General features: G+C 45.6%; 3 protein-coding genes, 1 long non-coding RNA gene and 1 pseudogene across 5 annotated transcripts in view; 3 read left to right on the top strand and 2 right to left on the bottom strand.

Moving 5' to 3' along the window:
• Positions 1 to 26,147: 26,147 nt before the first annotated feature.
• On the bottom strand, positions 26,148 to 30,560 carry LOC120663771 (annotated as a pseudogene).
• Positions 30,561 to 44,654: 14,094 nt separating this feature from the next.
• Positions 44,655 to 48,082, top strand: LOC120663770. Its single transcript, XR_005670618.1, has 4 exons — positions 44,655 to 45,183; positions 45,371 to 45,433; positions 46,697 to 46,929; positions 47,698 to 48,082. It is a non-coding gene; the product is annotated as an uncharacterized LOC120663770 (long non-coding RNA).
• Positions 48,083 to 48,911: 829 nt separating this feature from the next.
• Positions 48,912 to 54,423, top strand: LOC120663769 (acetyl-CoA acetyltransferase, cytosolic 1-like). Its single transcript, XM_039942669.1, has 15 exons — positions 48,912 to 49,074; positions 49,168 to 49,232; positions 49,883 to 49,981; positions 50,085 to 50,258; positions 50,348 to 50,453; positions 50,716 to 50,854; positions 51,467 to 51,544; positions 51,623 to 51,688; positions 51,898 to 51,983; positions 52,499 to 52,598; positions 52,765 to 52,875; positions 52,950 to 52,991; positions 53,164 to 53,250; positions 53,632 to 53,735; positions 53,927 to 54,423. The coding sequence occupies exons 2-14, from the start codon at positions 49,205 to 49,207 to the stop codon at positions 53,719 to 53,721; spliced, it is 1,206 nt and encodes a 401-aa protein (XP_039798603.1). The 5' UTR covers positions 48,912 to 49,074; positions 49,168 to 49,204; the 3' UTR covers positions 53,722 to 53,735; positions 53,927 to 54,423.
• An 8,068-nt stretch (positions 54,424 to 62,491) lies between these two features.
• On the bottom strand, positions 62,492 to 64,339 carry LOC120667030. Its single transcript, XM_039947038.1, has 2 exons — positions 64,013 to 64,339; positions 62,492 to 63,961 (listed from the first exon to the last, which is right to left on the bottom strand). Exons 1-2 carry the CDS (start codon positions 64,337 to 64,339, stop codon positions 62,492 to 62,494), a joined length of 1,797 nt encoding a protein of 598 aa, XP_039802972.1.
• Positions 64,340 to 67,938: 3,599 nt separating this feature from the next.
• LOC120663767 (ubiquitin fusion degradation protein 1 homolog) overlaps positions 67,939 to 71,221 on the top strand; it is a 3,807-nt gene continuing 524 nt past the window's right edge. The window contains exons 1-9 of one of the 2 annotated variants that reach the window (XM_039942665.1): positions 67,939 to 68,182; positions 68,929 to 68,966; positions 69,384 to 69,461; positions 69,903 to 69,927; positions 70,024 to 70,056; positions 70,152 to 70,273; positions 70,339 to 70,469; positions 70,641 to 70,864; positions 70,985 to 71,214. In XM_039942665.1, the coding sequence (XP_039798599.1) occupies positions 68,964 to 68,966; positions 69,384 to 69,461; positions 69,903 to 69,927; positions 70,024 to 70,056; positions 70,152 to 70,273; positions 70,339 to 70,469; positions 70,641 to 70,864; positions 70,985 to 71,214 (846 nt within the window). In that variant the 5' untranslated portion in view covers positions 67,939 to 68,182; positions 68,929 to 68,963. The remainder of the gene's footprint in view (positions 68,183 to 68,928; positions 68,967 to 69,383; positions 69,462 to 69,902; positions 69,928 to 70,023; positions 70,057 to 70,151; positions 70,274 to 70,338; positions 70,470 to 70,640; positions 70,865 to 70,984; positions 71,215 to 71,221) is intronic. The other variant, XM_039942666.1, reaches the window with a different exon arrangement.

Raw genomic sequence — 71,221 nt, 5'->3', positions numbered from 1 at the left:
GGGTAGCCACTCCTCGGTAACAGAGTCCTCCGGAGTGCCATGTGAACAGCGTAAGCCTCTGGGGTCAGCAAGCTCGGCACTCTGGCGTAAGAGGCTGGGAACGGCTGGCGGAAGCACTGAGTGATCGCCTCGTGGGAAGGAGCAATCCCGCCAACCATCGCCCTGCGGGGTGGATCTGAGTCCCCGTAAACCCTCTCGTGCAGCGAGACGTCGACCAGGTCAACTCCAAGAATACCAGCAATGGTCGCCCTCGACAAACCAAAGTCCTGCCCTCCAAACATGAAGTGCACGGCTCTGCGCTCGGGGGCTATCCAAGCTGTAGCGTAGAACACTCTGACCCAGTCCTCGATATAACGGTTCTGCTCCATCTCTAGCAGTCTGGGCAGACCTCTGAAGTGAGCAAAGTGTGCTCTCACATCTGCTCCCCCTGCGGCTATCCTCAGTGAGACCCAGTCAAGAACCCTATGCTGAAAGATCCGGTGGCCCCTCCGCTGGAAAGTCTCGTAGAAGCTAGCTTGTAGCAAAGTCCAGAACCTCCTGTCGACTCTGCTGTCTCGGGTCACTGGGAACCAGACCTCCTCGTCAACACTCCACCTGAGCCTCTTGACCTTGGCCGCATTGGCTCGGGTCAAGTTCTGGAGCATCACACCTGGCTCCAGACGCACAACAGTGTCCATACGGAACACTGCGCGCTCGGCCTCTAGGGCCTCGGCTCTGCGAGCTGCTGCTGCTGCTGCTGACCAGCGGGGCTCCTGTGGCTGGTGTCCTCCCCGAGTCCTCGGTCCAGTGCGATGCTCTGTCGCTGCCGGGGAACCTCTCTCAGACGACTGCTGTGGAGAACTCTGCCCCTCTGACTGTGCTGCCTCTGAGTCAGAATCTGCAGCTGTATCTGACTGATCTGACTCTGCTGCTGCTGCCGTCGCGGCTCTGGTGGCCCTGGCACCTCTCACTCTGCCCATGCCCCTGCCTCTGCCTCTGCCTCTGCCTCTGGGGTCCTCCCTGATCTGGAACGGACGAGCACGGCCTGATGCCTGCTCCTCGGCGGCCTTGGCCACCATCTCGGCCCTCTCGGCCTCCTTCTCTGCACGAGTCCGCTTGCGAGCGGGCTTCTCGACCACGACCTCCTTCCCCTTCCTCTTTTCGCGACCCATCTTGACTGACGGTGTGCGGAACACGAACGCGGCGCGAAAGTACCAGCACAGGCAAAACGTCGAGCACCTGGCGAGCACTTGGCAAGAAGGATGCTACGGATGCGGCTGCGTCGTGGAGCTGCTGCTGCGGCGTGGTGCTGCGGCTGCGGTGTGGAAGGCGTGGAGCACGGCGGCGCGCGCGGCTGGCGTGATGGCGGCGCGGGCGCGGGTGAGAAGCGGCGCCGGGTGGGCGCGAGGGCACACGGCTGCGGCTTGGAACGGTGGCGCGTGGCAGCGAGCAAGGAGCGGCGGCGGCGGCTCGGCTTGCAGGCGAGCGGCGGCGAGTGGTGGCGGCGCGGGGGCGGCTTGAGGTGAAGGCGGCGGTGTGAAGCGATCGAGGGCAAGCGGCGGCGGCTGAAGTCGGGCGAAAACAGAGAGGAAGAAGAAACCGCGGCCCGCACAAGACACATATATGACTGGTGGGTCCCGCGATTTTCTTTAACACCGGTCGATCCGACGCGTAGGGTTTGAACGCCGGTTGATTGCGTCGGTGCAGTTCACCCGAGGCTTCTGCAGATCTGAAACTGAACGCCGGTTGAACCGATGCTGTCAAGAGTGTACTCGTCGGTTGATTGATCAAAACACCGGTTGATTGCTAGGTCTGATTTGCATTTACTATCACCGGTTGATCCGATGCTCTGACTTTTGTATACGCCGGTTGAACGCCTGAAACTTGACTGAGCTGAGACAAACTTTAGTAACGCCGGTTAATCCGATGGGTATAGATCCTTTGAACGTCGGTTTAACCGGTGAAGCCAAAAACCCCACACTCAGCTCACTCTTCTATGCTAAGTCCAATAAACTTATAAGATTCAAATAAACTCAAGTTAATGGACTTGCATAGGCGACTTTACCCCTCAAAATAGATAGGATAGCACACTTGCTTAAATAAATTTCTTTTTAAACACAAGGAAAAGCCGCAAGAGAGACAAAACGCCAAATAAAATGTATGAGCCATGTCATAGGAATATTGAAGACAGAAAACTTCAAACTCATCATGACACTGCTCACTAGGCAATAACGCACCTAATACTTTGCTCTTTTCACTTTTCATGAATTAAGATCTTGTATATGAAACAAGTCTCATTTTCATCAAGTGACCTCCTTTGTGACCCTTACGCATGCAATGATAATGCAAGCTACAACCACATGCGAAAGTAAAGTAAACATGAAGTGCACATCTATATGACAAGAAATGCATAACAAGAAATTAAGATCTACTTGTCAAGTTTGAACCCACGGGAAGCTTCTTCATGATGAGCCTTTCTACAAGCCTAGAGGAAAACAAGTGGACCACCACCTCTAGCTAAACCCTTGCTCATCACTATCTTACCATGGTTAGACAAGTGTCCTATATGTATGTATTTTTCTATATGACATGGCAACTTACATGACGTTTGCCGCATATAACACATTAAGCTCATTCCTTAGCCTAACAAAGGTACTCTCGTCTAAAGGTTTTGTGAAGATATCCGCCAATTGCTTCTCGGATCTCACACCTTGAAGAGATATGTCTCATTTGGCTTCGTGATCGCGCAAGAAGTGATGGCGAATATCAATGTGCTTTGTGCGAGAGTGTTGAACCGGATTCTTGGCAATTTTTACGGCACTTTCATTATCACAAAGGAGTGGGATCCTATCTAGTTTCACACCAAAGTCCAAAAGGGTTTACTTCATATATAGGATTTGGGCACAACATGCACCGGCCGCTATATATTCCACTTCCGCGGTGGACAAAGCCACGGAATTTTGCTTCTTACTCGACCAAGAAACTAGAGAACGCCCAAGCAAGTGGCAACCCCCGGAGGTACTCTTGCGATCCACACGGCTTCCGGCAAAATCCGAATCCGAGTATCCCAAGAGATCTAAACTAGCGCCTTTGGGGTACCACAAGCCTATGCTAGGAGTGTGCTTGAGATACCGAAGGATCCTATTCACAGCCGAAAGGTGTGACTCCTTTGGGTTAGCTTGAAAGCGGGCACACAAGCACACACTAAACATTATATCGGGCCTAGATGCGGTAAGGTAAAGCAAAGACCCTATCATAGAACGATAGAGGGATTGATCAACCGGTTTACCGTCCACATCCAAGTCGAGATGCCCATTGGTTGCCATGGGTGTCTTGATTGGCTTGCACTCATCCATCTTGAACTTCTTCAAGATATCTTTAGTATACTTTTCTTGATGGATGAATGTCCCTTCCTTCATTTGTTTGACTTGAAAACCAAGGAAGAAGGTCAATTCGCCAATCATGGACATCTCGAATTCCCTAGACATCATGGTAGCAAACTCATGGCTTAGTAAATCATTAGTTGAGCCAAAGATAATATCGTCAACATAAATTTGACAAATGAAAAGATCCTCGTTGACGTCTTTTGTGAACAACGTGGTGTCCACCCTCCCGATCTTGAAGCCTTGCATGATTAGGAAGTCACGAAGCCTCTCATACCAAGCCCTTGGAGCTTGTTTGAGCCCATAGAGTGCCTTGTGCAACCTATAAACATGGTTAGGATTCCTCGGATCTTAAAACCCGGGAGGTTGTTCAACATAAACAAGTTCGTTAATAACGCCATTTAAGAATGCACTTTTCACATCCATTTGATATAATTTAATGTTATGATGTGAAGAGTAAGCAAGAAGGATACGGATAGCTTCAAGTCTTGCGACCGGAGCAAAAGTTTCACCAAAATCCAAACCTTCGACTTGAGAGAACCCTTTTGCCACAAGTCTTGCTTTGTTACGTATCACCACCCCATGTTCATCTTGCTTGTTTCGAAAGACCCATTTGGTGCCGATGATGTTCTTGTCTTTCGGAGGAGCTTCGAGGACCCAAACTTCATTGCGGGTGAAGTTGTTCAACTCATCTTGCATGGCCATCACCCAATCCGAGTCCTCAAGCGCTTCCTCTATGCTAGTGGGTTCAATACAAGAAACAAACGAGTGATATTCGCAAAATGAAGCATGTTTAGAGCGAGTTCTTACTCCCTTTGATGGACTACCAATGATTTGACCAATTGGATGATCCTTGGAGATGCGACCATGCTTCACTAGCGGTACTTGCGTGGATGCTTGTTGGGGTGGATCATGGGTGACTTGTGCTTGTGGTGGAACACTTTGCTCTTCTTGTTCTTGAACTTGGGGTGTTGGCGTTGGCACATCTTCTTGAGGTTGTGTATCATCTTTTTCTTGATCTTCATCCATTTGGGGCGCCGTGGAGGTGCTTGGTGTAGATGAGGAAGGTCCTCCCCCTTGATCATTGCCTTCATGCACCTCTTCCGGCTTGATATCCCCAATGGACATATTTTTCAAAGCTTCATCAATCTCCTCATCACCTACATTTTCATAGCCAACAACCTCCTCTTGGGAGCCATTAGATTCATCAAACTCCACATCACATGTTTCTTCAACTAACCCGGAGGTTTGATTGAATACTCTATATGCTTTGGAGTTTGATGCATAACCAAGAAAGAAACCTTCATCACATCTACTTTCAAACTTACCGAGCCTTTTCTTCTTGTAGATGAAGCATTTGCAACCAAAGACTCGAAAGTATGAAATATTTGGTTTCTTCCCGGCGATGAGCTCATATGGAGTTTTCTTGAGGAGTCGGTGAGGATACACTCGGTTGGATGCATGACACGCCGTGTTGATTGCTTCCGCCCAAAATTTCTCGGATGTGCCATAATCATCCAACATTGCTCTTGCTAGGGTGATGAGAGTCTTGTTCTTTCTTTCCACCACTCCATTTTGTTGAGGCGTGTAGGTGGCGGAAAACTCATGCTTGATGCCCTCTTCATCGCACCATTCTTCAATCTTCATGTTCTTGAACTCGGTGCCGTTGTCACTCCGGATCTTCACAATTGGGGAGTTGTACTCCCTTTGAGCTCTTCTTGCAAAGGTCTTGAAGATTTCCGGAGTTTCACCCTTATCGCCTAGAAACATAACCCAAGTGTAACGTGAAAAATCATCAACAATTACTAGACAATAGAGGTTACCACCAATGCTCTTGTATGTAGTTGGACCAAAGAGATCCATGTGAAGTAGCTCGAGCGGCTTGGAGGTAGACAACATCGTCTTGATGGGATGATGTGTTGCAACTTGCTTCCCGGCTTGACATGCTTTACATAGCTTGTTCTTGTCAAACGTGACATCCTTCAAGCCGGTGATCATCCCTCTCTTGTGGGCTTTCTTGAGGTTGTTCATGCCAATATGAGCAATTCTTCTATGCCAAAGCCACCCAAGAGAAGACTTGGTGAAGAGCCATGTCATGGTACTTGTTTGCTTTGAAGAGAAGTCCACTAAATAGATGTTGCCATGCCTAAACCCCGTGAATACCATTGACTTGTCTTCTTCAAGAGTTACTACAACACCATTCTTGTCAAAGGTACACGTTAGTCCAAGATCACACAATTGAGCAATAGAAATAAGATTAAAACTAAGTGCTTCTACAAACAAGACATTAGAAATGGATAAATCTTTAGAGATAGCTATTCTACCCAAACCTAAAACTTTTCCCCTTGAGTTATCACCATAGGTGACATGTTCATGATCGCCGGGGTCTTCAAGGGAGGTGAACATGCTATCATTGCCGGTCATATGTTGAGAGCAACCGCTATCTAGTACCCAATGTTTTCCACCGGCTTTGTAGTTCACCTACACACATGAGAATTCACTTTTGAGTTTTAGGAACCCAAACAAGCTTTGTGCCTTGCACATGTGTGACAAGAGCTTTTGGGACCCAAAGTTGCTTGGGGAGCTTTTTCTTTGACTCCTTAGTGAGTTTGCCAATGAATTTGGCCTTCACCTTGCCCTTCACTTTACTCAAGAGAAAATGGTTATTTTGAAACATTGAAGAATAATTCTTGGGTAATTTAGGAAGAGGACGTGATGGTAAAGTGCACTCCCTAGTGTGGTGCCCGGTAACTTGGCAATGTTGGCAATATGATCCAACTTCCTTGATGAAGCTAATCTTTATCTCCGGAGAAGGAGTAGTGGCTATGTTTGGCTCCGGAAATGAACCAAGACCTCTTTTGCCATAGTCACGGGCATTGTTGAAGAGAATCTCTTTGTGGATGTATTCTCCTCTTGAGAGCTTCTCCACACTACTCTTGAGGCTTGCAACTTGATCCATCAATTCCTTTTCCCTAGAAGGTGCAAGCTCGGGCAAAACATTAGTAGCATTTGCATTAATGAGTAGGTCATCACATGAAGTAGAAGCATTGACCTTCTCAATAGTTTCCTGAGCAAAGTTCTCAAGACTTGGGTCAATTGCTTCATAGGCAAATTCAAGTTCTTGATACTTGTGAGCCAACTCCCTATGCTCTTGTTTAAGCTTTTTGTGGCTCTCTTCAACTTGCTTAGCAAGTACAAGTGACTCATTGTGCTTTTCAAGCAAGTCATTGTACTTGCCAAGCAAATCGGAGTGGGCAAGCTCTAACTTGGCACGAGTGCTCTCAAGAACCTTGACTTTGCCCTTTTCCCTCTTGATAACGGATGTATACTCATTAATGAGGTTAGCAAACTCATTAGGGTCAAGCTCATCATCACTATCATCTTCACTCTCACATACCTTAGAGTTACCTTTGGCCATGAGGCACATTGGAGGTGGAGGTAGTGATGGTTCTTCATTTGTGAGGGCGATGGTGACTATGTCTTCTTCATCACTTGACTCTTCGCTTGACGAGACATCGGTCACCCACTCTTGTTTTTCCACCAAGAAGCTTCTCTTGGTGTGCCCTTTCTTCTTTAGGAAGAGCTTGGTCTTCTTGTCATGGCTCTTTTTCTTCCCAAGTCTCTTGTTCTTGTTTTTCCTTTCTTCTTCTTCATCATCGCTTGAATCATGGCGATGCTTGCTCTTGTTGTCCTTGTTTCTTTTGTCCGGCTTGGGGCAATTTGGACGGATGTGACCTTTTTCTCCACAATTGTAGCAAATTTTGTTCTTGACATCCATTGGCCGGAACATTCCCTTTTTTGAGTCAAAGTTGAAACCCTTCTTGTTGATCTTGTCATTCAAGCGGGTGAACTTCCTCATCATGAGAGCAAGCTCTCCATCATCTTCAACATCGTATGAGCTTTCATGATGATCATCTTCTTCATTGTTTGAGCTTGAATCTTGCTTGATCATCTTGAGCTTGCGGGCTTTGTTTGCCTTGGTCTTTAGAGCAATTGATTTGCTTGAAGTTGGCTCTTCGGACATACCAAGGATACTCATCTCATGAGCGCGAATTTCGCCCACAAGTTCTCCTACTTCCATTGTGTCAAGATTCTCCTTTTGAAGCATAGCATTGATGATGTTATACTTGGGCTTCGGGAGGAGCATGAGAATCTTGCGATTGATGGAGGCACTGTCAATTTTGGATATTTCAAGTGCATTAATGTCCTTGACAATGACATTCAAGCGAGAGTACATATCATTGCAATTTTCATGAGCTAGCATTTTAAAAGAATCATACTTAGCTCTAAACAAGTGATATTTTTGCTCACGAACTTTAGTGGAGCCTTCATGAATTTCAATGAGCTCCTTCCAAATATCACTTGCTAAGTTCATGCCATTAACTCTAGCAAAGACTTCCTCACTAATGGCTTCGAAAATTGCATTTCTAGCCTTGGCATTCCATTTTAATTGTTCGGCGGTGGGAGTTCCGGTGAATCCGGTCTTAGTGGCCAACCACACTTCGGGGGCAATCGCATCAAGATATGCGGCCATGCGAACTTTCCAATAAGCAAAGTTCTTGCCCTCGAAGTGGGGCGGCGAACCACCCATCTTGGCCATAGCTCTAGGCGGTGAAGCCTAATGATCCAAATGAGCAACGAGGCTCTGAAACCAATTGTAAGGATCGATGGACCAAGAGAGGGGGTGAATTGGGCCTTTTTCAATTTCTAAAACAAAGTAAAGCAACCTTAACCTATGCAAAGCTAGTAGGGCACCAATTCACCAACCGGATAACTAAGCTACCTACACAAGCTAAGAGAGATAAAAACAAAGTAAAGCCTAGCAAGGTAGAGCTAAGTTATGATCTCTAAGTCAAGCACATGAGTAAATTGCAAGAAAGAAAATGCTTGAATAAAGAGAGTGGACAAGAGACGACTAGATTTTTTTTCCGTGGTATCGATGTGTTGGCACACACCCCTAATCCACGTTGTGACACTCTCAAAGAGTCTTGTCACCTCCCAAGTCACCGAGACGAGGGCGCTCACTAAGAGTCTCCGTTCACCATCCCGGCGTGGTGGAGATCAAGCCACGTACAATCTTCTTCTCCGGGCTCCCACAATCCTTGGCAAGCTCCGCGAGAAACACACCGATCACCAAGATCGCCTAGGTGATGCCTAATCACCAAGAGTAACAAGTTAAGGCCTTCACTTGAGCAAGAACCGATCACCAAGAACGGATGCACACTAGCTTCTCTCTACTCAAGTCCTTAATCTTGCTTCTTGATTGATTGAATGCACAAGTATGTGAATGATGAAGCTCAATGTGGCTCTTGACTATAGTATGAGTGTATGGATGTTGCCTGGTGTCAAGAGTGGGCGAAATGACCCATTTGAGGGGTATATATAGGCAGCTCACACAAATAGAGCCGTTGGAGAAAAGCTGCCAGAAAACTGCGTATCGCCGGTTAATCCGACGTCCCTCCATTTGTCATCGTCGGTTTAACCGGTGAATGTAAACTGCCTCTTCTGAAAACTAGCCGTTACAACTTGGGCAGATTGACCGACGTAACATCGGTTTAACCGGTGAGTGTGGTTGTCCACTGATCCACTGAAAAACCAAGTCTCTGGACAACTGCACCGACGTTAACTCAAACCTATCGTCGGTTTAACCGGTGAGTACAACTTTTGAATTCCTCTGAAAAACCATCTCACTGGTCAATTGCACCGACGTCTTGATTTAAACAGCGTCGGTTTAACCGGTGTATAGAACTTGAAATACCCTGGAAAAACCAACTCTGGACCAATGCACCGACGTTAATTTCAAACACGTCGGTTTAACCGGTGTATTGAATTTGTCCAGACTCTGCTGACTTCGTTTAACCGACGTATAGAAAATTGAGACGTCGGTTAAACCGGTGTATAGACTTTTTCTGATTTTGTCTTTTCTGATTTGAGTCTTGAATGAAATCCAAATATTCTTGAGATATAGTTTGAGAACCACTTATTTGAACTTATAGAAACCTGAGTGACCATAGTGTGCATCCATTTTCAAATGATCATGTCCATGCTCAAGTTACTTAGCCTTAACCCCTCTTAATAGTGCGATCACTACAAAACTATAAAACCTATACTAACCTAAGTGTCCTTCTCAACCTTATGACACTTAGGACTAGAAAGATCCTTAGTCTTGACATAAAATTGAGTTGAAAAACAAGATCGCCTTTTTGAATAATGAAATTGAGGGGCCTCTTTTGACATATGACCAAATGAGCGATAATGATCTATTAAGCTGCACAAACTCATTAGTCACAATAATGGTTGTCATTAATCACCGAAACATACCTTGAGGGCCTAGATGCTTACATAGATGTTCAACCCCAACTTGAAAAGAACAACACAGCTCTTCCCATGGTCCTCCTGGTCGGTGTTGGTGTTGGATGGCGGTGGAATATATAGAGGTCGTCCAAAGGGCAAGGCATCCCGGCTGGTTCTGGGCGCGAATTCGATTCGAAGCCAGTGGATGAGGAGCTCGCAAATCCTCCTCCAGAGGCCGGCCGCTACAGAGGCCAGCAGCGTCGAGAAGAGGAAAAGGACAGGCCTGGTGATGAGGTCCCCCAGGAGGGGAAGTTGTAGCGCCTCAGCAACGAACCGGGCCCAGGCTCTAGCGAGAAGCCCGTTCCGGACAACTTGCTGCTCTTGAGTTTGCAATACCGTCGATGGAGAGGTCGCCGGAGAGTTCCTGAAGCATGCGCCCGGTACAAGGAGCTCGTGGGATTCTGGGCTTGTTGGCTGCCCTCCCAGAATCGACGGAGATGGTGAGACGGCCAGGGCCAGGGAGGAGGAGGCGCGGCACCAAGTGGGGGCCGGCATGGCAGCGAGAGGAGGAGGAAGGGACTTGAGGGGAGGTGCGGTGCTTACGCTGGTCTCCAGCTCTTTTTTCGGATGTTGTATCCATAGAAGGGAAATCTGCAGCAGGAAGAAGAGGAACAAGAGGCTGATGATGAGGAACTTCTTCATGGCGATCGACATCGGCTGCTAGCTGCTGACTGCTGCTAGGAGGACGAAGGGAGGGAAGAGGGGAGGTGGAGGGAGGAGAGAGGGCTGTTGGTGTAAACCTGAGAAACACTGTCACTGAAGAGTCATTCAGATGAAGCAACGAATGAAGTGGGCGGGAAACTTCAGTTTGAAGTGGAAGGCGACCGAGTGGTGGTGACCGCGCCCACGATCTCGGCAGTTTCTGAAGATGGCGAGTGTCAGTGTATTGTATCCATGTTTTAGCAGTTATGTTTAGCTAAATTGTGTCTTGTAAGAGCTACATATAAATAGCTAGGTGCTGGGTGCGTTGTATGTGTGATGAACCGCCGGTTAGGCGCTCTGTTCTGTGTTTGTCGCCAAAGTGAAAAAGGGCACTTCTCCCGGGCGACCTCCGGGAGTTGCCAATCCTGTGTGTGTTCATCGTGTTCTTCTTGCAATCCAGCCACTAAACAGCGAGTAATCGAGATCCTATACTAACATCTGGCATCAGAGCCTCTTTTACTCGTGGAGACATCCTCAGATTGGGATCATGTCGGGCGGAGAGGCGGCGCGTGGCGGCGGGGAAGCGCGGCAGGTGTACCCCTCTCTGACGCACTCAAACTACACGAGTTGGTGTATAAGAGTGCAGGCGACCATGGAAGATCAGGGGCTGTGGGATGTAGTGGAGCCGGAAGGGGCGTCAAGCTCGTCGGAGACTCCGTCGGCGACGGAATTGGCGAAGCGGGCCGCGAAGGACAAAAAGGTGAAGGCACATCTAGTCCTGTGTATCCCTGATGATCTGCTTATGCAAGTCGCTAAGAAGAAATCAGGGAAAGAGGTGTGGGACTCCCTGAAGACGCGCTTTGTTGGAGCGAATCGGGTGAAGGATGCCAGATTGCAGACGCTCAAGAGTGAATTTGATGCTATCCGGATGAAGGAAGATGAATCACTCGACCAAATTGTTGGGAAACTGACAGCAATGTCAGTAAGGTACAACAGTTTGGGGGGAGCCTTGATGATGCGGCGTTGGTGAAGAAGCTGTTTGATGTTGTGCCTGATCGATACCTCAATATCGTGGCTGGCATTGAACAGTTCTATGATCTGAAGAAGTTGCCGTTTGATGAGGCTGTTGGGCATTTGAAGGCGTTTGAGGAGCGCACGCGGCGGGGAGCAGGCGGTGCTAGGTCCGAGAGTGGGCAAGTACTGCTCACCCAAGCAGAGTGGGAAGCCAGACAGAGGACCTCAGGTGGTGAATCCTCTGGGAGGGGAAGAGGAGGCGGTCGAGGGCGTGGTCGTGGTCGTGGTGGCGCCAGTGGAGGCCGTGGTGGAGCTGAGTCTGGGAAAGACAGCTCCGGGAAGAAAGACAAGAGTCATATAAAGTGCTTCAAGTGCCGTAAGTATGGACATTACGCAAACAGATGTCCAGAGGAGAAGAAGGGAGAGGAGGCTCACCATGTCAAGGTGGAGGAGCATGAACCGACAGTGTTGCTCGCGGAAACAAAGTTTTTGGGACCGCTTGAGCACCTGTCCGCTCGAGAGGTTCAGAAAGGTGTATTTCTGAATGAACCCAAGGTGATGCCCGAACTTCATCTGACAGGTGGAGGTGATCCATCTGGAGATCGGTGGTACTTGGATAACGGTGCTAGCAACCACTTGACGGGTGATCGTCAAAAGTTCAAGGAGCTGGATCATGCCATTACTGGCAAGGTACGTTTCGGTGATGACTACACTGTTGAAATTCAGGGTAGAGGGACTATACTGTTTCAGGGGAAGTCTGGTGATCAGTGGGTCTTGTCTGATGTGTATTACATTCCCAAGTTACGTAGCAATTTGATTAGCCTTGGTCAGTTAACTGAGGTGGGTCATAGAGTTGTGCTTGATGAAGATTACTTGGAGGTGTCAGAAAAGAACCCTATGCGTCTGATCATGAAGGTTGATAGAACTATGAACAGACTGTATACTATTGACCTGAAAACTGTAGTCCCTGATTGTCTGATGGTGAACATTGGAGATGAAGCTTGGCTTTGGCATGGTCGCCTTGGACATGTCAATTTTAGAGCACTGAAACAGTTAGTGAGCAAAAACATGGCTTCTGGAGTACCTGAGATTAGTCACTCAGAGCATGTGTGTGGTGACTGTCTTGCTGCAAAGCAGACTAGAGCACCATTTCCAAAATCAGCTCAGTGGCATGCAACTGAAAAGCTTTCTTTGGTGTATGTGGACTTGTGTGGGCCGATTACACCAGCAACAGCAGGAGGAAACAAATATTTTATGCTATTGGTTGATGATCATTCAAGATGGATGCATGTGTATTTACTGAAAAGTAAGGATGAGGCTTGTGAGAAGTTTGTCAGATACAAGGCTGAAGTGGAGAACTTCACAGGGAGCAGGATTAAAGTGCTCAGATCTGACAGGGGAGGAGAATTCCTAGCTAAAGTGTTTGCAGGTGTATGTGAACAAGCTGGAATCAGAAGACAACTCACAGCCCCTTTTACTCCACAGCAAAATGGGGTAGTTGAGAGGAGAAACAGGACTGTGATGGAGATGGCTCGTGCTTTGTTGAAGAGCATGAAGGTTCCAGGCAGGTTGTGGGGAGAAGCAATCAGGCATTCTGTCTATCTGCTAAACAGATTGCCAACCAAAATTCTTGGTGACAGTACCCCATTTGAGATTTGGAATGGAAGGAAGCCATCACTTGGGCATGTTAGGATGTTTGGCTGTGTTGCACGTGCAAGGATAAACACACCACATCCAAGAAAACTTGATGACAGGAGCAAGAGGTTAGTGTACCTTGGGGTTGAAGATGGTTGCAAGGCACATAGGTTGTATAACCCTGAAACCAACAAAATTGTTGTCAGCCGAGATGTAGTCTTTCAGAAAACTAAAATGTGGGAGTAGGCCTCAGCTTTGGGAATTGATAACAATGTGGAGTTTGTTGTTGAAAATAAAGTTGAGGTGCAAACAATGTGTGGAGGAGGTGTAGTGGATCATGACTGTATGCAGTATGGGGATGGTGAACCTTCAGAGACAGATTCTGAAACTGAAGGAGATAGCTCAGGTCTATTGCAAGATTTGCTACAGTCACCGCTGGCTGAAGCTTCTGAAGATTCAGTAGGGTCTGCTGGTGGGGGATATGACACACCTCAACATTTTGTCTCTGATGCAGATCAGTCTACACCACCTTCAAATGGAAGCAGTGAACCAGTGAGGTTCAGGAATTTGAATGAAATTTATGAGGTCACTACAGAAGTTGAGTTAGAAAATTCAGATGTTGAAGCTTTGCTAATTCAGACAGATGAGCCTGTCAGTTACAGAGAGGCAGCTAGTCATCAAGATTGGATAGATGCTATGGATAAGGAGATGCAGTCCATTGTGAAAAACAGAACTTGGGAGCTGGTTAAGCTACCACCAGGGAAGAAGCCCATTGGTTTAAAATGGGTGTACAAGCTGAAAAGAAATTCAGCTGGAGAAATTGTGAAATACAAAGCCAGATTAGTTGCTAAAGGGTATGTTCAAAAGTATGGAGTGGATTTTGAAGAAGTCTTTGCTCCTATTGCTCGGTTAGACACAGTGAGATTGCTCTTGGCATTTGCAACCAATTTGGGTTGGAAAGTTCATCACTTAGATGTGAAATCTGCTTTTTTACATGGTGATCTGGAGAAAGAAGTCTATGTTTCACAGCTAGAAGGATATGTTGTGAAGGGAAAAGAGCAGCAGGTACTCAGGTTGAGTAAAGCTCTCTATGGACTAAAACAGGCACCAAGGGCATGGAATGTAAAACTGGACAAAAGCTTGAAAAAGCTGGGTTTTGCTAGATGCTTCAGTGAACAGGCAGTATACACCAGAGGAGAAGGAAATGATGCAGTCATTCTTGGGGTATATGTTGATGATCTGATAGTGACTGGAGGAAATCCAGTAAAAGTCAAGAATTTCAAAGAGGAGATGATGACAGAGTTTGAAATGACAGACTTGGGTTTGCTGTCCTACTATCTTGGAATAGAAGTGGATCAGAAAGAAGACTTTATCACTGTTAAACAATCAGGCTATGCACAGAAGGTCTTGGAACAGTTTGGGATGAGTGGATGTAACTCAACTAGAGTTCCAATGGATCCAGGAAACAAGCTTGACACTGACAAAGGAGGTGAGCCAGTGGATACAACTAATTACAGGAAGATAATTGGTTGTCTCAGGTATTTATTACACACTAGACCAGACTTATCCTACTCAGTGGGTGTGGCCAGCAGGTTTATGGAGAGGCCAACAGTGATGCATCTCAAGGTTGTCAAGCAGATAATGAGGTATTTGCATGGGACAATCAACTTTGGACTTGTTTATGTTCAGAGTGGACATGCAGGTGATTTGGTGGGATACACTGATAGTGATCATGGATCTGACCTGGTGAAAAGAAGGAGTACAGGAGGAATGGCGTTCTACTTGAATGAGAACCTGATTACTTGGAACTCCTATAAGCAGAAAACGGTATCACTGTCATCTTGTGAATCTGAATTCATGGCAGCAACTGCAGCAGCTCAGCAGGCTTTATGGTTGAGGAATTTGATCAGTGAGATCAGAAATGAGAAACCAAAAGCAGTAGCACTCTATGTGGACAATAACTCTGCCATTGCACTTATGAAGAATCCTGTTTTCCACGGTAGGAGTAAACACATTGACATCAAATACCATTTCATAAGGCAATGTGTTGAAAGGGGACAGATTGTTGTCAGGAGAGTGTGCACGGATGAGCAGAAAGCAGATACTTTAACCAAGCCACTGTCAGTGGGGAAGCTTACAGTGATGAGGCACTTGCTTGGGGTTAGAGATCTCAGTGTTTGTCAGGTTTAGGGGGGAGATTGTTGGTGTAAACCTGAGAAACACTGTCACTGAAGAGTCATTCAGATGAAGCAACGAATGAAGTGGGCGGGAAACTTCAGTTTGAAGTGGAAGGCGACCGAGTGGTGGTGACCGCACCCACGATCTCGGCAGTTTCTGAAGATGGCGAGTGTCAGTGTATTGTATCCATGTTTTAGCAGTTATGTTTAGCTAAATTGTGTCTTGTAAGAGCTACATATAAATAGCTAGGTGCTGGGTGCGTTGTATGTGTGATGAACCGCCGGTTAGGCACTCTGTTCTGTGTTTGTCGCCAAAGTGAAAAAGGGCACTTCTCCCGGGCGACCTCTGGGAGTTGCCAATCCTGTGTGTGTTCATCGTGTTCTTCTTGCAATCCAGCCACTAAACAGCGAGTAATCGAGATCCTATACTAACAAGGGCAGCTCAGCTCGGGTGTGCCGTGCGCGCGTCCCCGGCCGGGGTAAAAAAGCGACCGCGTTGGATTCCGACGTTGTGCGTGCAGCGTGCGAGCGGGCCCCCGAGGGTGCGAGCGAGGGAGGGAGGGAGCCGCGCCGCGTCGTACGAGGCTCCGCTGTGTCAGTCGGAGCTGGAGAAGGAAGGGAAGGGACCGATCGATCAGCGATAGGAGGGAGCCGTGTGAACGCGGCGCGGCGGTCGCTCGAGTCTCGAGTCTCGACTCGCTCGCTCGCTCGCTGAACTGGTGTCAGTTCCACTCGTTGACGGCTGGCCTCAGGGGCTCACGTCCTGGCCTCTCTTCCTGATGACGATGAACAAGAACAATGCGTGCCAAATACTGTACGAGCAAGTTCCGAGCACTATCGATCCTCTGTACTTGCCGTGTTTGGTTTCCTAGAAAGGAATCTAGAACCCATCTTCTAGACTCCGCATGAAGGTTTAAATGAAGTTTATTTACAATTTTTTTCAGGAGATTGATGTAATTTTTCACGACGAATCTAATGACAGTAATTAATTGATGATTGATTATAGTAATACTACAGTATCATCCTCTAATTACGCAGTCAAAGATCTCATTAGATTCATCTCATACTACAGTAATTTAGTTCTGGAATTGGTTTTGTAAACTGACTTTATTTAAAACTGTAGTTAGCGGTCAAAATATTACTATTTCTGAAATTCTAGAAAACCAAACAAGCCCACTAATATCAAGCAGCGAACGATTCGGAGCAATTTATCAGCAGCATCCCGGGCGTCCGCTTGATGGGTCGGATGTCGTCCACCGGCAGCCTCGGGAAGAAGAAGAGCCTCGGGATCGAGTCAGTTCCTGTACGTCTGATATTTTGAGATGCAGCAAACTTCCTATAGATTCAAAAAAATTTACATTCAAAAACATGAAATCAAATGTTTTGACATATGCATGACGTATTAAATAAATATTTATAAAATTTTTACACAGATGAGTTGTAAATCGCGAGATGAATCTAATAGACATACTTAATCCATAATTTGCAACAATAGTGCTACAGTGGCTCGGCTCCGTTTACTTTTGATGCAATCCTCACCCGCATTCTGTCAAAGATAATAAACTGTCATACATGCATAAGTAAAAAATCACTGCGTTATTTATTTAGATATAAGATATCTTTCAGGGTGCTCCAAAATGGGATTAGCATTAAATTATTTATTTGACCAAGTGTAAACAAAACCATCATAATCCATAACCAAAAAACGTAATCTTTAATAAGATGGCAGCAAGCAGAGATTCTTGCAATATTAGTATTATTAGTACCTCGCTCTAGGTCATAGCTTTTCATTCATACGCATATATTTAGATCACCCAAACGGAAATGCAGGATCATAAGGTTATTTTACAACAAAAGGTAAGACATCCTGCCAAATAGACATGGGTTCTTCCGTGATAGGAATCATGCTAATGCAGGCTAGCTAGGATAGTAGAGCTCATCATAGCAGTAGAACTACACACGACTAGTTGAAATTTAGGGCATGCTTAGTTCCCAAAATTTTTTGCACCGTACCCGTCACATCGAATCTTCGAACACATGTATGAAGTGTTAAATATAATTGAAAAAAATAACTAATTACATAGTCTAACTGATTAGCACGAGCTAAATCTTTTAAGCCTAATTAGTCTATAATTAGATATTATTTGTCAAGTAACAACGAAATGTGGTACAATACTAAAACCCAAACTTTTTCACCAACTAAACACACCCATAGAAAGAGCTAGATTTTTTCTACGTGCAGGACACATGCATCTTGTTTTCAAATCAGCCATATATAGGCGGCCTCCTGCAAGGGCTTCAGCTGAAACGATGTGAGCATCATGGTCATTGGATAGCAAAATTAGGTCTTGTTTACATCCAAAAACATAAAAACGCAAAATTTTTATAAATCGCTTGCATGGTGTACTAAATATAGTCAAAAAATAAATCGCATTACACAAATAGACTGTAAATCGCAAGACGAATCTAATGAGCCTAATTATGACGTGAGTAGACACTAAATTGCTACAGTGATGCTACAGTAAACATGCTCTAATGATGGGTTAATTGGTCTCATTAGATTCGCCTTATAGTTTACAGACGAGATCTGTAATTAGTTTTGTGATTAGTCTACATTTAATATTTTAAATATTGAAGATTCCCTTCCAAAAATACAATGTGATCTAAACACACCCTTTTAAAAAGACTGATAGCTAGATTCTCTAGTCAAATAATTTCCAACTTCTGGGTTAAAAAATACTGATACCTGGAGATTAGTTGAAACGATGAGTCGATAGAGATGCTTTGTTCAAGGTTCATGAGAGTGGTACCTCGTCTTCTGGGCAGGGTTAACCGAACCGACCGGTCCGGTCAAACCGCCGCCCTCCGGTAGCGGTTTACCGGACCGGTTTGACCGGTAACCGGTGGAAACCGGTTGAATTCAAATCCAAATTCAAATAAATTCAAAAAATCCCGTGCAACCGGTTCCGACCGGTTTACCGGCCGGTTTGACCGGTTTACCGGCCGGTTTTACCGGTTTACCGGTCGGTTTGACCGGTTTGAATTCAAATTCAAATTCAATAGCTCCCGTGCAACCGGTTTACCGGCCGGTTTTACCGGTTTACCGACCGGTTTGACCGGTTTACCGGCCGGTTTGACCGGTTTGACCGGTGGGCTTTAATGGGCCGGCCCATTTTTTTCTTTTTTCTTTTTTGATTTAACTTTAAATCCCCGCAAACTATACTAAATGAACGAATTTTTGAGAAAATTTGATACTATTAGATTCATTGCACCTTGAAGTATTTTTAGGAATTTTTTGGGAATTTTTCATTTTTTGAATTTAAATTTAAATTTTGAATTTTGGCCGGTTGGGTACCGGACCAAACCGGAACCGGGCCGGACCGGTTTGACCGGTAACCGGTCAAACCGGACCGGTTCCCACCGGTTTGGTGAACCTTGCTTCTGGGAGGTAATTGGCACTGCTGCGCCAAGCTACCTCCATAGCCAATAGGCAAACCATTGCAAGTGGAGTGACAAATACTGAGGCCCTGCTGGCGCTCGGCATGCATGCCCAAAACACCAGCATCTGAACTAGCGTGCCTGAGACGAGAGCCTCGAAGACCTTCTCCCCAACCTGGCCAAGAAGAACCCTCACCTCTTCCCATGGTCCTCCTGCTCGGTGTTGGTGGTGGATGCCGCCGCCGGAATACAGAGAGGTCACCCAAAGGGGAAGGCACCTCGGCTGGGCGCGAAGCCGGTGGATGAGGAGCCCACAGATCCTCTTCCAGAGGTCAGCCACTACAGTGGCCAGCACCACCGAGACGAGGAAACGGACTGGCTTGGCGATGAGCTCCTCCAGCGGGAATAGGAGATTTGGACCCAGGGGTAGGGGAACTTCTAGCACCACAGACACAGGAGGGAGCCAGGCCCTGGCTCCAGCGAGAAGCCCGGTCCCGACGACTTGCTGATGCTCTTGAGTTTGCAATGCCGTCGACGATGGAGAGGTCGGCGGAGGTGGTGAGGCGACCAGGGCCAGGGAGGTGCCGCGCGCCTCTCCGTCGTCGGTACCGAGCGCTGGCAAGTTCAACATCGCCTCGGCCGGGAGCGAGGAGGCGCGGCGGCGAGTGGGATCAATGGGGGGCGGCATGGCGGCAAGAGGAGGAAGGGGCTTGAGGGAAGGTGCGGGAGTGGTGTTTACGCTGGTCTCCAGCTCTTTTTCCGGATGGTGTTTCCATAGACGGGGAAGCTGCAGCAGGAAGAAGAGGAACAAGAGGCTGATGAGGAACTTCTTCATGGCGGTCGACATTAGCTGCTGGCGGCTGCTGCTGCTTGGAGGACAACCGAAGCGGCGGACGCGAGCTGCTAGCTGCGAAAGGAAGGGACGAGGGGAGATGGGAGGAAAGCGAAAGACGGCAGTAGAGAATCCTGCTGCTCGAGTGCGTCCCCAGGGTAAAATAAAAAGGAGGCTGCTATGGGGTGGGGGGCTCTCCGGACAGGATTCGGTCCCCCGCCCCCCCCCCCCCCCCCCCCTCCTCTTCCTCTATTTTTTTTCCTCACTTTTGTCTCCCTCCTTCCACCCCCGCCGCCCTCCGGCCCCACCGCCAACCTCCCTCTCGCCGGCATCACCTCCGACACTGGCGAGGACCGCCACTCCAACCCCTCCCCTCCCCGTCCCCCTCCCCCTCCCCCTCCTTTCTCTCCCATCCGCCTCCATCCGCCCCCGCGGCCGACTTCCCCCTCGCCGGCGTCGCCGCCGGCGAGGACCGCCGCTCGAACCCCTCCCCTCCGCTTCCTTCCTGTCCACCTCCACCACTCGCCCCCGCCGCCGACCCTGCCCACCGGTTGTCCACCACCACCCGGCCGGCGGCGCCATCGCCGCCGGCCTCGCTGCCCACAACCCGCCTCCTCCGCCGGGTCGGCCGCCGACCAAGGCCATCCCTCTAAAGGCGCCGGCCATGGAAGCTCCCCAAACCCTAACCCGAACCCTAACCCTGCCGGCCTCCGCCGCCACCCCGGCCGGCGGCGACCCCGCCGCCGACCGCCCCGCCCACAACCCGCCGGAGGAGTTGGTGTCCTCGCTGGAGTTGGAGAAAAGAAGAATTGCAAATCGATTTGTTTTGTTACTTTCTTCTCATACTAACTGATTTCTCGTATGTGGAGATGGAAGTAAGTTGGAGATAGAGCTCTCCCTGTAGGATTCTCGAAATAAAAAAGCTCCACAAATCGCCGTGTGAACGCGGCGCGGGCGCTCACGCGGTGAACTGGTGTCAGGTCAGGTGTCCAGTGAAGTGAAGTTCCTCTCGTTGACGGGTTGACTCGCGCGGATGCTTGCTTTTGCTTGTCGTGTCTTGCTGATGAACGATGCAGCTGGAGGACTGGAGGAGGCTGAATTTCTACGCGTTCAAGAAATATCTCTGCCAAATAGGCAAATACTGTACGAGCAAGTTCCAAATCCTGTATCCTTTTCCATCTAAGGTTTAGCACATTTCGTTGTTATTTGACGATTAATGTCCAATTATAGACTAATTATGTTTAATAATTCATCTCGTATGGAATAATTAAACAGTATAATTAGTTATTTTTTTACTGTATTTAATGCTCCATACATATGTCCGAAGATTCGATGTGACAAGTAATATAGTTTTTTTGAACTAAACATGGCCTTATTAAAAGCAATGAAATTACACAGTACGGAAGATGTTCAAAGCAAGAGTAAGCAGCGTGCACCGAATACAAAACAGACTATAGCCAAAGGGGGACGCAGTTACCCAAGCCAAAACAAGTAATAAGTTCATAAAGAACAGAAATAAACCGCCGCGATCTTGAGACTAGGAGCCAAAACTTTGTTCTTCCAAGATATAGCTGAGCACGTTGGAAAAACAATTACTGGACTAGAATTAGCCCCGCATCATTAGTTGGGGTTTCCTGTGGACGAAAGAGTAATGCGTGTATTAGCGTCTCGGCACACACCTCCAGCGCCACCTTGTCATCCGAGTTCTGCAAATCTGACAAGCCAAACAAACAATTTCACCGGTAGTCTCACGCGACGGTGGCGCAAATAGTACAAGCATAACAATATACTTAAAAATAGAACAACACGACATAAATAATACACAACTTCTTACAAACCCAGTTCAAATACAGTAGTTTTACAAAGTTTACATAAATGCAATAATTTACAACTTTACACTAGGGAAGCCAGGTTCAAACGAAAAGTAACCTACAACTGATTTAGTGTTCAGCCACTGCACTACCGGTCAAACCGGTTCGACCAACCGGTCAGACCGGTCTGTATGGATTCCCCACGTGAACTACCGGTCAGACCGGTCCTTCGACCGGTCAGACTGGTCTAAGCAAAACAGAGGGGTTGCACCCTCAGCCCTCAAGCGTGCAACCCGCTAATTCCCTAATCTAAGGGTCTCGCTCCACGACCTGCCACCCCTCTACATCCCGGCGGATGAACTTGACACAACAGGGGCAGAAGTCGACGTCCTGGGGTCCTGAAATAATTTGGGTAGCAACAAACCCTGAGCAACTAATACTCAGCAAGACTTACCCGTCCCGTGGGTATAACTTAGCCCACATACCTAGACATGCAAGGCATTTGGGTGGTGGTTATTTTGCAGAAAAAACAACTAAATTAATTCCTTACTTTCATTATTTTAGCCTCAGATTATATATGAATTAACTCTAATCTAATATTTGCAGGAATCAACCATAGCAAATATGGTGGTGGAATCCAAATAACTCAATGTGTTCAAGATTATACACACACACATAAATAACTTACATTCTAACATTTTGCTACGATGCAGCAAAAACATCAAGGCCCTCATATCCGCGAGACACGGCGAATCGATTCTATTTAACCTTGCAAGGTAGACCTAACCAACACGGCACGCGTATGCCCCGTCAGACCACACGCACCAACCCTTCCCCTCCCGCCTCGAACTACAGAACCACCCCACCTTCATAGTTAGCCGAGCTCAACGTGAGACCACCAAAAGTAAACATATGCATCCCGTTTCTCCGCGACTACTCGACTCGCCCTAAGGGGTGGTGATGCAGTTCTGTACTTTCGACGCGAAGCAGTACTAGGCTTACCGGTTTTGACTACCTCCTACTCTCGGCATGCGGTTAGTACAATTCAATCCCGATCAGCACTGTCGACAACGACCGGTCCTTAATCGACACAGACGGGACTAAGACGCCCAGGAACCCTGTTTTGCTGCCATTCCTATGTATCCTCATCATTTCCCGTCCAGTCTCAATTCTCCATTTATTCCATATCAAATTCGACATCTCATGTACTGCAGTATAATTATATCTTATATCTCGCGAGTAACCGGAAATTACTCAACTTCTAAACATCCTATATCTCGCGAGTGCAAGAAGTCACTCGTCTTCTACCGGAAAACCATTAAGCATAGCACTTCTATCGTCCTATACATACTAGTATAACTCAGAGAATCCTAGGGATCATGCAACTAGGGTTCCAAACAATTTCTAAACCTAATGCACAAGTAATAAATACATATATAGGTGTCATAATTTTAAATAATAGGATGTGCACCGGAGCTTGCCTTGCGTCTGCTGCTCAGTGCTAGGGTGAATTGGGCCTTGGGCCGACTCCTCATGATCCTCCTGCTGCAGGGCTTGCCCCTGTGGCTCCGCAACCACCTCGTACACAATTTCCTCCGCCGCGGCTGCTACACGTATGCATATGCATATGACATGAGAGAATGCATGCATGATTTATAAAAATTACAAGTAACCAATAACCAAATCAATTTCTATCTATTTTCACTAAGAAACCCTGATTTAACCCTCTCAGCCCTGCTAGCACCGGTCAGACCGGTATACCAAACTGGTCAGACCGGTCTGGTCTGTGTGCGACTTGAGACCAAAAATCCGGAGTATCCGGACTCCCAAGTCCGGAGTTTCCGGGCCTAAACCCGGAATGTCTAAACCACCACAAACCCGGAGTATCCGAACCAATGGCCGGACTGTCCGGACCCCTACCGGTCAGACCGGTCCCTCCGACCGGTTAGACCGGTCCTACTTAGACCAAAACCTAGGATTCCTTGGCGCGGCGAAAATCGCCCACCAACTCCGAACCCTTTCTAGGAATAGTTCAGGGGTACATGTGAATGCTTTTGACCAGAGGAAATCATCCAGAACCCCCTAGGAAAAGAGATCGGCCGACACAAGTGTATATACCTTGAGTGAGCTCCTTTGTGCACCAGAACTTGAATCCCGGCCACCCCAGGGAGGAAATCGTGGAGAGAGTGACCCACCACGCCGATTTGATCCTTCCTTGGACTTGGAATCAAGTGGAAAGGGTGGATTTGGGAAGGTTTGGGTTTGGATGAGGGGGGGGGGCTCGGGAGAGAGCATGACCTGAGCGTGGTGAGGATGAGTGAGTTGTTGGGAGAGAGAGAGGTTTAAATGTTGTGGGGCCCCTCAAAACGGTTCAGCCTAGTTTAACCGGTCCGACCGGTCAGACCAGTCCAGCCTGGGCCATCCCAAGTTTGGCAAAGAATTCAACTATTGGTTTGTCATATCGATTTGACTGGGCCATCCCAAGTTTGGCAAAGAATTCAACTATTGGTTTGTCATATCGATTTGAGATTTATGTGTCGTGATTAGCCTTAAGTAAAGGTGATTAACACCTGGGTGTTACACTAGGTCCATTTCACTAAATAATATTTTTTTTGCTATCTACCTCCTTGCTAGAAGAATCTCTTTCTCGTGCTATCTAATCTTTTATGAGCTGTCTTAGGTAGAAAATAATAGACATACTATATATTGGAATGCTGCTAAGGCAAGCGTTTAATAGTGTCAATCTCCCTAGTATCTGCTTGATGTCGATGGTGTAATGACAAACACCAAATCCTCTAACCTAGTATCAAGCAGCGGGCGATTCAGAGCAATTCATCAGCACCAGATCCGACCGTCCACTTGATGGAGGTCGTCCGCTGGTGGCCTCGAACAAGAAGAAATTCCGCTCGATCAAGTTGACGACGGCCTGGCAGACAATAAGTGTTTGCTTCATCGAGGCAAAGGGATCGCCCTCGAGCAACTCCAGTAGCAACTACTAAATCACACTCTCTAAACATTAAATGGGGGCTACCTCTAGTTTTTAGGAGCTCCTAAAATTGTTTTAGCTCCAACAATAGACTTCAACTATAATTTATAATAGAGAGCTTCCTAGAGACCTCTTAGGATTAGAGTGTGGAGGAGGGATTTGGAGGCTTTTCAAAAATAGAGAGTCTGCTAGATTGTATTTTTTTTGTTTAACCCTCTAAACTTAAGATAGAGGGCTGGTCAAAAGGTCTTCTTGTGTTGTTCTAACACGGGCAGAAAAATACAAAAGGAAGAGTCCAGATTTTCAAATGCAACAAACTTCTAAAAAAACCATGCTAGATTGGTTGGCTTCGCATTCTCTATTGGGAACACGGCATGCATGAGTGCACAAAGTTCATGGTTGTAGCTTCCCTCACTGCGTCATCTTAAACAAGCTGTGTGTTTAGTCCCATGATTAATTTTAGTCTCTTGACTAAAAACTTTAATCTCTTCCTATTTGGAACCAGGGACTAAAGGTCAGGGAAAAGATCATTAAATAAATTGTACAAAAGATCATGCAGCCAGCTCCATGCATACCATGGGGTTAGGAGCTGAAAAAGTAGGCCTTTAGTTCCAATAAGTACCTCCAAAAATATCTAATGGATTTAGACCCAGCATGCACTTTTAGACTCTTTTAGTCCCTCCTATTCAGATTCTTATTCTCATGGACTAAACTACATGAACTAATCCATGTTTAAAATCGCGGGCTAAGATATTTAGCGAAAGTCATTCCAAAAGGCTAACAGAGCTATAGCGAAAGCTATCCATTTAGCGGTTTGTAAAAAAAATATACATAATGTGGCCAATAACATCAGTAATGCAATAAATTTCAGCAAACTTTTCATAATCATACGTCCATAATACATACAAAATTAGAAGCATCATTGGTCTAATATTTGAAAAATAGACTCAACACGTCTCTTGACTGCCTAACTGTGCCCATGCTGTTTTGTCTATGGTCCACCCTAGTTATATTGATTCTTTATTTCTTTTGGCTATATTTTTAGCGGAAGTAGCGGACATTTATTATCACTAAATCTTGTAAAAACCCTTTTAGCGGATATAGCGGACAAATATTGTATAGCCTAGCGGTAGATCTCTTAAAAAAACTAACAGCAGACTATAGCGGGCTATTTTGTACATGGGAACTAATGCATCAGGGGCCGTTTAGTTCCCAAAAATTTTCACCTCCCCTTTAAATACATGTATGAAGCACTAAATATAATTAAATAACAAAACTAATTACACAATTTGGATGTACATGATGAGACGAATCTTTTAAGCCTAATTAGTGCATGATTAGCCATAAATGCTACAGTAACCCACAAGTGCTACAGTAGCCCACGTGTGCTAATGACGCGGTCAATGGCCTCAAAAGATTCGTCTTGTGGTTTCCAAATGAGTTCTGAAATTAGTTTTTTAATTAGTACCCGAAAAACCCTCCCGATATCTGGTCAAACAATCGATGTGACCTTTGATCCAAAAATTTTCACAAACTAAACACCCCCTCAGGTTTGGTCAGACATGAACCAAACAGCAAACACGGCCTAAGTCTGCTCATCATCTAGCTCGGAGCAGGCAGCGCCAGCCGCCAGGAGACACGTGTCCAGTGGTTGGCTGCTTGGTTTGGGTGATGAAATTCCAGCTGATACCTGCTACAATAAGCCCATAACCAACTCCTGGCCCACTGGAACTCAAGGCCATACATGACACTATCCATACGTGTGGTATGGCATGGCATGGCACTAGGCTGAACCTTAAAGAATCCTCAATTCATGAGAAGAAAGAAAGATCCAGCCGCCACGCCAATTCCATCCAGGCATACATGAGGCAAATATAAGGCCATGAGAAACCAGGCTGGGAACAATTATGCCTTTCCAAGGGTAAAAACAAAATACTACTACAGTACTGGCATTTGGCCCACAGAAACGTGTGCCTTGCCAAATGCAGTGCAAACAAACAAACAAGCACGAGATTCAAGCAACAGTACATGTTGCCATGGAGCCATATGACACTATCCAATCCAGGAAGAAACCAAGCCAAGCGGACATATTGACATTTACACGGTAGTGATATATACAAATACAGATGGTACTTGTATATCTTAAGCCAAGATGGATCTCTGTTGACAGCCAGAGGAAGCAGACCATGGCACTATCCCAGGACAGAAAAGCTCCATCTCTCCTGCAGCAACGGCTGCATGTAGAACTCTCTTACGACACCATGTCCCTGTTCTGCAAACTGCAAGCAGGGCACCCACCAATGGACCACTAGTCTTGATCTGATTCAATCTTATTAAACAGATTGCACGAACACTACTCATCCAGTGCAGCTTCTCAACAGTCGCAGCTGATATATGCACCTCAGCTCCACATGGAGGGACTAAAGAATGCGTTCCTTAATCCTTACATCTCTGGACAGCTAAAGAATTCACATGTACAGATCAGCCAGCCTTCGTCAGGAAGCCTGGCACACCAGCTATACCATATGTCATAGCAGCATAAACAAATCACATATGCATGCACACATTCAGGTGATGAACAGGACAGAAACCCACTCAGCTACTACTACCTAAGGATCTTACAAATGAGCGCCGCCACCAGACCTGGAAGGCCCTCATAAGGTTCGGGCACTCCCGGCCTTGCCTGCTGAAAGCCTCAAACCACTCCATGAACAGCACCTGCTGCTGAGCCAACGTGAGCGTCAACAGCGCTTGCCCTATTCCTTCCTCCAGGGTCTTCACATTGAGGCCCTTTGGATACCTCCGGAGCCAACTGAAATCTACCAGCATTGGCCTGAACCAGGCCTGAAAGAAGCTGAACCTTTTGTCCCCAGTACAATGGAGCTTCCCATTCCCCATGGCGATAAAAATTGTTGCTGAAATCCGGCTGAGTTCATGACGTACCATAGGTGACACCTGCTCGTGCATGCTTCTGAGAGCCTTTTTGTTGGCCCATGCATCAACAAATTCCTCACCCATCTGCCAGTCTGTTATAATCTGCAGCAACCAGTTGGTGTCCTCAACTAACTTGTAGATTCCCTCAAGTGGTCCTTTTCCAACTGACGAAATGGAGGCTTGATCAGCAGGGACCAAATCCAAAGATTCTTCAAATAATCCCACCAGAGAATTCAGGCAAGAATGGCAAATACTGTAAAAGCTCCTCTTGTCCAGCTCTTTATCACCCTTTACTGTAAATACTTTGACAGGATACCATTGACTAAATTCCGCAGCTCTTTCCGAGCATTATTGTTGGTCCCCTTTCTGATGGAATCTACTAGTTCAACTACCAGTTCTGCAGATGAGGTGGGTCTTTGTGGCTGTAACCTTGCCAGCAGATTTCTGAAAGCTGCTTCATACCAAGAATGCTGAGAAAGCAATTTCTTGATTATGTCATCTTCAGATTCATTCCATGGAACAGCCTCAAGATACTTTAGACTGTTGTTAACTCCTCTGTCAAACATAAGTGACAAGGATACCTGAGAAATTTATTTAGGCAATAAGCAAAAATGTTTAGAATAAGTTACAGGAAACTAATTCACATTTAAAAAGTGGCAAATCTAATGCAATAATGACATAAATTTCTATGCATAAAAGTACACTTCACAGAATCTGCACTGCCTTAAGATGGTAGGATGGATCATTACCACTCTTAAGATCATATGGAAGTATTTCAGAATACAAAAGTGGATTGATTATCATCATGGTTGCTGTTGCAAACCAATAGTGCAATATGTAGCTTTGAGGTGCAATACCATCACATGTTAGAGAAGATCTCAAGCATGAGGCAGATAGGCTCCTTTTGTTATATGGAACACTGAAACTCACACTCTTTTAAGAAAAAGTATCTTAAAAAAGCGAACAGTACCATGATGTCTCCAATTGGTGAAACTACAAAACTCAGCACCGAATGTATCTTAGTTTCTATGTCTAGCAGTTTCCATTTCAAGTTCGAGCTACTTTGGTTTTATGTAATATTTTGCAAGAACCTTTGTTTCTCCTCCTTAAATGATTTGGCGCATGCTCCTGCTGTATTTTTCAAAAAAAAAAACTACTACTACTAAACTCAAGGAAATAAGTCTAAAGTTGTATCCCCCAGAGGCAAAAAAATATCAATGGGTGGGCACGTGTCTAGAATTAGTGTACAAATCAGTAAACAAACTGATGGGACTTCCCTAAACAGGAAGAAGCCAACCTCTAATAAGAATTTCCCTAAAGCAGTCATTTCAATTTCATTCTTAGTAATTCACTAAACACAAGCACATTCTATATTAAAATAAAGACAGGATGGAAGACAGAGGAAACTTAGTCAATTCAGCAGGCTACACAAACTTAAATGAACACCAATATTTAGGAGTTTGCTTGACTTATCTAATGGCCCAAGTGTACGATGCAAACTCAACACCTAGTGCAAGTCGAAGCAAGGGTGTAACTTCCTCAAACTTGCAGCGATAAGCTTCCTCTTATAGGTACATTCCAGACTGAGGAACAAAATACCCACTCGGCCACTCCATTACACAGCCACAATTAACTGAGGGTCAAATCTTTTGTACCATTTCAGGTGCCAACAACCAAAATAGTAGTACTAGCCAAGAAGCATAATTAATATCTTTAACTAGTCAAAATAAGAAGAACATTTCTCTGGTTGACTTGCCTTTATTTCCCAATAACTCGAACAGTACCATGTTCTAGCGCATGAGATGGTTCGACAAATTTTAAAAATGTTTAGCGAGATCCCTATTGTCACCACATTAATGATATCAATGTTGCATCTACAGTGAGAGATTCGCATCAATAGAGCGAGCAGCTAATTGAAAAGTGCGCAAATAACAGCCCCAGTCTCATGTAACAAAAACCCAGGAATTCTGACGGTTTTAAATATATTGAGACAGCAGAAAACATATTGACTTCTGCTTTAATCCAAAATAATAATAACCATGAAAAGTTGGTTGGATCATAATATAGATGTGAAGACAAGTACAATATGATAAAGTTAAAAACACTCGGAATTTTTAAACTGATAGAACAAAGACAATAAGAAATATCGTCGAAAACAGTGGCATGAAAACAGATTGGAATTTTTTTGGAAAGGAAAAACAATGATATAATATAACGGTACAAAATGAAGGTGGAGCTTAAAAAGTAGCTGCTTTAATGTTTGTAAATTGAAGATGCTCTAACGAGGGGAATGAGGAAAAATATCAAAACCAGAATGCACTTTAATGATTTTACTATCCATGCTTTACCGATAGTGTACTCATTTAGCCAACAAGAAAACTCAGTAAAATATGATGTAATGATGAAACTGACAGCATGGTTCCATGGCCAAATTTACAAACACAATGAACAGTGTTGCTTATTAGAGGTTGTTCAAGGATATCAAGCCCGTATTTCTCTACTATTCCAATTTGAGCACGAACTAGGAAATAACGCAACCTCTCACCTCCGTATATTAATATTTACCAGATTCTAAAAATAGGTCAATACTAAAATAGTAAAATTAGCACTCTGCACTACACTAGATTAGCACCACAGTAAAAGTTGCAATCTTTCAGAAGATGCGCAAATTCATGAACAAAGCAACCATATTCAACAACAAAAGCGTAAATTTGCGCAGAAATCAACAAATTGGGGCAGAGAGCTCACCTCGAGAACACCGATGGCTCGCGCGACGCCACCACGAGCAAGCCGCCTCATCGCAGCCGTCTCGTCTTCGTCTTCCAACATCATCCCCACCACCTCCCTGAAGGACTCCACCTCCACCTTTCCTTCCACCGCCACCTCGCCGCCTCGTCCCCGAAGAATCTTCCTCACCACCTTGCTCTCCCTGCGCACCCTCTCCACCTCTTCCACCTCCAAGACGACGCCTTTCTCAACCAGTCTCAGACGCAGCATTTCCCTCGGCCTATCCACCGCCGCCGCAGGAGGGGGCGGGGGCGGGGGCGGGGGCGGGGGCGGAGGCAGGGCGGGCGGCGGGCACTCGGTGACGGGCGGCAGCCGCGAGGAAACACACGAACCCGCGGCGGCAGCGAAGGATGGGTCATCGATGGGGGATACGCGCCCCGGGGAGCGGATGCGGCGGGAAAGCGGCGGCGCGAGCTGGTGCGGCGGCTTGGCTCGCGGCGGCGCCGGGAGGGGGCTCCGGCTGGCGGCCGCGGTGGAGGGGTCGAGGCCGAAGGAGCAGCACCAGGGCGGGCGCGGCGGGGGCGCCTTGCGGCGGCTCCGGCGGCGGTGCGCGGTCGCCGCCGGCGACGCGCTCGTCGTCGTCGGCATTTGGGTTGGCGTATTGGCCGGAGGAAGCGGACCGGGAGCATGTTATGTAGGTGCGAGCTGTGAGGAGTTTGTTTATGTGGCGATATTTGCTAGGTGGCATCGCAAGTGTACCACCAAGGGTGGGTACATAGGTGTGAATTATGATGACTGTGATTGCTCATAAGTTGGGATTGTACTAGATTCTAATGTTGGATATATCATGTCCTCCTAATTATAATGAAATTTAGTTGCTTGTTCACTATCATAAGAAGCATTAACTGAAAATAAATGCCATGTGGAAGAAAGGGTGTTTTGTGATGACAAAGTTGTGATCACAAAGAAATAACAGAAACAACTCTAGTTTGTTGTTGGAATATTAAAAAAACGATGCTCTTTTACTTCACCAAGATTAGATTATAGTAATTTGATTTTATCCAATTAGAACTTTAGTGTATGTACACGTACATTGAGGTGAATCATCTATCATTAATTAAACCAACTTCCTTGGACTACAAATCCCTATCCTGGAGGTTAAGGCTAGCTTAGTTTTATCTCTTGTCGTTGATTCCAAGTTTAGTTTCATTTTTAAACTTAGATCCCATGAGATTACGCAATCAAATACGTGTTAATGTTCTATCTTGCAGTTAGCTAGATTGTATGTATAGTCATTTACTAATTGATTGAAAGTGTGATGCTCATGAGGAACAAGGTAAGATACCCTCCAGGAAATGGGATAACATCCTGAATGAAGAGGATGCACATTACCTAACTGAATCTTACAACTTAGCTACTGCCATTGAATAATTATTGATGAGGATGCCAAGGCACACGCATTGTCATAGTAAAACTCAATATTGTCTTTTGTCTTAAAAATGTATCTATTATCTTATTATTTGGCCAACAAACAGAGCTTCCATGTTCGCTCTCAAGGCCTAGAAATTCCCACGTTAATCGAAGAAAATAGAAAAATAAAAATTACCCACCACTGCCATTATGATAAAAATTAGCCAAAAATATTTTTGTACCTAATTAAAAATTACCCACCAATGCTATTATGAAAAATTAAATATAAAATATTACTTAGCTATGTATCAGTTACAAGCATATACTATTAATAAAAACTAAAGCTAACAATAATCAATCAAAATAAAATGAAAAAATAAGAATAATTATATGCATAATATTATTAAAGCTCAACAAATCAAATTATTATTATAGGTAGATCATATTTGAATTATTTTAACCAACAATAAGCAAGGTGATGTATGGTAAAAATAGTATAATTTTTAAGTAAGGATACAACGACATGTAAATTTTTGAATTTTCAATACTAGTTGCGCAAATGTGCAGACTATATGCCTAGTTACTTTTACTGTGTGTGCATAGAATTTTCAATGCTTGCATTGTTTGCCACCTAGTACATTTTTATGAGAACAAAGAGGCCAGTCTACGCCTTATTTAGATGCACTCAAAATTTCAAAAATTTACAAGATTCTCCGTCACATCGAATCTTTGAACGCATGCATGAAGTATTAGATGTAGTTAAACAAAATAACTAATTACACAGTTTGACTATAATTTGCGAGACGAATCTTTTGACCCTAATTAATCCATGGTGGGACAATAATTACCAAAATATAAACGAAAGTGCTACAGTACTTTACACCAAAAAATTTTCGCATCTAAACAAGGCCCTAGTTAGATAGCTACAATATAGATTTAATATTCTCGATATGTTACTCAAATACAGATAGCTTCCAAGAATAGAATTTGATGCAAATGTGGATGCCCATAGATGGAGTATGAGTATGAGGAAAATGCGCCGTGTGAATGTAGCAGTTTTGGGACGTGGCGTGCTGGTGATAAAGAAGGTGTACAGGAAAAGCGGGAAGCAAAGTTGCCGTTGCAGCCTTTGCGCGCAATGGCATCATTTTCATTTTATTTTGCTCTCCGAGCCCCTCGCTCATCTCCACATACACATCTCGCTGACTCGCTCCCTTTTCCTTGGTTTAAGCGGCAAAAGCTTTGAGCTTTCGTGTAATCTTTCCCTCCCTTCCATAGCTACGCTACGCATGCTAACCTCATCGCCGCTCAAAATTTCCTACCGTTGCCGGCTGCACCTGCACTGCACGCGCGCTCTCATGATTTCTAGCTTGTGCAACTCCTCACGCAGCTCTGCTTTTCGAGTATGCCTCTCTACCTTTCACGGAAGAAGTTCAGACTTTGGAGTACCAAAAAAAGCATCTATGATTGCTTTTGCTGTAATAAAAAAGTGTATAGACTGCAGTATGTATTTGGAGTCTCCAGCTCAGCAAGCAGCAAGATCAAACTTTATCAATATCAAGGGGAGAGAGGAGGTGCAAGCGCCCGAGAGCGTCGTCCTCTGCCTCCTCCACCACTAGATCTGCCGTTGCGAGCTCCTCTAGGGGTCGGCACTGGGCGTGGGTGGCTGGGGTCGGCGACCCTCGAGCTCTAGCCAGTGGTAAGCGCCGGGAGCTGGACGGCGGCAGGACTACGCGAGCCGGGGGCGAGCTGTGGGGGTGGATGGGCTGGCGGCGGGATGCGCGTTGCGTGGGATGGATAGGGGACGAGTCGGGATCAGCTGAGATTTAGAGTGGGAGTCTGGGAGAGGTGGGATTGTGTGGTCGGAGGTTAGGTTTGTCGTCCGGTGCTCTGTTGGGATCAATGTGTTAATGGGCTAAATGTCTGTCTGTCTCGGTTCTCTCAATTAACTGAAAACCAGTTCCTGAGAAACAGTAACCGAAAAGAAACCAAATTTTGTGGAATGAAAAGAATGGATATTATAAGTAGCATGATAGCAACTACTTGTAGCCCTTGATTTTAGCCTATGATCATAGCGGAACCAGGAAATTTTCACGAGGGGGTCGAACAAACATGGTCTGTGTCTCACAATATATATTATAAAAGAACCTACACGAAGCTAATTGTATGCATACTAAATTTTTTGATACTTACCCATTTAAAAGTGGTACTTTTAGGGAAACTCTTGGGAATACACTCATGATGGCTAGGGAAACCTCTGCTTCAAATTTCATTGTTTTCGGAGGTCATTTGCTATACACTACTACAATTATGGATTAAGTGAGGTACTTTAAAAAGGCCTCTGAGGCGGGCACAAAAAATAACCACCTCTGTTAATGTCCATCATTAACAGAGACGGTCATTTTTTATTAACTGAAGCGGTTACGGAAACCGCCTCAGTAAATCGATTTACAGAGCGGTCATATGTAACGTGACCGCCTCAGTTAATGGGCCGAGCCCATTAAAAAATCCATACCCCAGTCAAACCCTAACATCTCTCTCTCTCTCTCTCTCTCTCCCTCCCTCCCTCCCTCCCTCCCTCGCTCTCAGACTCCCAGCCATCCCCGTCCTGACCCTGCTCTGAGCAAGCACAATGTATATGGATCAAGTAGTCCATATGAGCAGCTTTTGTGCCAATAGTCCATAGTTATTGTTGTCTTCACAATGTATATAGACTGGGTAGTCCATATGGGGCGGCCATCTCGGCGGCGACGGCGACCGCGCTCGACGGCGGCGCTTGGATCCACCGAGCAGGGGCCGGATCCGGCCTTTCCCGAGGGGGCGTGCGGCGGCGGGTCGCAGTGGCGGCGGCGATCGTGGTGCACGGCGACGGCGGCCGCCGTGGCTAGCGGTGGGCGGTGGCGCGGCCCAGATGGGCTCGCCGAGCTCTTTTTTTGTTTTTCTATTTTATTAACAGAGGCGGGCCTTTATAACCGCCTCTGAAAATGCTTGATTTACACATGCGATAGCTTAGAGGCGGTTGCTCCCGTCCGCCTCTGAAAATGAAACCTAACCGCCTCTGTTAAGATTATTGTAGTAGTGATAGTTTCTGAATTTTTGTTGGTGCTCCTGGGCAAAAACATGAAGTTCTGGTTTCAAATTCTCGAAAGTTCCGGTTTTTCTCTGGGACTTGCAACTTTGGTTTGCTCTCAACTTGTTTCGGTAGAAATCTTTTGCGCTATATTTCCTAGCATCATTCCTAGGGTCTTGCTGTGTCATAGGCGTATACAGGTCAGATGTGCAGGCATGGTGCGCATGACACGTGGGTCCTGTGTGGACACAGTGTGGCGTATGACCCGTGGGGCCTAGATGCATGGACGTGGTCGAGAGAGTAGGTCCTGGGCAGTGTCCAGTTAGGGTAAGTTGGCTCGACTACTTGATGTCCTACTAGGGAGGTATTGACTCCGCCTTCATATCTTTTACGCAAGTTGAAGCACTGGAAAGTGAAAATCATTTTACAGATAGAGACAAATATGAAATAGAAGCAAAGTGAAGCTAAATTCTTTGGTTTTCATTGGTGAGTCGGTTTTGGAAGAAACCCTCATTTTGACCCTTTACTGAGGATTTAAGTAATAAAAAATCTTGTAATAGGAGTAAAATCTATAGAGATGAATATTTCACACGAGAGAATAATCAATAAATAGTTGTGCTAGTGCACTTGTACTATAGGGTTGATCGTCTGAGTGTAGGTATCCTACAAGCGATGGATGCCATATGCAGATAAGTTATAGCAATTTAACACTTAATTTCTTGATGTAAATCGATCCTCTTGCGTTCCGGTGCAATTATTTGCTCCTTTAGATCGTCAATCTCATGCAAATTAACAAAATTAATAGTGGCTCTAGAGGCTCTAGGATCTGCCCAGCCTGTTAACTATCTTTCTCTCTGAATTTGTGTTTTTTTCAACTTGGATTGCACTTATTTACCGTGAAATTGTTACTGTGCAGGGATTCTAAAAGTTTACTGGAGTTAGGGTGCTAGCACCCACTGATTCTACTGTGCTATGAGGCGGTTGTTTCACCAAACAATCATCCTGTTCTCTCTCCTCTGCCTATCTCCTCCACGTCATTAAAAGTTCTACATGGATATTCCATGTCATCAAAAATCATACATGGATCTGTATGAAACAACCTATGAATCGCTGACATATAGCAATATACTTGCCATGTATGCATGCATACTTGTTCTTGACGGCCAAATTAACATATATTGTGATCGTGCAAGCGCCCAAGATTACACTGTAGCAATCGGTCAAGAAAGGTTTGTTTGAAAGAATCAGCTCCAATAAAATCTTTGGAGTATGTTAAGTTCCAGCCAACCAAATTGGTGGTTAGCCACCTGCAATTAAACTAATTAAGCTCCCTTGGTTGGTCGGGCTACTTGGCTGCTTTTAGCAACCTCAATCACCGGGTGCTTAATTATATACTCCTAGTTATATATAGTCGTTTCCTACCAGATTTGGGGGCTGTTTCCTACCAGATTTGGGGGCTGCAGACTACTCCTAGTTATATATAGTATGCTCAACTAACCTTTTACCCACTCTAACGGCCGGCGCTGCAACTTATGAATATAATTAACATCATAAATTACAGCCATCCTGCTTGATTAAGGGGGTGTTTGGACCTGTTAGAGCAAAGCTTATAATTTAGTCGATTTTATACTAATGCCACGTCACTTACAACCCACCAAACAACCAACTTGTATAATGGTTCATTATTGATATGAACTCCATCGTTAATATATTGCTCACCTCATCCTCTCACAAGGTACCTTGGAATCTGTGTCTCATCTAGATGCAAGCTTCGAACCCGCTTCTTCTCTTCCTCCTCTTCTCTCCTCCACCTCAGTATTTAATGTGATGTGGCACCTCATACAGCCTGCTTAGGTGGCCTTATAATACCTGCTCTAACTAAAATTTAGTTCATGTCTTTAGGTTCCAATTAGAAGGAATAAATATGAGCTAATTATAAAACTAATTAGCTTGTATATATTAGCGTGTATGCTACGTAGACATCGCTTACGTATATACAATACAAGCGACGACGAGTTACATTATCGTGTACATACATATATGCTACATACAGCGCTGATGTTAACAGTTGGCACCAAACGCTTTCTACGCGTGTAGGCAATGGCACACCTAATTTTGATAGGCCGCATCACCTAGCTATAGTTCATCTCGTCAAGAAGGCTTAGGCTAATTTCATTCCAGTTTCCTGCTCTATGATTGTACGTGTTCCTCTCCAAGTAATTAATAACGTCCACAGCAGCCGTTCCTGTCTCAAGAATAATGACACCTAAATCGATCAGCCAGCAACATTGTTAATAAGATGAAAGGGTTCCCAGCTAGAAAAGAGGAGCAAATTAGTTGACGCATCAATGCAGATTTATATCTGATGATCCAGTAGCTCGCTCCAACTATGAGTACAGCTCAAATAAACTAGCAGGACCCCAGATTTTTTACAACTGAGGGAATAATCGACCTTGCTTAGGTTAGAGGAAGGATTATAGTAAATCTATACTATAAAGGATGAAAGAATTGAATACAATTTTCACCCACTCTAACCCACCCACCCCTCTCACAAAATACCTTTTTTAGACCCACATGAAAGAGCTTAATGCTTGACCAAATTAGGTGAGAGGCAAAAACACCAGGGGCGGATCCAAAAGGGGGGGGGGGGCTAGGGGGGATCAAGCCCCCCACCTCCCCAACATCAATGGATACCCCCCTAAGCCCCTCTTCATTTTTAGGAAGAAATTATGAAGAAGAAGGGGAGAAGAAGAAGAAAAGAAGGGGAGGAAGAAGATGAGAAGGGAGATGAGCCCCCTCTAGATGTGTTTGCTAGATTCGCCACTGAAAAACATCATCAAGGAAAATGTTTCTGTCCAAATTCAAATTTTTTTGTTACCGCGCCTTTGTTTACCCACCCACGCGTACCCTCATGCCAATTGGCTCCCTCACGCACCAGTTTTTTGGATGGAAATCACCTAGCCATGCTAATGTTTCCATGTTTGACTCACGTTTCCATCAATCACCTAAACATGTTTGATGACTAATGTTTTCATATGGAAATCACTTAGCCGCACTAATGTTTCCATGTTTGGCTCACGTTTCCATCAATCACCTAAGCGTCCTCATGTTTCCATGTTTGATGACTAACGTTTCCATCCTTGACGTAGGCTTCCTCCTGGACAGCCATTTCCATCGTCGGCTCCCTGCACATCGCCGCAACCAGGAGTCGTCATCTGAGCGCCTTGCGTCCAGCCGACGGCGCCCCCTCCGACGACACGCCGCACCCCGTCCGACGATGGCTCTCGACGCGGCTACCTCCGACGCCAACGGCCCTCAAACCTCCCTGCACATCGCCCCCTCTCCCGAGCGCCGCCACCAGGAGCCGTCGTCCGAGGTTGCTGCGCCTTGCATCCTGCCGACGGCACCCCCTCCAACGACGCGGCTGCCTCCGATGCCGACAGCACTCGAAGCCTAGCGAACCCCTCCGACACCCCTGCCGGATTGCTCTCCGAACAGCCGCAGCAACAAGGCACACTACGAGTCTGCAGTGAGGTATATGATCCATGTGATGATCTTAACTAGCTAGCTATTCGTACGTGTACATATTGAAACTGATGCTTGCAGTTTGCCCAGTTATTATTTTAATAAAATTTCAACACGATGATGTGTGTCTTCCAGCCCTGTCCAGCGAGGATTACTAGCCGGCAGCACCGGCGGTCCTGGTCGTCACCATCCTTGCCACCGCCAGCGCCGGGCTCGACCACGGCGATCTAGGACTTGCACGGCATCCAAGGCGTTTGACGCGACCGCGGTGTGCGACCAAGGCGCCGGATGTGACCACGGCTCGCCGCTGGTCCCGATGGATCAACGTCTTCCGCTTGAAGATATAACTGTTACAGTGTAGGATGAAGAGGAGAAAATGAACTGGATGTATATAATGAGAGAGGCCCAAAGGAATATTTATACAAGAGGAGATCCCAAACCCTACAGTGATGCCATATGGTCGTCTTCACAAGGCTGCAGGTGCCAATGTTACTATTATGCTTTGCTGGACTTCATTAAGCACGCAAGGTGTTCACAGTATTGCCTTAGTGAGATTTTGCATATGTTTGCTTCATCTGTTTTAGTTTATAAGCACGATGCACGTTCAGATGAACAAACTTCGTTGTTTTGCTCATTTAGTTCAATAGTAAACTAGATATATTGCACGTCACAATGTTTGTTTAAAGGTAATGACTCTGTTACGGACGGCCGTATTTTCGTCCATTCACGCGGCCGCTTTCCATCCACCGTTCCAACTGCATTAAATGGCGGAGGGTGCTACCTACTGGTCCCACGTTTCAGAAAGACAGAACACGCGCCTTCTCGTTCATTCCTGCCCCCACTCTCTCTCTAGGGTTTCTCTCTCTCTACGGTTTCTCTCTCGTCTCGCATCCACCGCACCATTTCTAATTTTCTGGATCCACGCGGGTTTGGAGAGGGAGGCAAAGGAGGCACCTGTGGGATTGAAGCGGGGGAGGGGAATCGCAGAACCAAACCAAGGTGAGATGAATCCCCTTGCATGCAGACATTTTTCTCGCCAATTTTGATTTCGTTTTCACCTTTTGTTTTGGCAGAAGTCATTTGCATGCGCTTCCGGAATCCAGCGATTTGATCCGTTGATCTTGGGAGAGGGCACTGGAAGCTGCAGATCTCGGATCCTCAGTTGCTGCTACGGCGCACTCCTCCCTCCTCCTTCCCGACCTTCGGGCGTCATCGTCACCTTCCCATAGCAGATCGGGCCAACTCCCTCCCCGGGCATCGGTGCCCTTGCTGGTTGCGGCCCCGCCGTAGCTGTCGCTCAGGTAAGGCTAGTTGAGTTGAGAACTTGAGATGCATCATCTTCAATTCGTTATTTTAGTGCGACTGTTCTCTCGGATGCACCGTGAGAAAACCTAATTGCTTTGTCTGTTAGCCTTATTTGGCATGCTTCATTCATGCGAATTTAATTTGGACGAGCAGATCTCACTCACGGAGGTCTCAAGTCATGCACAGGGAAATTGGTGTAGGGAAATTGGGGGTGTGGGGGAGGGGGTGCAAATTTATTGATGAATGAACACATACTGTTTCTTGGATGACCTCATTTTTTTTCTATGTTTGTATGCATGATTCTGCAATGAGACCCATGTATTTTGCAAATGGCAGTAGGGGGTGGGGAGAATTCATACCTAGTTGCTAGATTCAGTATAAAGAACATCATACCTAGTTGCTAGATTTTTTTTTGGCTTCGGTCAGTCAATCGACATGATGGAAGCTTCTCAAATCATTTTTCTTAAGTCCAGAACTACAAGTACAGTGCGAAGAGCTTTTTTGAACTGTAGTACCTAGATGACTGCAAAGAAAAGGGACCTCTAGATATAGTACCATTGTATATTCTTGTTTCATTAAATACAGTAGAGGATAGATAACTAAGTTCAGGAGCTTAAGAGCTAGTGTGTTGATTTTTAGACATGCCTTTTTTTCACCTGAAGAAATGAGTAGCTTAACTGAATGATAACCAAAGCAAGAGCTAGATAACTGAATGCTCTGTTGTTCTTTTTGTTTAGCTTTTTTACCCGTGAAATTGTTTAGCTGAACGGTTATTTCTGCTAGATTCTAGCAGTGATTTAACAGCTGCAATTTTTTTAAAATCATTTAGATATGTATTGCCTATGTAAACCACATAGTATATCTTTTTTAATTATGTATAGCTGCAAAGTGCAGACAACACATTCGTGATTCACTTGAGAACCTGGTTAATGCTATTCAAATAACCATACCCTGGTTACAATGACAAGCAATGTTCAAAAAGGCGCTGCTAGGCGCTCGCCTAGCTGCACTTGGGGTTAGGCATTGAGAGCCTTTCCAGGCTTGCCAGTGAGCTCGACAATGTTGTCAAGGCCTCCACGCCCTTAAGCCCCCACCTTCCTCGCTGGATCTAGCGCCTCCGCACCATGAGGAGCGGCGAGCTCCGGCGATGGAGCTCGCGCGACTATGTGGAGCTCTACCATTTCTACTTATTAATTTTGTGCTTTGTTGTTTTGGTGCCACAGCTTGCTTACATAAAATCAGTGGTGCAACTGAACTAATAGCTAGAGGATTCATTTTGTTAGATAATCAGTAATCAGTAGGCAATATACCCTCTCAGATTCATTCTGTTGGCAACTATCACTGAATCATCAAGTAACTTATTCATTTTACTTTAGCATTTTTTTGCATTATGATTATAGCATTTTTCAGGTATTTCTACTAGTTATTTGGATTTTCATGTATACAACTTATGCTAAATCATTATGCAAATTAATCTTACCAGCTAAGCACTTTTGTGGTTTTAGATAGGAGCTTATGCTAAACTAGCTAAAGCAGTTTATGTTTCATGCTTTAGCATTTTTTAAGTTACATGCAAGCAGCTTAGGTGTTTTGCCCAGTGTACGACAGTAGAGTTGTTGACCAAATCTCTTCTACAATTGCTAAACCTTGTGTGTTATCATCATTTTGACTGCATATCCTAGGGTGCTTTCAACTAGATTATTTACTGATATTAGCTAAATTGTTGCCACCAGAAACTACATCAAAAAATATCATGTATTGCTCCATCTCCAACTATTTCTGAGTGTAAATAGGGTGGATTTGCATCTTATCCATCTAGGAAATCATAACCAAATTCTGGTGGGAGCTCGATTAAATCCATTTTCAATCTTCTATATCCCCTGCGCAATCATTCAACAAGTCACAAATCTGATTAGACAGCAGCAGCTACATGAGAGCAACAAAAGCAACTAAATATGAATCATCTAACAATGATGTACTGTTCAACAGGCAAATCAATGGTCAAGGAAATACAATGCAAATCGTTGGGCAACTTTTACAACATTCTTTCTTCTCTAATTTCTCTATTTTTTGGTTTTTACATTGCAGGTCCCCAAGTATCATGCAGGTGAGTTAAGTACAATGCATGAAGAAGATATGATGTGCATATAAACCAACTCAAGTAAACAAGTGCATATGCAGTGAGAGCAAGCTAAGTACATTTCTTGCAATAAATATGTACTTCATTGGTAATAATGTTGTTCTAGTAAGGCAAATTATGTAATTGTTTTAGGCAATAATATGGTTCGAATTAGGTAATATTATGACCAGAAATTTAGAAAATAATGTGTTTGTGTATTAGCAAAAACAAGAGCATGAATTAGGTTATATAGAACAAATAATGTTTGTTACCTGAGGTATTCAGCATTCCTGATATTTTAGTCCTAATACTAACTGCACTTGCTATTCGTTTCAGCCATACAAAACAATGTTTGGACCTGAAACCTGATGTGCCTTTTTTCTGCCTGGAAGTTTCCTCATGGAATCAGCACTATAACATGCTCTTGAGCTTGGTGTTTGGTGAACTCTTGAGCATGGTGTTTGGTGGCCCTCAGTTCATCAGATTGTAATCGACAGTAGTTTGGTTGTAGCTCAATGCAACCTCGATTTTGATTCATGAGACTAGCTTGGTAGCAGTTGTAATAGCTCTAATCTTTTAATTTGATCAGTACAATAGTGTCGGCAATTTAGATGGGTTAAAATGCATTTGTATATTATCTAATTTGCTTAGTGCTTTTCAAAGAATTGCTTATCGGAGAGTAAAAATGAGGTCTTTATATTTATTAGATGGGTTAAAATGTGTTTGTATATGATTTAATTTGCTTAGTGTTTTTTCAAAGAATTGCTTATCAGAGAGTAAAATGAGTTCTGTATATTTATTATGTGTTTTTTGTTGTGCGCATCATACAGTATTCTGTCAGAAAGCGCAGAGTTTTACCAAAAAAGGAAATCTGAGCATGATGTGTTTGTCTCCTTTCCAAAAGTGAAGCGGCCGTACTGCAGGGCTAAATTACGGCTGGTCGTAATTTAGCCAGCCCCTTGTTTAAAAGCAAGTTTTCCAGTATGTACTACCTAAAAATTGTGTCTATGATCCTATTTAACTCATGGCCGGTGCCCCAATCATTTTATTAGTATGAATCTAGATAGCCGCTCAATGTTATTTCTTACACGTGTCGTCTATTTACCTCATCCTTAAATTGACATTATTCAGAAGTTATAGGAAAACCAGGTTAATTTATAATTTTACATTGTTCTCATGTCAAGATAATATTATTTACTACAAACTTTTCCTCTAAAAAATTGGTTGTTGACTGCCTTCAAATTAACAAGAGTCGCTGAGGATAATATCATCATGCTCTTTTGCAAAAGAAGCTCTATATAAGCACGACTGAAAATGTATTCCCTTCTTTATGTTTATTCGATCTCTCTTCCTTTGCTAATTTAAATTATTTTTTTGTACATGCTTGCTAAAATATATTTAGTTTATCCATTGATAATCTGTTGCCTGTCTAGATCCTTTTAGTGGCTAATATCATTCAATCCCTGAAATGTAAATCGGTATGCACCTTGCAGTAGAAGAGCTTTCAGATAACTGTAGATTGCTGTCAGATGGCAGAGTAGTTTCAGTGTTAATTGCAATGGCTACCAATTTAGTAATTAGATGATGGAACATCACATAAGCTAAAAAGGAAAAGGTGAAAAGAAAAAGATTTTGTGACAGTATTAATTTGTAACTATGAGCATTAATTTAATATCTTTCATTGCATGCCTTTTTAATGGTTTCTTAGCTAACACTCAAGTTTACTGTTTAAAAATATGGATAATACCCGCTATAATTAATACCTAGCCTTCTACAGCCACACTCAGAATCAAATATGACAATTACTCTCAGTATCATTGTTTATGTTCAGCCAGCAGTCTTGTTTTCAGGAGAAGTACAGTTTCAATTATAATAATAAGAGTAAAATGCACTGGGGTCCTTAAACTAGTTGACTTGTTCTGTTTAGGTCCATGAACTTTGAAACTGCATTTTTAGGTCCACAATCTATTCAAGTGTGTCACTTGAGGTCCAAAACACCTCTTACCGCATTGACCGCCTACGTGGACCGTATATTTGCAAATCACCCCTTTCATACACTTTCTCCCTCCCTCCCCAATCTCTCTCCTCACTCCCAGCCTCCTCTCTCTCTCCCACCCGCCCCTCCCCTGTTCCGGCCTGCGGCCGTCCTCCAGCGGCGCCGCCCCTGCCCCCCGGCGGCTCCGCTCCCCTCCCAGCGCAGGGCAGCGAGGCTCCGCGACGACGGGCGAGCGGGCGGCCGGCACGGACGGCGGACCCTCCTTGCGGCTCGGCGGCCTGCGCGCGCGCCATGGCGGCCGGCGAGCGCGAGGTGAACGCGCCATGGCGGCCGGCTACCCTCCTCCCTCCCCATCGCCTCCCTCCCTCTTCTCCATGCCGGCAAGCTCGGCCACGACGGTGGAGACCATGGCCGCAATGGTGGAGGCCGCGCGAGATCCGGCCTCCCTACCGCGCCGGCCGTGCGGAGAGGAGCGGCCGCGGCGGGCCGACCGCGGTGCGGCGCAGCGGAGAGGAGCGGCCGCGGCTGGCCGACCGCGGTGCGGCGCGGCGGAGAGGAGCGGCCTCGGCGGGCCAAGTGCGATGACGGGCGGAGCACGCGGTGGCCAAGCGCGACGGCAGGCGGAGCGCGTGGCAGGCCAAGCGGCGGCGAGGCAGGCCGCAGAGGTGCGCGCACGGGCGGCCGGCCGGAGCGCCACGGGCGGGGCGGAGGCGACGGCGGCTCGCCCTTCCCCTGCTCCAGCGGTGTCGACGTCGGGCACGCGGAGCTCATGCTCACGTGCGCGGCGGCGCCGTGCGCGCGGTGTGCGTCAAGGGTGGCAGCCACGGCGGCGGCGGACGCGGACGCCATGGCCGCAGCTCTACGCCGGGCACGGAGCTCGCGCGCGTGGATGAGGACGGCGGGGCGGCCGTCCAGCGGCATCCGGGCATGGGAGGAGGCGGGGAGGAACTGCCGTAGGCGGGCCCCTCTTCCCTCGCCGGCTGCGGCCTCGTCCCTTGTCGAGCTCCGCCGGCCTCGTCCCTCTTCCTCCCTCGGGCTCCGGTGGGGCCTCCTCCCTCGCGCGCGGCGGAGGCCATGGTCGAAGCTCAGGCTCGGATCTCCGCGCCCCGCCCCGCGCCCCTGGGGGAACAAAGTGTAGGAAAGGGGGTGATTTGCAAATATACGGTCCACGTTGGATCTACGTGGCGGTCCACGTAGGCGGTCAACGCGGTAAGAGGTGTTTTGGACCTCAAGTGACACACTTGAATTGATTGTGGACCTAAAAATGTACTTTCAAAGTTCATGGACCTAAACAGAACATGTCAACTAGTTTAAGGACCACAGTGCATTTTACTCTAATAATAAAATGTCTTATGTGAGAATGATTGAAGAATATGTTCATTTTGTCGTTCAATTACTGCTATTTGTAATTGTTTGTGCTAATGGATCATGCATTAAAGCCACTGTTGGACAACAGCTACAGTGATTTCCAGCTGGTTCAGCTCCCAGCCAGCAACAGCCAGCGATCCGAACAAGGCCATTAGGTAAGTTCAGTTCTTTAGCATAAAGCTAAATGAAATCCTATGTAATAAAACCCTCATGTTGAAAGAATTAGCTTTCTGAAACAAATTATTTTTTCTGAAGATTTTGTAATTTCATGGTATTAGTTCTATCCATGTTGCTTAAATTTTCATTAGTTTGTGATCTATAGGAACGTGTAATCTGACCCTTTTGCTCTATGGTCTTCCTTATGTGGATTGGTATGAGCAATAAGCTGCCGCCCAAGTCTGTTAGGCTCGCGCTCCACGGGGCAAATCCCGTGGGGGGCTCGGACGGCGTCACCTCACACCCCATCCTCTTCCTGCTGGTAAGTTGATTCTCGTCATCTTCGCATTCTTTGTATGTGTGGCCACTGCCTTGCAGTCATATCGGAGAGGCTGACTGGCCTCCTAGGGGATCGCCATAGCCGCTAGCCTCCCAGAAGATCAGTCCTTAACCCTTCATGTTCAATCAAAGTGCTTGATACTGATATAAACATGACTATTGTACCTCAGTCCTTATGGTCGTTCAAGCTCAAGGTGGCGCTGCAACAAGCCTAGGACAGAAGCCCTGGAGAGGTATTAGTCAATTCGAACAGACAAATTTACTTCTTTCTTGCACCTCATCCGTACTCCTTCTTTGTGTTTTGCGCTTACTTCCACTTTGTTTGCCTAAAATCAGTCTCCTCTTAACGCTGGAAGAAAATACTATATCAGATAAGCGCAAGACAACTAATTTTTTTCAAGACTATCATTTATGTTTTTCTAGAATATCATCATTTAATATTTAGGTGCCATCTTTGGTTAAATAACATTTCTTAATATTTATTTTCTTTTGTAGTGCATGCTCTAAGCTCTGTAAGCTCATTATTCTCCAACTAAGTTTGTTCAGGACGCTCGCGTCGCCTCCAAAGGACTAAGTTTGTTCATTGTTCTCTAACTAAGTTTTTTCTCCAACTAAAATGCATAGTCATCATACTTTGCTTTTACAGAAGTCATGATCTTATTGGTTTGTTTAATATACATGAAATCTCTTTCATGTGTCACACATAGTGCAAGGACAGTCCTTGCAGCTCCAAAATTCTTGGTAGTAATAATTAGAAGAAAGAAGAAGAAGATGGTTACTAGCATATTTTTTCTAGACCTGGATGATGCCCTTGCAAAAGCTGCATGGATTACAAGTATTCTTGATCTCTGTTGTTGCTTCAGTTTGTCCAGTGAGGCCGAGGTGTTCATTGCATCCATACTGCACTAGGGAGATATGCCTTATGGACTCAAGGCGGGTATTCTTTTAATTTTAGGTGAATTTTGAATTTTATTATTTATGTAATTTTTTTAAAGTCGTATTGGATTTTGACATACTGTTGCGAGGACTTCGACAAAAATATGGGTGCAAAATTTATTGATGTTGAACTTGGCAACTTCTTGATGGTCACTGGAGTGCTTGTAAATCGTGATAGAAGTGCATCAAATCATCACTCTATGCGGTGGTATGAGTTCGTAATGGAAGTTGCTATATAACTTTTTATCATTTAATTAATTTAGATTTATTTATGCACCATTAATCTACTACCTAATTTTCATAACTCTATGCGGTGGTATGAGTTCATTTATTAGTTTATATTAGATTAGATTCGATTGCTATGAAATTAATAAATATTCATAACTCTATGCAGTCATTTGATCCAATCTAATTATTTTTAAATAATTTTTTTTAAACACGTGTCTGTGGCACGTGCACCTCCACTTACACTTATATATGTGTAATCCAACTCTGCTAAACCCCCTGCCCCTTTCCCATTTGAAGCCTACTAACTGTTTTTTGCATTTACCATGTGTTAGGTTGCTGGCAGGAGAACTAAAATGAGGCTAGCGATAGGCCGGATATCTGATGGCAAAGTTGAATATGCAAAGAGGATCTGTGCATTTGTACGTGACATTTATAGGGAGCTGACCCTTGTGGTACCTCTAATGGATGACAACAGCGAGATGAAAAAGAAAACATATGAATTCTTAGTGCTAGATATAAATCTATTTTTTCTGGGACAACACACAAGGATGATTATATGAAACAGGTATTTCAATATTTCATTTTGTATCCTTATTATTATCAAGCACATATTATAATTGCTTAGAGCACTAAATGAATCTGTTGATTTCTGATCTGTACAACGCACTACAAGCTCTAGTCACACAAAAAAAAAGCACTACAAGCTTAGGTCTGGTACACTGTAGCCTAGCAAATTTGTCGACTCATATTCTTTTAAAAGTTCAAAAGAGTTTATCTTACTCGATAGGGAAATAATTTTCCAGACTATTCTGATACGATTTAAATGCATGGCTGTGTCCCGTACATTGAACGGTCATCCTCCTCTCGGTGACATCACAAACACATACGACAGTCAGAAGCATTGCAATCGCTTAGGGTCTAATAACGTAGATAACAAATATATGTTACGCCATCAACAGTTTTGATTTTCTATTATAAATGTCAGAGTTGGCATATGTACATGCCATATTTTGCGTGTTGGCATCAAATGTACAGTTGTCGCTCGAGCTGAAGAGATAAAGAAGGTCTATGAAGTACCATGTTTGGGTACTGATGGCTATAAATCTGCATTGAAATATGTGTATGAGTACATAAGATATTGTGAGAATCTTCAAGAAATCAAAACTGAAGAAACTTTTTACGAGAACCTAGATTAGATTAGATTTAGAATGGAGTTGATTGTTATATTTTTAATAAAAAAATAATTTAGTTGTTTTAGTAGAAATTAATTCTTTTAGTAGATTTTAGTTGTATCAATTTTTAATGTCATGTTATTTTTAAACATGTACCACAGGTACGTGCAACTCCACTAGTCACAAAAGAAAAAGGGCGGAGAGCAAACAAGTAAAGGAGCTTTGGCCGTATTCAATCGGGCCCAATGCTCACGGAGACGAGCGGCGATAGATGCCGCCGGCGCAACAGCACCGCGCCTGGCAGCCCGCACGCGCTAGGCCGCAGCGGCGCTTGGTTGTTTTTTTTTGCCCTTCTCATTCCCCCACGTGGATCACGTGTAGTGATAAAAGATGTAGCTCATGGCAGTCAATTGGAAGAAGACGCCAAAGGTTCCATTTATTTCAATTGACTAGGTAGACGAGCTCCCACCTACTCCTGTTAATGTAATGGCAACTGAATAAAGACCATGATGTATACTAACATCATAGTATTGTTGATGTTTTTCAGTTTTTGTTTTTCGAATCCAACTTAATCTGATCAATTCTTTTTTCTTGTTGTGCTTCCTTTGTAAAAGTTGAAAAAAATAAAACAAATCTGACAGCTGAGCTCCAAAACTGATTCGGGCACTCGGGCTGCAGTACAGCGATGCCCTCCTCCTGCACTCGGCTACCAGATCCGAGCAACGAGCTCTCGCAAGACTATTGAGCCTAACTGGTAGAATAAATAGTATTCTGTGGAAGAAAATAAATCGTAATAAACCAGCCGAGTATTGGAGCTCTCGCAAGGCCATTGAGCCTGTTCGGCTGGTAGAATAAATAGTATTATGTGGGAGAGAATAAGTCGTAATAAACCAATCAAGCACTGTTCATTAGACTAGCCGAACAGGCTCATTGAGGCCAAACCAACCACCATTGCTGGTCCCATGGTCACATAGATGAGATATCTTCTCATCCTTTGTCTTTTGCTAACTCTCATAGTCGCATAGCATGGTTGTTAAGATGATAAAGTAAAGCGTAAAAATAAGATACTAACTCAGGCGACAAAGACACCACTTTAATTCTGACAGCACAACCATCAACAAATTACTACTCAGATCAGATCACAATTTTTTTTGACGTTGGTTACTACTTCAAATACTGTAGGTGGGAGGAGTACACGGCAAGTGTTTATAGATGCAGACCCACATTAAGTTGATATCGAACTCCTATTAAAAAAAAGTTGATATCGAACTAAACCGTCCCAGCCAGCCCGGTCTCCACAAATGGCCGCAATTAGTCGCATCGAACCGGTGGAAAACCAGCCTAGCGGTTTTTCGTTAAAACCAAAGCACGTGAGATTCGAATCCGGCTATTATTCGAAGCCGTACGCCCGGCAGATCGCCCTCGCCACTCCACTTCACTGGGGATCTCCTCCTCCTCCACTCCACTTCTCTTCCTTTGCGGCGACGACTGGGCTCGCCAGCTCTTCCCCGGCGACGAGCAACCCCCCTGCCCCCAAGGTATGCCCGCCCCCCCTTCCTCCTGCCGTGCGAAATCGAGCAACCCCGACCCCTAATCTCAGCTGTTTATTTTGGGATCTGATCCGACTGCAGGTCGGTTGGTTAGGCAGTTCGGACCGGCGGCGCGGCCATGGCTTCCAACGGCATCACCCCCAGAGGTATTATTTGTCGCCCCCCCCCCCCCACACCCATCTGAACAAGCAGACTTCAAAGGCCGCACGGGAGATCTTGGACAATGACTCGATGAGCACGCCATTATAGTTCTAGCGATCTGGCATGTTGGGAGGCGGCCTTCGCTCTGTTGGGCCGAAATTTTCGGTTTATTATGTAGTGCCTGTCTGTTGCCATGGGGGACTTCTGAGTGCTCCGATCCATGCTCATGCTCTTATCCTTGTGTTCCCAAAATCTGTTCGCTTGATGGCATCCATTGGTTTGTTGATACTAGGATAGGAACTTCTGATTTCACTGCAAAATTTGGTCATGTTGGCACAAGTTCTGTTTCCCCCCTTCTCGGGCTGCGGGCTGCGCAGAAGGGAGTGCTATACATGTAGCCCCTTTTTTTTTGAAAGGAAAGTGCTACCCATGTACTTGGTTGTAGCAGCTCCAGTAATTATTTTTGTTTTACTATAATATAAATATATAATGCCAACTGTAGTGTGGTATTTGCTTTCCACATTTGTTTGTACCAATTGATGACGGGAGGCATAAGCTTGATTTAAAAATTATTGTGGATATATTGGGAGAGAGGTGTATTTTAGATGGTTTTGCTATGTTCTGCTATCACTAAATTTATCTTCCTTGCTCACAGATGTATGTGTTGTTGGGGTTGCACGCACCCCTATGGGTGGTTTCCTTGGTGCCTTGTCTTCCTTGCCTGCAACCAAACTTGGGTCTATAGCAATTCAAGGTGATACACACATCTTCTCTGCATGTACACCAAATCTGTACAAGATGCAAATATTTGTTTTGCCCCCACTAACACTGACATGACCATTGGTTGGGCCAATTAGCTGCTCTGAAAAGAGCAAACGTGGATCCAGCCGTTGTGCAGGAGGTCTACTTTGGAAACGTCTTGAGTGCTAATTTGGGACAAGCTCCTGCAAGGCAAGCTGCTCTGGGTGCAGGGATACCAAACACTGTTGTCTGTACCACTGTTAACAAAGTCTGTGCATCTGGCATGAAAGGTTTGAACCTAATTCATTTGTCCAGCTCACAATTTACAGAAGCGAGACATTTTATCTGACATGCTCTTGCTTTTCTTTCCTCTGTGCAGCTACTATGTTTGCAGCACAGTCAATTCAACTGGGTATCAATGATATTGTTGTGGCAGGTGGCATGGAAAGCATGTCCAATGCCCCAAAGTACATTGCTGAAGCTAGGTATGAAAAGCACTGTTTTGATACATCCAATATCGTGCTGGCGTGCTGCATAACTGAAGCACATGCTTAGGTTATTTGGTGGGTACATGCATGTTTACTTATTTGTGTTGCATTTTCGGCACTAGTTTGTATTGATATGCCCATTCTCTATCGGCAAGGCAATTAACAAAGACACATGTTTTATTTTGAAATTATAGTATGTTCTTGGTTAAAATGGATTTCAACTGCAATAATCTGATAAGCTTGCTGATTACAAATGCAGGAAAGGGTCTCGTTTCGGACATGACACACTTGTCGATGGCATGCTTAAGGATGGCCTTTGGGACGTATATGGTGATTGTGCCATGGGAATGTGTGCCGAGCTTTGTGCTGACAATCATGCCCTCACAAGAGAAGATCAGGTCTCTTACTACGGATAATAGTGCTATAATTTTATTTCTATATTTGTCAACACATAAAGTGGTGGTATTCAATAATGGTCAATAAAACAATTCTTTTGAGAGTGCCCTGATTTGTTTTCAATTGCCGTCAGTTTAAACATCTTCTTTCTTTATCTTGGTTATCATCCTGAGTGGTCTGGATCTGCATTAGCATTCCCAGTATCTTATGATGAACTTCTAGTTTGGACCCTTTTAGGAGGAATGGATTTTCTATTAGGATTTTCTTATGATTGCTAGGTTGGGCTAATGTGATGCTCTGGATCTGTAGATGAACCTTTCATTTGCTTGCTTCTTTAGATGAAAGTAGAGGTGTCATACTACAATGAATACTATTTGTATCCTTGTTGAAGCAATATAGATTTAATCTCTTAGGAGCTGCTCTTCATTACACAACATTACCTTTCTATACCTCAAATATTTTCTTGCAACCATTTTCATTTTTGTTTTCAATTATTTTCCTGTATCAGTTTCCTAGGAATCTTCTTGTATCTGATGCAATGTATTTTCCTCTATTGCAATAAATATATTTGCCATTACTGGCAAATTTGATTTTACCTTTTTTTCCTTGCATAGGATGCTTTTGCTATCCAAAGCAACGAGCGTGGAATTGCTGCTCGTGACAGTGGTGCTTTTGCATGGGAGATTGTTCCGGTGATTTTCTCTCTTTCTTGGATCCAGACATTATATGCTTGATTTGTTTTTTCTTATGCTCAATGTTTTGTCAACCAGATTGAAGTTCCTGTTGGGAGGGGAAAACCACCAGTACTTATTGAGAAAGATGAAAGCCTGGACAAGGTAAATTTCTCATGTAACAAAGTTTTTATGAACGAAATAAAATTGTAGTTGGTTCTGAACAAGGTAATTACTGGCATGCACTTTTATCATAATTATTGCTTCCCAGGAGTACAATGGGCCTCCTTACATAAAGAGCTTTCCAAACAGTTAATGTAAGGTCAATGCACATGACAGTTTCACTTATCTTGTGTTATTTCTTTGTCTCTTAGTTTGACCCCGTAAAACTGAAGAAACTCCGCCCAAGTTTCAAGGAGAATGGTGGCACTGTTACAGCTGGAAACGCTTCTAGTATAAGGTATAACTGCTTGACGTTTATTTTATTTCTGAAATGTTTAAGTTTTCTGCAATATGCTAATTTTTTCTGAAAGGTCTGAGAAACAAAATATTTCATTGTTAACAATTAATTCTTTTATTATATCATGCATGCATTTTGTTTTTGTTTTTTTTTGTTGCTGTCATGTGCATGACATATTCAACTTCTGTTTGTACTTACAAATTGCTTCTCCTATTTATGTTTGACTGCTTGTTATGCTCTAAGTTGTAACTAATTTCTTTAGGATTGTAACATAAATTGGTATAAGTGATTTATATCGCATAAGAAAGTAAAAATGTCTTTGTAATGCCTTATTCCCATTCAATCAAGGAAAATTAACCTACCTCTATAATTTCTTCTTGGTTGTCTTGGACACTTTTTCACCACACTTTGCATCGTATTTTTTTCATTGACTGGTACTGTCAAGAGTGCTGCCAACTGTTTGCTTATGTAGGCTTATGTAATCAGTCACATCTAATTTGTTTTACATGGATCAGTGATGGTGCTGCTGCATTAGTCTTGGTGAGTGGGCAGAAGGCTGAAGAGCTTGGCCTGCAAGTCCTTGCAAGGATCAAAGGATATGCAGATGCAGCTCAAGTAAGATATTAGTAACAGTTATCTCATTTAAGAGTAGAGTACTCTTCTAGATGTATCATTGTGATATTAATATTGAGTGTTACTATTTTAGATATCAAATTTTATCAATACCTGACATTCGTATTCTAAAATACTAGCTTTTCAACTATGAATGTTGCTTATACAGGCTCCAGAGCTTTTTACAACCACCCCTGCACTTGCCATACCAAAGGCTATTGCAAATGCTGGACTAGAGTCATCTCATGTTGATTTTTATGAGATTAATGAAGCCTTTTCGGTATGTATTGGGAGTTTCTTTTACTGTTTACTTATTTTTTTGGTAACAATATCTCTTTTTACTTCTCAATACAGGCTGTTGCGCTTGCAAATCAAAAGCTTCTCGGGATTCCTTCCGTAAGTGACACATATATCAAACTACCATTTCTTTTTAAAACATCTTTTTTAGAAAATACACCCTGGTTAGTTTTTTATTTGCTATGCAGTAGCAACATTTAATAGCATATAATTCTTCAAAAACATTTGGCAGCATATAATAATATATGAATTAACAACAATGTGCTTGCAGGAAAAGATTAATGTTCATGGAGGAGCTGTATCTTTAGGCCATCCTCTTGGGTGCAGTGGTGCTCGTATTTTGGTCACCCTTATTGGAGTAAGTTTTATCTTACGATGCTAATTTTTCTGATCTTCTGGTTACAATCCCTTTCGTTTAAAGATCTGGAACGTTTTTCTAGTAGAAAACTAGAAGTAGATATGTAAGTAATTATGAATTCTGTCAAATACTTGAGCATGTCATAGGGTTTGCCATGAAAAGGTAAATCATCTTCACTGCTGCTAGTGGGTTCTGTACTTCTGTTAGTGATTTTTCAAAGTGTGAAAATATCTTCAATTGTGATCCTAGATAAACCTGCATATCTAAACTGATGATAATTGTTTCTCTCTTTTTTTTAAAAGAAAAACCTTGGGTATCTTCTTTAGTCACCATTTTGGGGCATCACCTCATTCCTCATAGTCCTTTGTTTCTTTTTAACAGGTCCTTAGGGAGAAGGGTGGCAAGATCGGTATTGCTGGTGTCTGCAATGGTGGAGGTGGAGCGTCAGCACTTGTTCTTGAGCTTGCATAAGAAATAGTGACCTTGTAAGACTCAGCACACTGAATACATCTAACTCAATTGCATTATTTTATTATATGATGAAGTATTAAAAATGACTGTAAGCTGTGAGAGGTGCTAGTACTACTGTTGCATTATTCAACTGATTCTGATGAGTAATCATTCTACTTTACAAGCTTTGTGCGATTTCGCTAACCCTAGCAACTTGACATTGCAGGTGCAATCGTTCCAGTAGTTAGCAGCGGCTTCCTGCGTCGACCTTGTACTATTATATGGATGCTTATTTATGTTGTAGCTTGTTGAACATTCTTAGATTCATTAGGCAATAAATTGTGCTGTGCTTCTGTTACTCGCATAGTATTCTGCAATAAGAGAAACGGAGCAGCATCTTTGCACCGTTCTTGTATCAAGTTCAGGCACTCAATAGCTGTAGTTTTTAAATGTTTGTGTGAAACTTATTTACATGAAACTGTGAGGATGCTATGTAGCAACGGCCATGCTGGTATTCAGTCAAGAGTAGCTGGGAACTGGCGATGAGCAGCAGAGCAGGTGCAAGATACATGTGGAGCCTTTGGTCGCCCTCGTTTTCTGCTGGCTTCGTGTGAGTTGAAACTAGATACAGTGCGTGAATTTAAATGAACAAGAGACCAAGGAATGGTTTCCATGTATTGATCAATGATCATTTGCCTGCTTGAAAATCATCTGTTCAGAATAGGTACCTATGCTATTCTGTTGTGTGGGGGTGCGGTTATTATGAAAATATTTTTACGGTCGCAGATTGAGTTAACGCCGTCGACCTACGCCAATCATGCTATGAGCCCCCTCCCTAGGGCCCAGTCCTCAGAGGATCCTGCAGTGTATTGCCACCATATCGAGTATCGATGTATTCATGACAAGAGGTTCCTTGGACCTCATGATCTAAAATGTCTGAAAAAGCTTCAACCCTGGCAATATTATTTGGATAGTTTTGTGCTTAACACATTTTTCAACTTGAAGCATTTTGGCCAAATTTTGACTGAACCTGTGGGGGATGGTATGGTAGAATACTACAGACGGCTGGTTTATGTGCCATTCAGGTTCAGGCCTAGTAGAGAACCCCGAGAACTAGATATTCCAGAAGAGGGGGATGGGGCCACGTAACTGAAATTCGAACGGAGCTGAGCTCGAGGCAGAGGGAGGCGGTTGCAGACACTGCCACGAAGACGAAGCCTGCCGCCCCCTCCCTGCTCCGCCTCTCCATTACCCGGCTGCCGATCCGCCGCAGCCCAAGGACCAGCACGTGGCGGGCGGCGGGCGCGGTCGCCATGGAGAAGCCGACGAGCGAGCCTGGCGACTCCGCCACGACGGGGGAGGGGGATGATAAAGCGGCCCCTCCTCCATGCCTTGATCGCTCGCCAACCGATTCTTCTTTTTTTTGAAGTAAAACTCGCCAACCGATTCGGAGACGGGGTCCCTTGGCGACGCGTCATCCTCCCTCGCCGCGACGCCGCCGCCCCCCGGCAGCCGTCAGACCAGCAGACGACGAGCGCAGCGGCTGCCTTCGACGCGTGCGCGACTCCTGCTGACCCGGATGATGTCTGGTCGCTCGTCCTCACCAAATTCCGCCGCGGACGCAGGGGTGGCGTCGACCTCGCCTCGCGCGCCTTCCTCAACCCGGCTACCGGCGACGGCGTGGGCATGGTCTTCGGCCCAGGCCTCGCGACACCCCGCGCAGTGGAGAAGCCGGAGAGCGAACCTAGCGTCTCCGCCACGGCGGGTGCTGACTATGCTCCCTCGTCTCCTCCCCTTCGGCGCCTCCGCACCCGTTCGGGCACGGTCGGCACCGCACCCACCTCATGCTCGACCGCGCCACCGCAGCCGCCGGAGCTGCATGCGGCTAGGGCTGCAGCCGGTTCCCAGGCAAGGTTTTAAATCTCCCGCTATAGCTTCCGCTATAACCCGCTATAGCTATTTGAGGCATGGTACCGCTATTTGAACTCATATGTAATTTAGCCACTATAGTCCGCTATAGCTTCATTTAGCCCGCTATTAGCTGTTTTTTTGAGTCCAGCCGCTAAACTCCTTAGCCCACTATTTAAAATCATATTCCCAGGTCGTGGAGAATACGGATAGGGAGGCGAGTGAATCCGCCGCGACTGCTTACGGGGACGCCGCCCCTTCCCCTGCTCCGCTTTCACCCCTAGCCGTGTTATCGGCAGGGTTCAACTTTCCGGCGGAAAACCGCCGGAAAACCGGAAAATTTTCCGTTTCCGCTAGTAGCCGGGAAATGGAATTCCGGTATTTTTCGTCATTTTCCGTTTTCAAATTTAAAAATTCAAAAATATTTGTAAAAAATTGGGAAAAAATATGATAAAAAACTAGGTGTTCTTCTGAGCAAATAGGACTAGAACACACTCAAATCTAAGATCATTTGCTAGACTAAAATTGTATTTTAGTTGAAAAACAAAGTTATTTGTAGTCTAATGAGGTAAGATTTATAGCTTTTTAATATCCGTACTATCAATGGGTTAAAAGAATATACCTTTTGAATGGAATGAGAGGTCTCCTTTATTTATCCTTACACTTTCATCATATCTTCATTAATTATTAAGTACTACGTGATATACATAAACATTGTTTATTGGATTGAACTTGGGTTTTTATATAGACTATGCAATTTATGTATTATAAACTTATATTATGGTCTATGCAATTTAAGTTATTGTGATAAATTTAGTTTTCATGCATTTTATTTGTGATTTCATGTGACAATATACTTTTGTTATGAATAATTTGTGTGTAATATATTTAATATGCATTGTACATTGCAATATACAATAGATACAAAAAATATTCTATTAAATTATTTAATTCTTCTTATGTTTGGAGCATTTGTAGTCAAAAAATGACATTTTCCACCAGAAAGTCCGGAATTCCGCCGGAAAGTAGCGGAATTCCGCCGGAAAGTAGCGGAATTTCGCCCGGAATTTCCGGAATTCCGTTTTTTAAATTTGAATTCACCTTCCGTTCGGAAAATGCGATTTTCGGCGGAATTTCGTCCGGAATTCCGTTTCCAGTGATCAGCGGGATTCGTAAAAAAAACGAAAAGGTGAACCCTGGTTATCGGCAGCAGCGGCACCATCGGCTCAGCCTCCCTCGGCGCCAAAGCCGCCAAGTCGGGTTGTTGCGCCCCAGTGCAGCCGTCGGAGCAGCACACGGCTAGCGCCCGGACATTCACCAAGCCAAGGTTTTGGGATTCAAAAGCTGAAAAAATTCGGAGCCCACCGAATTGGGCGAATTTCGGAAAATTCGAAAAATTCGGACCGAATTTCAGTTGAGTTGACCAGTCAACCAATTTAAACTTTGACCGAATTTTGACCGAATTTGGACGAATTTGCACCGAAATTTTCACAGAACAAAAAAATAGGCATTCTATGAGAGATTGTTTAAAAAACAAAGATGATACAAGCATCAGGGATAAGAAGAACGAAAATACTGCATGCATAATAGTCCAGTTAACACATTGCTTGTGCTTGCAACCAATCAACGAATGAAAAGGTTCAAACAACACAAGTACTCCATATCCAATAAGCCCAAGAGTCAGAGGAGCAGTGAGAGGAACAAACTCCAGCGACACAAGTATATCTACGTTTTGCCCTCGCGTGCTGTTTCAGGCCGAGCTGCTGCACCTCTTGCTGGCGCATCATCACGAGAGAGGGGTGGATCTGGGAGGAGGACGACGGGCTGGCCGAGTTGCTGCAACTTTTGCCGGCGCATCATCACGGGAGAGGGGTGGATCTGGGAGGAGGAGGACGGGGATTGGCTTCTGGGCATGCGCGACCGCGCCTCCGCCTCCTGCTGGCGGCCGCCACCAGGGAGCACGGGAAGAAAATGAATTCCCTAGGGTTTCAGAATGGAGTTCGAGTGTTTATAGTGATGAGAGGTATTAGTGGGCCGGTATGGACCTTGGGTCGGGTTACAAATTCAAATTGGGCCGAATTTTTTTGGCCGGTTTAATTTCATCTCGGGCTTTACCGAAATGGACGAATTTCGTTGAAATTCGGCCCATTCGGTCTGAATCCCAAAACCATGCATCAAGCTCAGTCTCCTCTCCAGCCAAGGTGAAGACCCCTCACCACCGCTGCCTCAGCAAGGATATCACCAACTCTCACATCAGCAATAGCAGCAAGTCAGCACCATCGACTTCAACACTGCTTCCTCGCTGCAGAGATTGCTTGGAGGGGCATCCCACAGCCACGGTGGCCATTGGCAAGAAGTTGTCCGACCCCGAGGAGCAATGTGAGGCAGTGATTGCAAAATATAACAGGCTCAAAGGCCAGGGATGGGAGGTTGAGAGCAATGAGGGGGTGCTGGATTGCATTGGATTGCTTGTGGATAAAAAGGAAGAACTAAAGCGGGTGGAGGAGGAGGAGCAGCAGCACAAGGCCATCCTCCAGCAGAAGGAGGATGCGCTTCTGCTAGAGCGCGTGCTGCTCCTGGAGTGAAGGATCAAACAGGAGGAGGAGGCGGCATCACGCGCTCGAAGGATAAGAGTCATTGGCTTCATGTGAGGAACAGTCATGATGAGGGCTTCATGTGCAGCGCAGGCGCAGCGTACCACACTGACCATATAGTTAGGGTGCTCGCTGTCAATGGCACCAATGCTTGTTCAGACCTATTCCTTCTGCTACTGCAGAATGCACAGATACCTGCTTCTGCTTCAATCCGTGATAGCATTGCATTGACATCCTCCACACCGGGGCCAACCACTGACAAGCCCAAGGCTGAGGTAAGTGCTAGTTCAATACTTGCCACGATGCAGTTAATACAGGTAATGTTGTTATTTATTCTAGTTTTATTTCCCCCAATGTTTGCAGGATGAGACGTGGAATAAGAGACAACTTGTCTACATCTTTCTCCTCGGACTCGCAGTTGGATTGGTATTCCTTGTTAGACCTCTTCTGCGGCATGGGCTTGATCAGTATTTGTTGACTGGCTTCGCAGCAGTGTGGGGGCTTAGGAAGTGTTGGATTGCCACTTGACATCTTTGGTACAACCAGGTTGGAAAATAACCTGAGTAGGCACATTGGCCGCTTTATTTTTTTTTTGTGTTTTTCAGATATGGTGATTTATGCCATCCACCGCTTGGCGGTGTTGACTGTGGATGCTCCTTGTGCCTCTGCTCATTCCTCACCATCACCACCACCAAAACCTGGTCTAACTCTTGGTCTGTGGGAATTCATCTTCGGTGCTATTACTGTCCTTGTTACGGGTGGCCATGCCTCATCTTGGATTATGGTATGGTGGCCCAACTCTATCAACTTGGGTAGGCATTATGATGTAGGTATGCAATTTAATTATGTGTGATTGTTTTTATTGTAGGGTTATTGCACTGGTGGGGACAGAGACTTGAATCCCTACGAAGATTGATATATGATATGAGGTTTGATTTAATTTGAGTTCTTGAAATTAAGCGCATTGTTTCTTATATGTTGATTTGGCTGTGTTGGATACCGGAGTGAGTTTCCAATCCACACTATAATCTCGAGCCTATAGGTCATCATCTGTTGTATCAAAAAAGATAATTTAGATTAAAAGGTTTGTCTCAGGATGAATATAGTTCAGCTGTTATTTTTAGAAGTAAAATTGATAATTTTGAATGGTTATGGTTGATGTTCTATGGTTCTTTAAAACATGGTTTAGGAAGGATTTTTTTTTTGGATGAGCTCCCTCCTTATTGACTTAGGGGTTAGATGTCTATGGGCATTTCAATCTCATTTGAATGTTCATGTGCAAAATAATAGTAAGATTCATTGGGAGAGAATGCATATTTTTAATGATTTTTAGAAATCTATACTATTGAAAATAGTTTCATCTAGACTAATGGGCAAGAAAGCATGATTTCTAAAACTCTGTACAGATTCTTGGTCAATGAGACATGGGAAGAGAAATATTCGTTAGTTAATGCTTCATCTATCACTAAAATCATTTTAAATCATCCACCAGTTCTTCTAGACTTGTGAAGTTTAGAATAAACCTTATATTTTTATATGTGAACAACACTCGGAATTGGTAGAGGATTTTAATGCTTATAGTTGAGGCTTGAGAAAGCCTGGGTTCTTGTATTCTGTCCAACTCAGGCACTAAACTGGCAAAGGTCTAGTGTATGGAATGCGACTTCATTTTAGGAGCATCAATTATAAAGAAACAATATGCTTAATTTCATGAGAAAACAATGTATGGAATGCCACTTCAATTTAGGGGCACTTATTTATAAAGATAAAGGCAGGCCTAACAAATGAAGTTGATGCTACATACAGTATGCGTAGAATGGGTGTTGATGCTACACTAAGACACACACCAACACACTTTAGAGTCGGTTATCCTTTTCAATTTCTAGATAGTTAGTGTATAAGGTTCTTTCAACGGCAAAGCCACTTTCTCGCTTTATTACAAAGCAATAGTATTACATAAGAGTACACAACACCCTGTCACAACACCTCTCTTTGTGGATAACCTAGCACTTACCCTTCTCGCTACTTCTTAGCACCACTCATCTACCATGCTCATGGATTGATGCCATGGCAAGGGAGGGGGGGAGGATCTCTATTTATAGGCCAAAGGTGGATCATAGGGTGGTGACATATATCCCCCCTTCTAGAGAGTTCCTAAATATTACAATATTTTCTAATTTATTTATTACCAAATCTAGACTACTCCATGGTAAATATTTTACTCTTGCATAGTATAGAACATTGTAGAAGGTTGCCTTGCCTTCTTTCAACACTCCGCCTCAAGTCAAACTTCTTTTCAATGTTATCCTGCAGACCATGGCGAGTGCCTCTCGAAACTTCTCGAACTTTGCTTTGTTGAGACTTTTTTGTGAGTATATCGGCAGTCTACTCCTCTGTCTTGGTAGGCACCATTATGACCTCACCCTCAAGGATCTTTTCTCTTATGTAGTGATAGTGAACTTCTATGTGTTTGGTCCTTGCATGAAATACATAGTTTTCTGCCAAACGAATGGAAGATAGATTGTCACAGAAAATCCTTACTTATTCTGTTGGCTGGTGAAGATCCTCCATCAACTGCTTGAGCCAGGTGCTTTCTTGTGCTGCCGTTGCTGTTGATCGATACTCTGCTTCGGTACTGGATAATGCCACAGTTGGTTGTCTCTTACTACACCATGTGATACGGCAGAACCTTTATTAATCGAACTCACGAGAACAGCTTACAGATAGATGCAAGTTAACCCAGATCGTCCTCCCTTGGAGGCTCTGATCTCCTTTGGGTTCTCTACTTGCTTACAGACTCCAACACACGCACGACATATATAGAAACTAACAAGCTAACAACCCTGATCCTGCCAACACTTATCCAACTAACCCTCCTATTCGGCCGGTGCTGCAGCTGCCGATCCCGTAGCTCCCGTGCGTCTGCGCCTGGAATACGTACGCCCAACAAACGCGTCCACAACACTTCCGCCCTCCTTGCGAAACAGCTCGTCCTCGAGCTGAAACTCCGCATGCTCCTGCGTGAACTCAGTGAGCTTCTCCCATGTAGCGTCACATGCAGGACGCCCAATCCACTGAATCAGCACCTCCCAGTTGCTGCGGTTCAGCCGGGCGCGAATAGCCTTTGCTGGAGCAGGAAGAACTCGGCCGTGGTTGATAGGCGGCAGCTGGACGATCTCTGCCGGTTGTGCACCCACATACTTCTTCAGGAACACCACATGGAAGACGGAATGAATGCGGGAACGCGGAGGCAACTCCAACTTGTAGGCCACCGGACCGATGTGCTCCAGAACGCGATACGGCCCATAGAATCGTGGTGCCAACTTGCCTGTAGACTTGTCAATGATGGAGGCGGCGAGGCGCTGGTGAAGCCGAAGCCAAACCCAATCCCCCACCTGGAATTCAACTTCCCGATGTCGACGATCATGTTGTGCCCGCATCAAGTCCTGGGCGTGCAGAAGCCGGTCCCTGACGTCGACGAGGAACTCGTCGCGGTCCATGAACTGCATGTCCACAGCAGGCAGCTTGGCGAAGCCGATGAGTTCGCGTTCGTACGCCGCGAGTTTCTTGTGCTGGGGCGCGACAGGGCGGCTGTAGAACGCAATGGGGCCGCTGTCTTGGTGTAGCACCGCACCAAAACCAGACCCGGAAGCATCACAGTTGACGACGAAGCTTTGGTCGAAGTCCGGCAGCTGGAGTGCCGCCCCCCTGGTCAGCGCATGCTTGAGCGCATGGAAGGCTGTGTCGGCCTCCTGCGACCAGAGGAAAGCCTCCTTCTTGAGAAGCTTTGTGAGGGGCTGCGCGACGACGCCATAATTCCGCACGAATTTGCGGTAGTAGCTGGTGAGCCCGAGGAAGCCCCGCAAGGCGCGCACCGTCGTCGGGGTCGGCCAAGCCACGACTGCCTCAACTTTCGCTGGGTCCATGGTCACGCCATCGCCGGTGATGATGTGGCCGAGGTAGTGCACCACCTGCTCACCGAAGGTGCACTTGCTTTGCTTGATGGCGAGGTGGTTCGCGTGCAGGATGTTGAAGACCGCGCGCACGTGCTGAAGATGTTCGGTCCAAGTGGCGCTGTAGATGAGGATGTCGTCGAAGAAGACGAGGACGAAGCGGCACAGGAAGTCGTGCAGGACGCCGTTCATCATGGCCTGGAACGTGGAGGGGGCTTTGGTGAGCCCGAACGCCATCACCACGAACTCGAAGGGCCCATGGTGCGTCCGGAATGCCGTCTTGGCGATGTCGTCGGGGTGCATGAGGACTTGGTGGTAGCCGCTGCGCAAGTCAAGCTATGTGAAGAAGCGTGCACCACGGAGCTCGTCGACGACCGGGATCGGAAACTTGTCTTTGACGGTCTTGGCGTTGAGGGCGCGGTAGTCGACGCAGAAACGCCACGTGCCGTCCTTCTTGCGAACGAGCAGCACTGGCGACGAGAACGGCGACGTGCTAGGGCGGATGATCCCTTGTCGGAGCATGTCGGCGCATTGCTTCTCGATCTCGTCCTTGAGCAACTGCGGGTAACGATAGGGCCGCACCGCGACCGGGGGTGTGCCTGGAAGCAAGTGAATGCGGTGATCGGAAGCACGGGCCGGCGGCAAACCTTGCGGAGTCGCGAAGATGTCGGCGAAATCGGCGAGTAGGAGTTGCAGCAGGTTGCCGGAGTCGAGGGTGCGGGCGTGGACGCCGGTTGGCGCGTCGAGGCCGTGCCACTGCACGCGATGGTCGATGCGCCAGAACGACATGGACTGGCATTCCAAATCCCAGAGCACGGGTCCTAGGGTGCGCAACCAGTGGCAGCCCAGGACCATCTTGTGTCCTCCACGCGCGATGATGAAGAAGTCGATGGAGAAGCGCTCGTCGCCGATGAGGACTGGAACAGCAGTGCAGACGCCGGCGCAGGGAACGCGGTCGCCGTTCGCAACGCCCACGGTCATGCCGGGTCGCGGGGTCGGAACGAGGCCGACGCGATGGGCCGCCTCTTCTGCAATGAAGCAGTGCGTGGAGCCGGAATCCACCAGCGCACGCAGCTCGCCGGAGGATAGCGCGACGCGGAGCTGCATGGTCTTGCTGGAGGCGATGCCGGTGATGGCGTTGGCGGAGATCTGCACGTTGTTGCTGCCGGAGTCATCGAGCTCCGTCTCGCCTTCGACCTCCAGTAGGTAGATGCCACGCATGGTGCACTCCTTGAGATGCTCGCGCGTGAACTTGGCTGGGCAGTTGAAGCATAGGCCTTCCTCCCGCCGCTTGGCCATCTCTTCGGGGGTGAGCCGCGAGAAGCGCGCGCCGGGTGCTGGCCGTGGACGAGACCCCTGCTGTGGCGTAGAGTTGGGTGAGGTAGCCGGCGGCGAGTTGGCGAAGCGTTGAGGCGACGTCGTCGACGACATGGAGCGTGACGGCGCGGGCCGGTTCGAGCCGCGCGTGGCGGCGGACGGCGCCGTGTCTGTGATGGTGAGCCGGCGCTCGAAAGCCCGGGCAAGGCCCATGGCGTCTTCCAGGGAAGAAGGTCGCTGGAGTTCGACGTCGACGCCGAGCGGGTCGCCGAGGCCAGCCGTGAAGATCGCGATCTGTTGCGGCTCCGTCACGTCGGCGCAGCGGGCGAGGAACGTGAGGAATTGCTCCTGGTAGTCGGCCACCGAGCCCATGCGCTTGACGTTGATGAGCTCGCCCAGCGGATTGCTGCGTGTCGGAGGGCCGAAGCGGAGGTGGACAAGCTCGACGAAGCGCGGCCAGGTCGGCACACCTTGGTTGCGCTCAAGATGCTAATACCACTGTTGGGCGATGCCCTCCAAGTGGTAGGTGGCAAGCCAGACCTTGTCGTCGTCGGTGGACTGGGCTTGACGGAAGAACTGCTCGCAATGATGAACCCATGTGATCGGGTCTGACGTTCCGTCGAACATGGGGAAGCGAAGCTTGTGTGGTGCTGATGGCGAGAAGGACGAGCTGACGACGTTCTTGCCCTTGGCGCCCGCCGCGGATGATCCGGCGTGCTCCATCCGCTCGGACTGGACGTTGTTGACGGCGACGTGGAGGCGGGCTTGGTCGACCTTCAGCGAGGACACCTCGCCTTCGACGGCCGTGACTTTGGTGAGGACGTTGTTGATCAACTCCTTGAGCTCGGAGTTGGAGGGTTCAGCCATGGCGGCCGGGCATGCGCAGATGAGGGTGGGATGGGTGGGAGGCGTGGTGGAAAAAAATTGGTTCTGAATACCAAGATGATACGGCAGGACCTTTATTAATCGAACTCATGAGGACAGCTTACAGATAGATGCAAGTTAACCCAGATCGCCCTCCCTTGGAGGCTCTGATCTCCTTTGGGTTCTCTACTTGCTTACAGACTCCAACACACGCACAACATATATAGAAACTAACAAGCTAACAACCCTGATCCTGCCAACACTTATCCAACTAACCCTCCTATTCGGCCGGTGTTGCAGCTGCCGATCCCGTAGCTCCCGTGCGTCTGCGCCTGGAATACGTACGCCCAACAAACGCGTCCACAACACCATGATATAGCTCCAGATCCAAGACTGAAGAAGTATCCCGCGTGTGCCACAATCTCCAGCATAGTCGGCATCACAGTATCCCATCACCTGGCAATCATTTGTTTTCTTGGATAGAATACCAAAATTGATGGTGCCTTTAACATACCTGAGAATACGTCTGACTGCATCAAGGTGAGGCTTCTTAGGATTGCTTATGTATCGACTAATCACTCCAACTGGATAGGAAATATCTGGCCGAGTCAGGGTAAGATAGATAAGGCTCCCGACCATCTGTCGATACATAGTCACATCCTCCAAGTCCTTCCCTTCACCTTCTTGTAGCCTCACATTGGGATCCATAGGAGTAGCCTCGCAATGATTCAAATAATTTGAAGAAATTCTGATTACAAATATAAAGTAGGCTAAAGAGCATAGATTAAACAACACCATTTGTGATCTTTATTACAAAAAGCAAATCATGCATAACCTAACATTTTCTGTAGGAGTTACATAGGTGCTGCCAAGACTTTTATCTGCTAAAACTGCCATCATCAGTGGTCCTCTGCTTTCCAAGGCAAACTGGCTAGCCGCAAATACAAATTTGAAGTCCATTTTATTCATCTCTACTATGCTCAAATTTCAGTGAGTCAAAGCCAAAGTGTAGGACATTATCAAATTTCAGTGAGTCAAAGCCAAAGTTTAGAACATTATCAATCATAAGCTCAAATTTCAATCAGTCAAAGTTATTGAATAACAATGGTTTCTTGATCCAACCGATCACTGTACATATACAGTTTGTTTTAGCTGACAACTCAACATGGTGGCTCGGCTGCAATGTGAATTTCTGAGCTGACATCCAACAATCCCTTTACAACCTGTAACAAAGCCAAAATTTGTAGAATATTGAGTCCAATTTAACTCGAAACAGATCACATGGCCATACTAATAGATGCCTAAAAATACTTGTATGTGTACCTTTCAATAATTAGCACGTAAGAACTCAAAGATGATATTATCTGATGATAGAAAAAACCATAATACCATATTGCAATATACGTACACAATATTCCGATGAAGATATCCATGGTAAGGTTATCAAAGTAACTACACAATGTGCAGCGATGAAACAAAGAAAAAAATTAGATGGATAAAGATTGAACCTTTCGTACCAACGCTATTAGTTTGAACAAAAACATAACACAGTGTGTAGATGCGTGGGGGGTGCCGACCGTGTTCAAAAAAATTGACCCTGCACACAAGTCCGTGTTAAACATGCACACGCCATGGTCCCTCGCACAAAAAACAGTCAATTCTAACACTTCGAGCAATGAGCTCCTATTGAAGCAATGAGGATAAAAAACATTTATTTGCAAATATTAATCAACCACGCATGAGGTTTCTATTCACAGCTCACGCAAATATTACTCAACCAAGCATGATCTGATTTCAACACGCAAATAAGATTGGTATTTCTGTTATTCCAATATAAACGAATCACTTTAGCAAAAAAAACCCAATAAAACAAAAGCAGCATTCGGTGACCAGCTGATATGGGTTTATTGGTCCTACCTGAACATTTTGCAGATTTGTGGGATGGAGGGTGCTCAATTTCTGCACCTGTAGGGGAAAGAACATGCAACCTTCAGATGGCGTGTGCCTAAAGGGTAAACTCGGTGCAAATGCCTGTCTTGTTTTCTTTATTGGATGCATCCGCTTTCTTCCTCCTATAAGCCTCACGTCTTTTCTTGCTGCATTCACTTCTCCGCTCATCAGTCGTGGATGCATACCTAATTATCTCCCTCTGCTTTCAGTTCTTCAGAGCCTAATGCCTTGTTCGGCTGGCTGGCTGGCTGATTTGGCGTGAGAGGAAAATACTGCTGGTTGGCTGGCTGGCTGGCTGACTGGCTGTCTGATTTAGCATGAGAGAAAAATACTGTTGTGGCTGGCTGAATCTCCCAGCCGAACAAGACATAAAATTTGAGAGCCTGCGACATGTAACAAGCATGAGGTCAGAACATAACAAGCAAGAGGTCAGAACGTGCAGATGTCCGCCGCTAACAAGCCTCCCTGAACCTGAAGATTTAGGAGAGACCTTCGGTATTGAAATTTGTAACATTGCCGAGTGGTGCCCTACCCCTTGTTACCCACAGGTTGCATGTTCTGCTGCAAAACAACACGAAAAATGAAAGTTTGATGAACCTCTAATCGAGACTGCAATACGAAGGACATCAAGACTGTACCTTTATCGCACGTCACGTACTCAGGTGGTAAAGACTAAAGACACAGCGCCCTGCTCGTGGTCGCGAACGCACACAGCCCGATGAGTCGCCGCGGCGGTGAGGCCATCCGCATCGGTGGCGAGGGTTGCGACGGCGCTCAGCTCGCAAGGGCGGGGTGGTCGAAACGTCTCGCGATGCGAGGCCGCGGCGTCGACGGCTGCGGGAGGAGCATCATCACGACGGCGCGGCCCGAGGCCCGAGGCAGCAAGCTCAGCGAAGGCGGGGAGGGCGGCGATGAGGGCCCCGGAGGCGGCGAGGGCCGAGACGGCGAGGCGCGACAGACCGCGCGAGATGGCGAGCTCATCGCAGTTGCGGGAGGAGCATGATCGCGACGGCATGGCCCGAGATGGGGAGGCCTGAGATGGCGAGCACAGCGACAGCGCGAGGGCGGCGACGAGGGCTAGCTGCGGAGGCGGCGAGGGCCGAGACAGCGAGGCGCGACCCGCGAGACGGCGAGCTCAAGGCAGTCGCGCCGGGTTGCGGAACATCAGACGAGAGAATTAAGGAATCACGCAGGAGATATACGCTGTCTCGCATGGATCGATCAAACGAAGGTGCGATCCGACGAACCACGCTGCCGAACGAAATTGATCGGACGATCAGAGCATATTAGCGGCCGAACGAAAGAGGATTAACGGCGAGGGTTGCACCGCCGCGATACACGAAGGAAAATTTCGTTCCTCTTGATGTCTTTTTTTTATTATTAAGTAGAGATAGAGATATACGATTTTGCCGTGCTTGCCACAATTTTACCGACTCCAACTTGATGGGCCCTCCCTCCCACATTGGTAAATCGCCATCGCCGTTATGGAGCTTGCATGGGCCGAAGGCATTTGTGGCCCAGGAGGCACAAAGTTCCCGCGTCGGCCCGATAGAGTCCACGGTCGTGTGGCGGGGCGGCGCGCGGCCCGCTCCACCCGCGCACCAGAGCCTCCCTTGGCCCGTTCCCTTCCCTTCATCTTCACCTTCTAGATTATTCGTTGCGGCCTCCTCGACCTTGATTCGATTCGCCCCCCTCCTCTTCCTTCCATCGGAGGCAACAAGGAACCCGTCCCTCTCCCCACGAACCAAGCACGAGCTCCTCCTCCTCTTCAGTTCTTCCTAGAGAGACCGAGAGGGAGGGTTCCGCTCTACTCTTCCCCGACTCCACTCCGCCGCCGCCGCATCCCCCAACTCCCGCAAGATCCGCCGGGTGCCCGGCTGTCGATTTAATTTCTCGGTAAGCCACTCAATTCCGTTCCCCGTGTGATCCGGGGCCGCCCGACTGCTCTTGTACCATCCGGTTCCCGCACCCTTTACCGCGCTTGTATTAGAATCTATAATCGCAGGGAATTGCGCGTGACCGGGTTCGTCGTCTTGTCAACTGTCTTCCTGTTCGTTTACGTGCTAGCAATCTAGACCCTTTGCGTGCGTGCATATACTGCCAATTCGTTATTAGTGAAATAAATGACATTATTTTTCCAGTAGCTACTGAAAGCGTGCATATACCACTGTCTGTTGCTAAAGTAACATGTTCAGTGTCCGTTCAAGTTGCACGCTTACCAGTTACCATGCCAATGGGTATTTGGAACTTCAAGTTTGCATTGCGCCTTTATCCAGATATACATGGTTATCAATTCTATTGGGCTTAAATAGCTGAAGACTGTACCTTGGATACCTATTTCTCTACTTTCATAACTGGTTGTCATCATGTTCATGAGCATTTTGCAAACATGTAATCTCCTCTTCATGAGTGTTAATTCTCTAGTGTGATGTGGCGTATTTGTAGCCTCAGTGAAGATGAAGACTGACCAACACTTACTAACTGATATTGTCTTTCCTTCCTTTGATTGTCACACTGGTCACAAGTGTGAGCGCAATTATTCCTGCACCCGTAATTTATGCTCGGCACTTTGAGTGCCTACTTTTGTATCTCTGCCTTGTCTGCATCGTTTAATTTGTTTCCTTTTGTTTCTCATATTCTAGGGAGCACGAGGGGTTAACCTTCGTGGGGGGAAACAATGGTAAGTCCTTTAGCTGGATACATGTAATTGGCTCTCTCCTCCCACTTGGAATTTGCTGATAGCACTGGAAAGTCAAACAATGTCAAGAGATATTCCTTAAGGTCTACTTGCTGCCATTGTGCATCACTATCTAATGTGCATTGTGCAGCGGTGAATTCAGAAGATCCCCAAAAGTTCTTCCTTGATACTTGCTGCCATTTCTTGACCAATATAATTGCATTTGATTTTGGATCTGAACCAAGCTACAGTTTCTTTTATGTATCATGTATGTTATTGATATTCAAAACTTTAGGAGTTGCCTGTCTCCTGACTTGTTTCATATGTGCATGTTTTCATAATGAATCGTTAATTATTTCTTTTGTTGTGGAACCACAATGTTGTTTCCTCAATCCTTATAAATTTCTTTATGATGAATAGTACTTTGAAGGCTATGGCTACCATGGAAACACTTTCGAGCAGACATATCGCTGCTACCCAGCATCTTTCATTGACAAGGTTTGTAAATCTTCTTCAGATGAGGGACCACATTTTCTATTTGAATATGCGTTTCCACTTCATCCTCTACCAGTTTCATGGGACATATGACTAGTGAGATAGTTGACTGTGAATAATGTGATCAATGCTTTAATGCCTATTTTCATTCAATTGTTGAATGAGGAACTTATATTTCCTTAATCAACATGAGTTTTGAATCGAATCAAGTAAAATATCTTTCTATCATGTTTTAGTAGCGACTTGTTGGCATGCTTATGTTGAGTCTTGCCTTTGTAAACAATGTCAAGCTTGTAATGTTATGATTTACTAGAATAGCATCCTGCAGTAAATTCTATCAACATCTATTGCTAGAATAATTACAACCTTTCAATGTAACATTTATAGTTTGCTTTTTTGGAATTTATATTTTAAAATATCTCTTTTACCTCTTTTTTTTTGCAGCCACAACTTGAGGCTGGTGACAAAAGTATGCTCTCTGTTCAATGAGTTCCAAGTTCTGTATGTATTTTGTTTGCAGTTTGCTATTAGAAGATTACGTGATTATTACTTTTCTTCTTTTCAGTTATTATGCCACCATCAGCTCTTGATCGTCTCGGTAAGTGAGGCGCATTTGACTACTACTCTTCATCTTACAAACTTTTTAGCAATTTTTCCTGCACTCGTTTGACAATAGGTTTGGTTTCTCTGCAGCATCTCTGCATATTGAGTATCCTATGCTTTTTGAAGTCCACAATGCGGCAGCAGAACGGACTTCACATTGTGGTGTTCTGGAGTTCATTGCAGAAGAAGGCATGATCTACATGCCATATTGGGTACGCCTATTGCACTTCTCTGCATATCATTATGTAAATAAAGCTAACTTGATGTACTCCATCAGATGATGCAAAATCTTCTTCTGCAAGAGGGAGATATGGTGTTCATAAAAAATGCGAACCTCCCCAAGGGCACATATGTCAAGTTGCAGCCTCATACAACAGACTTTTTGGATATCTCAAACCCCAAAGCAATGTTAGTATTTTTCTTATTAACAATTTCTCATCCTAGGGGAACATCTGTTTACCCCTTCCCTCCCTATATGACTGCTGTATTCTGACTGGAATTACATGATATGAGTATTGAGTAACGCAAGTATGAAATTCCTGAAGAACACTAATGTATCTGTTTGCATCATTTTTGCAGCTTGGAGAAAACTTTGAGGAACTTTTCTTGCCTAACCACAGGTGACAGCATTATGGTAGCATATAATAACAAGAAGTACTACATTGATATAGTGGAGACAAAACCTTCCAATGCTATAAGTATTATTGAGACTGATTGTGAGGTTGACTTTGCTCCACCACTTGACTATAAGGAGCCTGAGCCAGTAAAACCCGCTGTTCCTGCAAACACAGAGCCTACTACAGGTAATGCTCTTGTTCAATACATCACTGGATGTGATTACCCTTCTTGATGCCTTTTATTTGGTAATTATTAGACAAGAAACACTGGTCCTTCAATTCTTTTGTTTTTTTTTTCTTCTGCAGAACCTCCAGCTGAAGAAGAACCAAAATTCACCCCCTTCACCGGTTCAGGAAGGCGTCTGGATGGGAAGCCTTCTAAGGGTAAAGATGCGCTGGCCTCATCCCCAGCAAAGCGACAAGCTAATGCAACCAATGGTGTGCAGCCCTCAACAGCCAGCTCGTCACAGGGTGGTTCGTCGCGTAAGACCACAGGAAAGCTTGTCTTTGGTTCGGGTGGAAGTCGAGCTGATAAGGTTGGTA

Source organism: Panicum virgatum, chromosome 3N (assembly GCF_016808335.1).
Source record: "Panicum virgatum strain AP13 chromosome 3N, P.virgatum_v5, whole genome shotgun sequence".
NCBI lineage: Eukaryota > Viridiplantae > Streptophyta > Magnoliopsida > Poales > Poaceae > Panicum > Panicum virgatum.
This window is presented reverse-complemented; position numbering and strand designations above follow the sequence as displayed.

Bases quoted from the DNA above. Each gene is read 5' to 3' on its own strand.
- LOC120663769 (XM_039942669.1), top strand. From the start codon at position 49,205: ATGGCTTCCAACGGCATCACCCCCAGAG. The intron at 49,982-50,084 runs GTGATACACACA...TGGGCCAATTAG, and splicing joins TGGGTCTATAGCAATTCAAG to CTGCTCTGAAAAGAGCAAAC. The intron at 52,992-53,163 runs GTAAGTGACACA...ATGTGCTTGCAG, and splicing joins AGCTTCTCGGGATTCCTTCC to GAAAAGATTAATGTTCATGG.
- LOC120667030 (XM_039947038.1), bottom strand. From the start codon at position 64,339: ATGGCTGAACCCTCCAACTCCGAGCTCAAGGAGTTGATCAACAACGTC. The intron at 63,962-64,012 runs GTCTGGCTTGCC...CAGTGGTATTAG, and splicing joins AGTCCACCGACGACGACAAG to CATCTTGAGCGCAACCAAGG.